The following is a 72089-nucleotide window of genomic DNA, read 5'->3' as shown; positions in this document are numbered from 1 at the left end:
AGCTGCAGAGAGATCTATAGATTCCCCTTCTTTGTTTGGGTTTTGTAGGTGCTCAGATGAGGTCCAGCTGTGGGGCCTTGGGCCTTCTTTTGGATGTTCTGGGTCTCTCTGACTGAGCTGCAGTTTGATAGGTAAATTTAGATTTCAAAGGACCAGGGCATTCATATGCAAAAGCCTCTGTGCACAGCTTGGATGGGAAGGAGTCTCAGGGCGGAGCAAATAGCAATGGCTGATCCTCAGCCCTGCCCTCAGAGGCCTCCGGGTTCAGTGTCCCTTGGTAATTGCTGCAAGCACCTCTGCGAGAAAGCCACTCTTGAGTTTCGCCTGCTGCCAGACAGTCCAGTTTTTGCCAGTATGAGTCTAGGTCCCTAGAATCTCACCTGGAACTGGAGTTCAGATCAGTTGGCAGTTTGTGTATCCATCCCGCTTGAAAAAGCCAGCCACATACTCAGTTGCCAGCCCTCTCCGCGCATGCACCTCCATACCTCTGCACTTTACTTCCGCAGCTCATCTGAGGCTCAGTGTGCTTTTCTCTTCCCTTCTAGTTGTAGAATTTCCACTTACCAGCCTTCATGTGGTTCTGGATGATGTCCATTTTGTCTTAGTTGTAGTTTTGAAGTGGTTGTGCAAGGCAGCAAGTTCAGGTGTTTACCGATGTCGCCATCTTGGTTTCAGAATACACATTCTTTTGAATTGCACAAGGAACATTCTCCAGGATAAATCATATGTTAGGCCACAAAACAAGTCTCAATAAAATTAAGAAGACTGAAATAATATGGAGCAACTTTTGTTATCACAACAATATAAAACTAGAAATCAATTATAAGAAGAAAACTGGAAAAAACCCCACAAACATGTGGAAGTTAAAGAACATGCTAGTAAACCTATGGGTTAAGAAATAATTCAAAGAAGAAATTTTAAAAAATACCTTGGGACAAATGAAAATGGAAACATAGCTCCAAATGCTATGAAAAACAGAAAATAATATATATTTTTTACTTTTAATAAATCTTTATTGTTCAGATTATTACAATAGTTCTTCTTTTCCTCCCATAGCTCCACTCCACCCAGTTCCCACCCCACACTCTGCCCTTACCCCCCCACTGTCTTTATCCATAGGTGTACAATTTTTGTCCAGTCTCTTCCCACACCCCCACTCCCCTTTCCCCTGAGAATTGTCAGTCCTCTCCCTTTCTATGACCCTGATTCTATTATATTCACCAGCTTATTCGGTTCATCAGATTTTTTATTCACTTGATTTTTAGATTCACTTGTTGATAGATATGTATTCTTTGTTCATAATTTTTATCTTTACCTCTTTCTTTTCTTCCTCTTTTTAAAGAATACCTTTCACCATTTCATATAATATTGGTTTGGTGGTGATGAAATCCTTTAGCTTCTTGTCTGTGAAGATATTTATCTGACCTTCAATTCTAAATGATAGCTTTGCTGGGTAGAGTAATCTTGGTTGTAGGTTCTTGCAATTCATCCCTTTGAATATTTCTTGCCACTCCCGTCTGGCCTGCATAGTTTCTGTTGAGAAGTCAGCTGACATTCGTATGGGTGCTCCCTTGTAGGTAACTAACTGTTTTTCTCTTGCTGCTTTTAATATTCTCTCTTTGTCTTTTGCTCTTGGCATTTTAATTATGATGTGTCTTGGTGTGGTCCTCTTTGGATTCCTCTTGTTTGGGGTTGTCTGTGCTTCCTGGATGTAAGTCTATTTCTTTCACCAGGTGGGGGAAGTTTTCTTTCATCATTACTTCTAATAGGTTTTCAGTATCTTGCTCTCTCTCTTCTTCTGGCACCCCCATAATTCAGATGTTGGTACACTTGAAGTTGTCCCAGAGGCTCCTTACACTATCTTCATATTTTTGGATTCCTTTTCCTTTGTGCTTTTCCGGTTTGGTGTTTTTTGCTTCATTGTATTTCAAATCTTTGACTTGATTCTTGCGATCTTCTAGTCAGCTGTTGGATCTCTGTATATTATTTTTTATTTCAGTCAGTATATGCTTAATTTCTAGTTGGTCCTTTTTCATATCCTCAACGGTCTCACTACATTTATAGGCCTTTTCTAGAAAATTCTTGAAAAACCTATAACCGTGGTTTTGAACTCTATATCCAGTCGTTTGCTTTCCTCCATTTCTTTCATTTGTGACCTGTTTCTTAGTCTCTGCATTTTGGCTGCTTCCCTGAGTTGATAGAGTGGCTTTGTGTCCTAGGTGTCCTATAGGGCCCAGAGGATCACTTACCTGATGTGAACACGCTTGGTGCAACACTTTGTGGGCTGTATGCACAGTCTTGTTGTAGTTAAGCCTTGATTGTTGTTGGTATCACTGGGAGGAATTGACCTCCAGGCCAATTGGCTATGAGGATTAGCTGTGTCTATGCTGGGAGAACTTCTGTGCTGGAGACACCTTTATGAGATAAGACTTGCTAAAGCCTTTGTGCTCAGCTTGGATGGGGCAGAGTTTCGGGGTTAAGTCTCAGGGTGGAGCAGACAGTAATGGCTTCCTGTCAGCCCTGCCCCAAGAGGCTCCTGGGTCTCAGTGTCCCACGGTAATCGCTGCAAGCATCTCTGAGAGAAAGCTGCCCTCAAGTTTCGCCTGCTTCCAGACAGTCTAATTTCTCCCTGAATGAGTCTGGGTCCCCAGAGTCTCGCCCGGAACTGGAGTTCAGAGCCATGGGGAACTTTTGTCTCCCTCCCCATTGAGAAAGCCAGCTGCATATTCACTTGCCAGCCCTCTCCGCACGAGTGCCTCAGTACCTCTGCCTTCTGCAGCTCCTGTGAGTTTCAGTGTGCTTTTCTCTTTTTTTCTAGTTGTAGAATTTCCACTCAGCCAGCCTTCCTGTGGTTCTGGATGATGTCTATTTTGTCTTTTAGTTGTAGTTTTGAAATTGTTGTGTGAGGCAGCAGTTTAGGTGTTCACCTATGTCGCCATCTTTGTTTCTCCCAGAAAATAATTTCTAAGAGGAAAGTTTATTATGATACAGGATTATCTAAAAAAAATGAGGAAAATATCAAGTGAACAAACTGAGCTTACACCTAAAGTACCTAGAAAAAGAATAAACAAATCCCAAAGTTAGTAGAAGAAAGAAAATAATAAAAATTAGATCAGAAATTAAGATAGAGACTAAAAATAGAAAAGATCAATGAAAATAGGAATTGGTTCTTTAAAAAGAGAAACAAAATTGATTTCAGTTAGATTTATCAAGAAAAAAGAGAGAGGGTCCAAATAAATAAAATCAGAAATGAAGAAAAAAGAATTTCAACCAATATTACAAAAATACAAAGGACATGGGAGAATACTATAAACAATTATAGGACAACAAATTGAATAACCTAAATGAAATAGAGAAATTCTTAGAAACATACAATCTTCCAAACTTAATCTGTCTGGTGAAACTGAAAATCTGAACAGACAGATTACTAGTAACAAAATTGAGTCATCAATTTAGAAATGCCCCAAAACAGAAGTCCAAAAGCAGATAGCTTTACAGATAATTCTACCATACATTTAAGAAAGAGTTAATGCTTACCTTCCTCAAAATGTAAAAAAAATTGAAGATAAAGAAAGCCTTTCAAACTCATTCTACAAGGCCAGTATTACCTTGATACCAAAATCAGACAAAGACACCTCAAAAAAAGAAAATTACAGGCCAATATCCCTTATGAACATAGATGCAAAAATTATCAATGCAACATTAGCAAACCAAATTCAATAATATATTAAAGGGATCTTATATAATAATCAAATGAGATTTAGTCCAGGGACTCAGGATTCAATAACTGCAAATCCAAATCAGTTAACATGCTATACCACATTAACAAAACAATAAAATAAAAATTATATGCATTTATTTGTGATAAAAACTTCCAACAAAGTAGGTATATAGAAAATATACCTCAGGATAATAAAGGCTATATGTTACAAGCCCATTTCTAATGTTAACATAAAAACATTTAAACCTGTAAAGAATTTTTGTAAGTTTATTTGAGCCAAACTGTCGACAAATGCCAGGAAGCAGTACCTCAACAAATTGAGATAATGCACTGGAGAATGGCAGGTTAAATCTTTATTTATACACTAGAGGTCTGGTGCATGAAATTTGTGCACTCTTGGTGTGTGTCCCTCAGCCAAGCCTTCACCCTCTCCAATCTGGGACCCCTCGAGGGATGTCCGACTGCCCGTTTAGGCCCAATCCTACCTGGATCAGGCCTAAACGGGCAGTCGGACATCCCTCTCACAATCCAGTACTGCTGGCTCCCAACTGCTCACCTGCCTGCCTTCCTGATTGCCCCTAACCACTTCTTCCTGCCAGCCTGATCACCCTCTAATCACTCCCTTGCCAGCCTGATTGATGCCTAACTGCTCCCCTGCCAGCCTGTTTTCCCGTAACTGCCCTCCCCTGCAGGCCTGGTCACCCCTAACTGCCCTTCCGTGCAGGCCTGGTCCCCCCCAACTACTCTCCCCTGCAGGCCTGGGTCCTCCCAACTGCCTTTCCCTGCAGGCCTGGTCGCCCCCAACTTTCCTCCTCTTTTGCCTTGGTCACCCCTAACTGCCCTCCCCTGCTGGCCTGATCGCCCACAACTGCCCTCCCTTGCAGGCCTGGTCCCTCCCAACTGCCCTCCCTTGCTGGCCATCTTGTGGTGGCCATCTTGTGTCCACATGGGGGCAGGATCTTTGACCACATGAGGGCAGCTATCTTGTGTGTTGGAGTGATGGTCAATCTGTATATTACTCTTTTATTAGATAGGATAGAGGCCTGGTGCATGGGTGGGGGCCAGCTGGTTTGCCCTGAAGGGTGTTCTGGATCAGGGTGGGGGTTCCCTTGGGGCGTGGGGCAGCCTGGGTGAGGGGCCTGTGGTGGTTTGCAGGCCGGCCCTGCCCCTGGCAACCCAAGCGGAGGCCCTGGTATCTGGGGTTTATTTATCTTCTACAATTGAAACTTTGTAGCCTGGAGCGGAGCCAAGCCTTCTGCTTGCTCCGTGGCGGCAGCCATTTCTATTGGGATTTATGTATCTTCTATAATTGAAACTTTGTAGCCTTAAGTGGAGGCCTGGGCTGGCCAGGGTGTGCGGAAAGCTTGGCTTCCTCCATCGCCGGGGGCAACCCTAGCCTCCTGCTCTTTCCAGCTCCATGACTGCTGCCATTTCTGTTTGGTTTTATGTATCTTCTATCATTGAAACTTTGTAGCCTGGAGTGGAGGCCTAGGCCAGCAAGGGCAGGCGGAAAGCTTGGCTTCCTCCATTGCTGGGGAAACCCAAGCCTCCTTCCTGCTCTCTGTGACTGTAGCCATCTTGGTTGCGTTTATTTGCATATTCACTCTTGATTGCCTGGTGGGCGTGGCTTGTGGGCGTGACTTGTGGGTGTAGCAGAGTGATGGTTAATTTGCATATTACTCTTTTATTAGATAGGATTGATTTCAGAGAGGAAGGAAGTGGGAGACAGAAATAGAAACATCAATCATGAGAGATAATCATTGATCGGCTGCCTCCCACATGCGCCCCCAGTGGGGATAGAGCCCGCAACCCGGGCATGTGCCCTTGACTGGAATCAATCCTGGGACCCTTCAGTCCTCAGGCTGACACTCTATCCACTGAGCCAAATCGGCCAGGGCGGTTTATAAATTTTGAGTTTATTCTTGTGTATGGTGTAAGTTGGTGGTCTAGTTTCACTGATTGAAATTTTAATGGGGATTGCATTAAATCAGTATAATGCTTTGGATAATATGGACTTTCCCATTCAGGAACATGGAATATCTTTCCATTTCATTGAATCCTTTCTAATCTTTTATGTTAATGGTTTATAGTTTTCAGTACATAAGTTCTTCACTACCTTTATTATGTTTATTCCTAGGTATATTTTGTGTTGTTGCTGCAATTGCAAAAGCAGTTGTTTTTCTTTTTCATTTCTTTTTTTCTGAAATTTTGTTGTTAGTATGTAGAAATGCAGTGGATTTTTGTACATTGATTTTCTATCCTGCAACTTTGCTATATTTATTTATTGTTTCTCATAGATTTTTGGTGGAATTTATAGGGTTTTCAATAATAATAATCAATGTCATCTTCAAAAAGTGACTATTTTTCTTCTTCATTCCCAATTTGGATGCCTTTTATTTCTTTCTCTTACCCAATTGCTCTGGCTAGGACTTCCAGTTCTATCTAAAATAGCATTGGTGAGAATAAACATCCTTTTCCTATTCCTGACCTTAGAGGAAAAGGTGTCAGTTTTTCGCCATTGAGTGTGACATTAACTTTGCGGGTTTGCCATATATGATCTTTATTATACTGAGTGTATTAATCATAAACAGATATTGTATCTTATCAAATGCTTTTCCTGCATCTATTGGTAAGATAATACTTTTATTCTTTTTTAAATTTTTATTTTATTAAATTTCTTTATTGATTAAGGTATTACAAATGTATCCTTATCCCCCCATTGCCCCCACCTACCCCCCACTCATGCCCTCATCCCCCTGTTTTCTGTTTCCATTGGCTAGGTTTATATGCATGCATACAAGTCTTTTGGTTGATCTCTCCCCCTTACCCCACCCTCCCCTACCTTACCTCTGAGGTTTGACAGTCTGATCGATGCTTCTCTGTTTCTGGATCTGTTTTTGTTCATCAGTTTATGTTGTTCATTATATTCCATAAGTGAGTGAGATCATGTGATATTTATCTTTCTTTGACTGGCTTATTTAACTTAGCATAATGCTCTCCAGTTCCATCCCTGCTGTTGCAAATGGTAAGAATTCCTTCTTTTTTTTTTTTTTTTTTTTTTTTACCACAGCTTAGTATTCCATTGTGTAGATGTACCATAGATTTTCTAATCCACTCATCTGCTGATGGGCACTAAGGCCATTTCCAAATCTTAGCTATGGTGAATTGTGCCGCTATGAAAATAGGGGTGTATATGTCCTTTCTGATTTGTGTTTATAGTTTCTTGGGATATATTCCTAGAAGTGGGATCACTGGGTAAATGGGAGTTCCATTTTTAGTTTCTTGAGGAAACTCCATACTGTTCTCCACAGTGACTGCACCAGTCTGCATTCCCACCAGTAGTGCAAGAGGGCTCCTTTTTCTCCGCATCCTCACCAGCACTTGTCCTTTGTTCATTTGTTGATGATAGCCATTCTGACAGGTGTGAGATGGTAAGGCATTGTTGTTTTTATTTGCATCTCTTTGATGATTAGTGACTTTGAACATGGGTTCATATGTCTCTTGGCCTTCCTTCTGTCTTCTTTAGAAAAGTATCTATTTAGGTCCATTGCCCATTTTTAGATTGGTTTATTTATTTTCCTTTTGATAGGTTGTATAAGTTCCCTGTAAATGCTGGAGATTAAACCCTTATAGGTGATAACATTGGCAAATATGTTCTCCCATGCAGAGGGCTTTCTTGTTGTTTTGTTGATGGTTTCTTTTGCTGTGCAAAAGCTTTTTATTTTGATATTGTCCCATTTGTTTATTTTCTCTTTAGTTTCCATTGCCCTAGGGGAAGTATCAGTGAAGAAATTGCTTTGGCATATGTCTGAGATTTTTGCTGCCTGTGGATTCCTCTAGTATTTTTATGGATTCCTGTCTTATGTTTAAGTCCTTGATCCATTTTGAGTTTATTTTTGTGTATGGTGTAAGTTGGTGGTCTAGATTCATTTTTTTGCATGTATCTATCCAATTTTCCCAACACCATTTATTGAAAAGACTGTCTTGCCTCCATTGTATGTTCGTGGCTCCTTTGTCAAATATTAATTGAGCATAGTGGTTTGGGTCAATTTCTGGGTTCTCTATTCTATTCCATTGGTGTATATGTCTGTTCTTGTGCCAGTACCAAGCTGTTTTGAGAACAGTGGCTTTGTAATACAGCTTGATATCTGGTATTCAGATCACTCCTACTTTTTTCTTCTTTCTCAGTATTGCTGCAGATATTCGGGGTCTTTTTATTCCAGATGAATTTTTGGAGAGTTCTTTCTATGTCTGTGAAATATGCCGTTGGTATTTTAATGGGAAGTGCATTGAATCTATAGATTGCTTTGGGTAGTATGGACATTATAATGATGTTGATTCTACCCATCCATGAACATGGTATGTTCCTCCATCTATTTATGTCTTCCTCTATTTCTTTTTTTAGTGTCCTGTAGTTTTCCATGTATAAGTCTTTCACCTCCTTAGTTAAGTTTATTTCAAGTTATCTTAATTTTTTGGTGTGATGGTAAATGGGATTGCTTTTTTTAGTCTCTCTTTCTGTAAGTTCACTATTGATGCATAGAAATTCCATAGATTTGTTGGTGTTAATTTTGTATCCTGCTACATTGCCGAATTCATTTATTAAGTCTAATAGTTTTTTGATGGAGTCATTAGGGATTTCTATATACAATATCATGTCATGTGCAAATAAGGACATTTTTACTTCTTCTTTTCCAATTTGGATGCCTTTTATTTCTTCTTCTTGTCTGATCGCAATGGCTAGTACTTCCAGTGCTATGTTGAACAGGAGTGGTGAGAGAGGGCATCCCTGTCCTGTTCCTGTTCTTAGGGGAAATGGTTTTAGTTTTTTCCCATTGAGTATGATGTTGGCTGTAGGTTTGTCATATATGGCTTTTATTATGTTCAGGTATGATCCTTCTATTCCCACCACGCTGAGAGTTTTTATCAAGAAAGGGTGTTGGATTTTGTCAAATGCTTTTTCTGCATGAATTGATATGACTATGTGGTTTTTAATCTCTCAATTTGTTTATGTTATGTATCACGTTTATTGATTTGTGGATATTGTACCATCCTTGCATCCCCGGGATAAATCCTACTTGGTCATGGTGAATGATCTTTCTGATGTACTGCTGGATTCGATTTGCTAGAATTTTTTTGAGGATTTTGGCATCTATATTCATGAGGGATATTGGCCTGTAATTCTCTTTCATTGTGTTGTCTTAACTGGTTTTGGTATTAGGGTGATGCTGGCTTCATAGAATGAGCTTGGAAGTGTTCCTTCCTCTTGAACTTTTGGGAATAGTCTGAGGAGGATAGGTTTTAGTTCTTCCTTGAATGTTTGGTAAAACTTCCCCATCTGGCCCCTTGCTTTTGTTTGCTGGAAACTTTTTGATGACTGCTTCAATTTCTTCCATAGTCATCGGCCTATTGAGATTTTTAGATTCTTCCTGATTGAGTTTTGGAAGGTTGTATTTTTCTAGGAATATTTCCATTTTCTCAATGTTGTCTAGTTTCTTGGAATAGAGTTGTTCATAGTATTTTTTAAAAATCCTTTGTATTTTTGTGGAGTCTGTTCCTATTTTGCCCTTTTGATTTCTGATTTTGTTTATTTGGGTCCACTATCTTTGCTTCTTGGTGAGCCTGGCTAGAGGTTCATCAATCTTGTTTATTCTTTCAAAGAACCAGCTCTTGGTTCATTGATCTTTTGTATTGTTTTGGTTTTTTTTGTCTCTATGTCATTTATTTCTGCTCTGATCTTTATTATCTCCTTCCTTCTGCTCCCTCTAGGTTTTCTTGTTGCTCTCTTTCTAATTCTTTAAGTTGTAGATTTATATGATTTAATACCATTTTTTGTTTTCTTTCTTTCTTTTTTTTTTTTTGAGGTAGGCCTTTAGAGCTATAAACTTCCCTCTTAAAACTCCTTTCATTGTGTCCCATAGCATTTGCATTGTTGTGTTTTCATTGTCATTCATTTCCAGGATGTTTTTAATTTCTTCTTTGATCTCTTTGGTAACCCAATCATTGTTTAATAGCATGCTATTCAGCTTCCTTGTATTTGAAGTTTTTTGATTGCTTTATTCTAGTTTATTTCTAGTATGCCATTGTGGTCTGAGAAGATGCTTGACATGATTTCAATGTTCTTGAATTAGGACAGACTTTGCCTGTCACCCAATGTTTGGTCTATTTTTGAAAATGTCCCATGTGCACTTGAGAAGAAGGTATATTCTGTGGCTTTGGGGTGACATGTTCTGAAGATGTCAATTAAGTCCATCTGATGTAGTGAGTCACTTAGGGTTTCCGTTTCTTTGTTGATTTTTTGTCTAGAGGATTTATCCAGTGATGTCAATGGGATTTTAAAGTCCCCTACTATGATTTTATTGTTGTCAATCTTTCCCTTGATATCTTCCAGGAGTTTTTTTTTTTTTTTTTTTTTTACATATTTGGGTGCTCCTGCATTGGGTGCATATATGTTTGTCAGGATTATATCCTCTTGTTGTTTCGATCCTTTTAGTATTATGAAGTTGCCTTTCTTATCTCTTGTTATAGCCTTCACTTTGAGGTCTATTTTGTCAGATATAAGTATTGCTCCCCCAGCTTTTTTTTTTTTCATTTCCATTTGCCTGAAAGATATTTTTCCATCCCTTCACTTTCAGTCTGTGTGAGTCCCTTGTTCTGTGGTGGGTCTTTTTTACCATATATATATATATATATATATATATATATATATATATATATATATATATCATGGTTTTTTTTTCCCATCCATTCAGCCACTCAGTGTCTTTTGATTGTAGCATTTAGTCAGTTTACATTTAAAGTTATTATTGAAAGGTACTTGTTTGTAGCCAGCTTTATTTTTTTGTGTCTGTGTTCCTTCTTCCCTTTTAATTTATTCTTTTTGCACCAGTCCCTTTAGCATTTCTTGCATTGCTGGCTTGGGAGTAATAAACTTCCTTAGCCTTTTTTCGTCTGTGAACCTCCTAATTTCCCCTTCAATTTTGAATAATAGCCTTGCTGGATGGAGTATTCTCGGATTAAATTCCTTGCTTTGCATCACTTTGTAAATTTCCTTTCATTCTTTTCCAGCCTGATGTGTTTCTGTTTAGAAATCATTTGATCCCTTGTACGTAAATTTCTGTCTCTCTCTTGCAGCCTTTAAGATTCTCTCTTTGTCCTGAACATTTGCCATTGTAATTACGATGTGTCTTGGTGTGGGTCTTTTCAGGTTCATCTTGTTTGGGACTCTCTGTGCTTGTGTGACTTTTTTCTTCCCCACATCAGGGAAGTTTTCTGACATTATTTTACAAATAGGTTTTCTAACCCTTGTTCCTCTTCCTATTGTTCTGGCACCCCTATTATTCATATGTTGCTTCGTTTTATGTTGTCCCATAGCTCCCTTAGGCTCTCCTCTTGTCTTTTAATTTTTTTCTCCAATTGCAGTTCAGTTTGGGTGTGTTTCACTTCCCTGTCTTCTAATTCGCTAATTCAGTCTTCCGCTTCTCCTAGTCTACTGTTGAAACCTTTCATGGTGTTTTTTATTGCAGCTGTATCACTTTTCATTTCTTCTGGATTCTTACATAAGTTGTTGATTTTTTTCATCCATCTGGTTTATGAAGTGTATGACCCTTATTCTGATTTTTTTTCTGACATATTGCATTCCTCTCTTTCACTTAGCTGCTTATCTGGCGATTCCTCCTTTTCTTTCCTTTGTGGGTTTCTTTGTCTACCTGTTTTTCATCTCACCAACAGGTCTAGATATTGAGTCATGCAGGGGCTGCTCCTTGGGTGGCAGTGGCTCCTTGGGCTGTGGTTGCTCCTCGGGTAGTAGCGGCAGTGGCTGCTCCTCAGTTTTCAGTGCCTCCTATGGTGGGTGCTGTTTGCAGCAGTGTTGGCTCCTGTGCATGGAGGGGGAGGCTGCTCACACAGCTGCTGCTCCTTGGATGGGGGTGGGTTGATCATGAGGCTGCTGCACCTTGGATGGGGGCAGGCTGCATGTGACCGCTGCTCCTTGAATGGAGGCGGATTGCTCAAGTGGCTGCTGCTTCTCAGATGGGGATGGAGTGCTCATGTGGCTGCTGCTCCTTGGATGGGACTGGCTGTGTGTGGCTGCTGCTCCTCGGAAGGGGAAGCTGCTCGTGAGGCTGCTGCTCCTTGGACAGGGGCAGGTTGCTCACAAAAGCTGCTGCTACTTGGACAGAGGCGGGCTTCTCTTGCAGCTGCTGCTTCTCATACGGGGGCAAGCTGCTTACACAGCTGCTGCTCGTTGGATGGGTGTGGTCTGCATTTGGCTACTGCTGCTCAGATGGGGTCGAGCTGCTCAGACTGGGTTGGGCTGCTCAGGCAGGTGCTGCTCTTCAAATGGGGGCAGGCTTATTGCAGAGCTTCTGCTCCTTGGGTGGGCGTGGGCTGCTCACCCAGTTGCTGCTCCTTGGATGGGGACAGGCTGCTTGTGCAGCTGCTACTCCTTGGACAGGGTCAGGCAGCTCAACCAGCTGCTGCTCGTCAGATGGGTGCGGTCGGCGTGCGGCTACTGCTCCTCAGAGAGGGGCGAGCTGCTCATGTGGCTGCTGCTCTTTGGACCAGGTTTGGCTGCTCAGGCAGCTGCTGCTCCTCGAATGGGGGCAAGCTGCTTACACAGCTGCTGCTCCTCAGATGGGGGTGGACTGCATGGGGCTGCTGCTCCTCATTCGTGGGCAGGTTGCTTCGTGCGGCTGCTGCTCCTCGGAAAGGGGCAGGTTGCTCGTGCATCTGCTGTTCCTCGGATGGGTGCAGAGTGCGGGCTGCATGCAGCTGCTGCTCCTCGGATGGGGGCGGGCTGTGAGGGGCTGCTGCTCCTCAATTGTGGATGGGCTGCTCATGAGGCTGCTGCTCCTCAGATGGGGGACTGGGCTGCTCACACAGCTGCTGCTCCTTGGACAGGAGCAGGCCACGTGAGGCTGCTGCTCTTCTCCATGGGGTGGGCTACTCGCAGGGCTTCTGCTCCTTGGACTGGAGCAGGCTGCTCATGTGTCTGCTGCTCATTTGGTCACAGTGCCCTAGGCCCGTGGTCGGCAAACTGCAGCTCATGAGCCACATGAGGCTTTTTGGCCCCTTGAGTGTGGCTCTTCCACAAAATACCACAGCCTGGGCGAGTCTATTTTGAAGAAGTGGCGTTAGAAGAAGTTTAAGTTTAAAAAATTTGGCTCTCAAAAGAAATTTCAATCCTTATACTGTTGATATTTGGCTCTGTTGACTAATGAGTTTGCCGACCACTGACCTAGGCTAAAGCGTCGGGCCAGTCATAGGGGAATGCACTTCATAACTCACAGGAGCCTGTGCCCGGGGTGGCTGGAGACTCAGTGACTGTGAGACTACAGCCAAGGTAGCATGTCCTGGCAGGGTGGCTGTAGAGTCTCAGGTGTTACCTGATGGCACCCTGGGTGGAGGTGTGGCTGGGCTCCCAGTTACAGCAGCTCTCCCCTTCCAAAAGATGAGGCCTCTGAGGAAGAACCAACCTTCTGGTACTGTTTGCAATGGTAAAAGAGGCTTCCTAGTTAGGTGAACCCAGTTACTCTACCCCCAGAAGGTCCTGTGGGATCTAACTGTGCCTCACTCACACACACACACACACACACACACACACCACATGACCACACACTTCACTTTTGCTCCTTCACTTACGCTCTTTCCTTCACACCTTCTTCCTGCCTCTGTAGTTTTGTCTGCGGTGTTATTGACCCCTTAGTGGATAGAGTTTCCTCTCCAGGTGTCTGGGTATGTGGCTTGCTCTCTAGCACCTTGGCCAGACAGGATAAAATTCACCTTGACGAGACATTACACAAAGGGAACAAAGCACAAATGTACTCACGCACCAATAACCCCACTATAAGTAACCACCTGAGAAAAGAGAATTCAGGGAGAGAAAAGAGAGCATAAATTATATTGAAGAGAGAAAAAAAAGATAAAAGAGAAAAGAAAAAGGAAGAAAAAGGATATATATATATATATATATATATATATATATATATATATATATGGAAAACACCACAGAACAGATAAACAAAAACAAAAACAAAAAAATGCAAACACCAAACACCCAGCAAAGAGGTTGGGGGCAGAATCTATAGAGGCTGAGCTGATATACAGAAAATAAAGTTAAGAATTGGATGAATATGGGGAGGACCTCAGTTCAGTATAGAGGAATTAGAAAGGGGATGAGTCAATAAGAAGAAAGAGAACAAGAAGAAAATAATAATAATAATAATAATAATAATAATAATAATAAATTTACAAAAAAATTGATTTAAAAATGGTCTAAAAATAAAAAAATAGCAAATAAAATAAAATAAAATGATGGAAAAATAATGTGAAAAGAAATAGAAAATAAATCAACAAGGAAAAAAAGGAAAATAAAGAAAAAAGAAGGAAAAAAGAGATTACAAAATAATAATAAAATAAAATAAAAATAAAAATGAAAAAGTGAAGTGAAGTGTTGTTCCTTTGGCTGGCTTAAGATCCCGGTCTTTTGTACTGTACTGTTTCTCAGTTTCCTGTTGCTGGGACTGAAGGCCTTTCTTTAGGCCAGTCCCTGTGGACTCTCAGGGACTATTCATATATATTTTTTAATCCTTTGTACCATTCAGGGTGCATTCTGGGTGTGGCTGTATTAGTTGCCTGGAGAAAATGGCTTCCCAGGTCCCAAGCTCAGGTATGACTCAGCACCAGACTTGCTGCAACTTCTCCTGGACCCTTTTCTCTCCCAGCCTCTCCCCAGACTCCACAAGTCCATGCCTTCTCCTGCACCTCAGCCACGGGTGAGTGTCTGTATCCGAAAGGTCCTATGAACTAGGTTCAGTGAAGAAAAGCACAGGCCACAGAGAGGGGAAAGACTGCGCCTCTGCGAGCTCCTCTCCTGCCGGCACTGCAAGGTCTGGTCAGCCTTTCAGGCTGCCCCCTCTGGGCTCAGCCTTTCGTGACTGTGGACCCAGAACTAGAATCCCCTGCCACCAGCAGTCCTGTGGCCCCTTTTTCCACAGTTATATACTGTGCCTGTCCCCATGGACATGGCTTGGTGCCGTGCAGTTTCCCACTGACCCTCTGGGCCCAGAGGTCTTGCAGCTTTCTCCCTCCCAGATCCTTTTTTTAAAAATTTCTATATTGATTAATGTATCACATATTTGTCCTCATCCTCCCATTCCCATCCCAAACCCCTCCCCACGCATGCCCCCATCCCCCTGTTGTCCGTGACCACAGGTTAGGCTTATGTGCATGCATACAAGTCCTTTGGTTGATCTCTCCCCCTTACCCTCACCTTCTCCTACCTTCCCTCTGAGGTTTGACAGTCTGATCGATGCTTCCCTGTCTCCGGGTCTGTTTTTGTTCATCAGTTTATGTTGTTCATTATTTCCCCTAGATGAATGAGATCATGTGATACTAGAAATACACTTATAAGAACCGAAAATGAGACAAGCAATAATGGTTATGCTGAGAGGCAAATGAATCAGTCTGTAGTGATTTTCTTTCTGGGCCAACAGTTCTTTTGAGACCCAATTTCAATGTCAAACAGTTCCTTATGTGTACATGTCAGCAATGATATTTCAGTTCTGGATGGTGGACAAATGGTGGTAATGCAGGTCCGACCCTCTCTGGTTTGGTCCTGGGCAACCTGCAGTGATGTACAGCTGCTGACTGCTAGTATGGCAAGGCGTTCTCAGCATCTTCCATGTCTGGACTGTTTCTCTTCTGTCTTCATGGCTGGAGCAGTCCTGTCAATTCCTCTCTTTTGCAGGAATCCACATGGTCTTAGAGTTGTTTTCTGAAAATATACAAACATATTCTCTACCAAAAGTTAATAAAGGAACCTTTTCTATAAATTTGACTTGGGATCCTTTTTCATTTTTTGCCCAAACGATTTTCCTTTGGCTTGTTTTGATACCATGTGGGTTTTTCATGGGTGTCTTGCTGTTAGCATTTCAAATGAAAGTTAATTTTCTAAAGTAAAAATTTTCTAGATGTAATTTACTTATAGGATATTTTTCCTTACATGATATTCTTCTACTATCCCCCTTTTTTGATTTAAATATTAGCAGGCTTTTGGAAATTTTATAATGTAGTCTTGATAGCCTTTAAATTTTATTTTTTTGCACTAAAATATGACTGCTTTAGGTTCATTACATGTTATGCAATTTTACCATGAGATGAACTACCCATAAAAATTTTAGTTAACAGTTTAGGAACAGCTTTTTGTCCAGTACCATTAATTTTTCTAGAATATTTGCTTATTTCAATTAGCCAATTTAAATTAGTCTGAGAACTTGACTACTATTTTACTGTCAAATTTAATACTCTAACAACAATCATATTTTACCCTGTAACTATTAGTGGAAAAGATTATTTGCCTTCTTGAGTAGGCCCTGAGCATTCCTGGTGCTAGGCTGGATTTAGATATCAAAAACCCACTTCCCCATACCATGGGTACAAGACAACTCAAACAAGTCTTGTTGCAGTGAGAGGTCAGCTTCTGTCGGCCAAGTCTCTGTCTATTGCCTGGGTCCCGATTTGAGCTGGGCATGGGAAGCAAAGCAGCCATGGAGGCAGGCGACCTCCCTCAGAAGGGGTGAGGGTTCAGGCCCCTGCAAATTTGGGGGGGGTGAGGGTCTGTGCCCCACCTCTGTTGACCCCCAAGTTCTCTCCTGATGGCCCCTCTGTGACTGTGCCTGTCTAAGGTTTTTCCTTCCCTGAGGAATCTTACCCGTCTCTGACTAACCAGCCACCTCTGGGGCCAAGCAGGGTGATGTGAGGTTCAGTTCTGTCTCCTTGGTAGCCTATGCCCCCGTGGCCTCTACGCCCAGCACCTGCCTTGGGATCCTCTGGCCTGCTGGCGTGGCCCCAGCACTGATCACATATCTTGGGGAACCCAGGTTTCTTCTCCAGGGAAGGCCCAGCTCACCCCCCGGGTGAGAGACAGATCCATGGTATCAGCCACCATGAGGCTTCAAGCTCAGCATGAACAGAAAGCTCAGGCAACAGCTGAGGGCAATTGGATTGTAAGAAGAGGGTCCCTCTTGGCCAAAAGGGCAAGAGGGGCCAATATAGAATGCTCAGGTGCCTTCCCAGGGGGCCCTCTACACAGTGGAATGGATTAAATCCTTTCATGTCCTTTTTAAATTGCTGCCAGACATTCAAAGAATTAGTTTGTAAGTTTGTTTGGGATAATTGTACATTGTGCTGTTGTAATTCTAAAATATCAAGAGATGTGTTACCTTTGTCTCCAAGCACCAAAAAGATGATTTTTTATTGATTCCGAAGGGTACGAGGTACTATTATAGGTAACGGGGGTAACAGAAATCAGGGAAAAATTATAATGACATTGTAGAATAATATCAGGTAAGGATATTCTTTGCTCTAGGCTATGGCAATTCCATTTCACACTGGCTGTCAATTTCTTTTTGTATAGACAAGGTCTTAGTTACATTTTCTGCACCTCTCTAAGGCGCAAGTAGTGATAGTCCCTTCCTTTGGTGTCCACACAAGCCAGAAACCTCTCTTTAATTTTACACACAAAGGAGCAGTGGTTTGATTTTGTGTCATACAAAAGGGAAGTTGGGTGGCGACCCCTGTGTAATTATACTTCCTTGCCCCACTCATGTTCCTCCTGGATGACCAAGGTGTTTGGTATTATTGGTGACTACATTAGGCGGGGGATCAGCCCACGTAAGGGCTCTTACCCATGAAGGGTCAGGAATATAAGTCCAAAATACTTCCCCATTTCTCCCAGGTAATATTACCGTACAGCTAATGACTGCTAGCATGGCAAGAAAGACGTTCTCAGGCGTTCTTGGGGTTCTGGTTACCTCACAATTTCTTTTCTATTTTTTTTAATTTTTTAAAATTATTTTTATTATTATTTTTTACATATGTGTCCTTATTCCCCCATGATCCCCCACCCCCGACTCATGCCCCAACCCCTGTTGTCTGTGTCCATTGATTAGGCTCATATGCATGCAAATAAGTCCCTTGGTTGATCTCTCCCCCTTACTCCCACCGACCCCCTCCTTCCCTGAGGTTTGAGGTTCTGATCAACGTTTCTCAGTCTGTGGATCTGTTCTTGTTCATCCGTCTATGCTGTTCATTATATTCCACAAATGCGTGAGATCATGTGATATTTATCGTTCCCTGCCTGGCTTATTTCACTTAGCATAATGCTCTCCATCTCCTCCCACGTTGTTGCAAATGGTAGGAACTCCTTTTTTACCACAGTGTAGTATTCCATTGTGTAGATGTGCCACAGTTTTTTAATCCACTCATCTGCTGATGGGCACTTAGGCTGCTTCCAAATATTAGCTATGGTGAATTGTGCTGCTATGAACATAGGGGTGCATATATCCTTTCTGATTTGAGTTTCTAGTTTCCTGGGATATATTCCTAGATGTGGGATCACTGCGTAAATGGGAGTTCCATTTTTAGTTTTTTGAGGAAACTCCATACTGTTCTCCACAGTGACTGCACCAGTCTGCATTCCCACCAGCAGTGCACGAGGGTTCCTTTTTCTCCACATCCTTGCCAGCACTTGTCATTTGTTGATTTGTTGATAATAGCCATTCTGACAGGTGTGAGATGGTAAGGCATTGTTGTTTTGATTTGCTACTCTCTGATGATTAGTGACTTTGAGCAGGTTTTCATATGTCTCTTGGCCTTCCTTCTGTCTTCTTTCGAAAAGTGTCTATTTAGATCAGATGCCCATTTTTTGATTGGGTTGTTTATCTTCTTTTTGTTAAGCTGCATGAGTTCCCTGTAAATGTTGGAGATTAAACCCTTATCGTTGATATCATTTGCAACTATGTTCTCCCAGGCAGTGGGCTTTCTTGTTGTTTTATTGATGGTTTCCTTTGCTGTGCAAAAGCTTTTTATTTTGATGTAGTCCCATTTGTTTATTTTCTCTTTAGTTTCCATTGCCCTAGGGGCAGTATCAGTGAAGAAGTTCATTCGGCATATGTCTGAGATTTTTCTGCCTATGGATTCCTCTAGTATTTTTATGGTTTCCCGTCTTATGTTTAAGTCCTTTATCCATTTTGAGTTTATTTTTGTGTATGGTGTAAGTTGGTGATCTAGCTTCATTTATTTTGCATGTATCTGTCCAATTTTCCCAACACCATTCATTGAAGAGACTGTCTTGACTCCATTGTTTGTTCTTGCCTCCTTTGTCAAATATTAATTGAGCATAGTGATTTGGGTCAATTTCTGGGTTCTCTATTCTATTCCATTGATCTATATTTCTGTTCTTGAGCCAGTACCAGGCAGTTTTGAAAGCAGTGGCTTTGTAATACAGCTTGATATCTGGTATTGAGACCCCCCTACTTTGTTCTGCTTTCTCAGGATTGCTGCAGCTATTAGGGGTCTTTTTTTATTCCAGATGAATTTTTTGCAGGTTCATTCTAGGTCTGTGAAATATGCCGTTGGTATTTTAATGGGAAGTGCATTAAATTTATAGATTGCTTTGGGTAGTATGGACATTTTGATGATGTTGATTCTACCAATCCATGAACATGGTATGTTCTTCCATCTGTTTACGTCTTCTTCTATCTCTTTTTTCAGTGTCGTGTAGTTTTCCATGTATAGGTCTTTTACCTCCTTAGTTAAGTTTATTCCTTGGCATCTTAATTTTTTTGGTGCGATGGTAAATGGAATTGCTGTTTTAGTCTCTCTTTCTGTAAGTTCATTATTGATGCATAGAAATGCCATAGATTTCTTGGCATTAATTTTGTACCCTGCTACAATGCCAAATTCATTTATTAAAAGTCTAATAATTTTTTGATGGAGTCTTTGGGGTTTTCTATGTACAATATCATATCATCTGCGAATAAGGACAGCTTTACTTCTTCTTTTCCAATTTGGATGCTTTTTATTTCTCCTTCTTGTCTAATTGCAATGGCTAGTACTTCCAGTACTAAGTCGAACAGGAGTGGTGAGAGTGGGCATCCCTGTCCTGTTCCTGTTCTTAGGGGAAATGGTATTAGTTTTTGCCTATTGAGTATGATGTTGGCTGTGGGTTTTTCATATATGGTTTTTATTTTGTTCAGGTATGATCCTTCTATTCCCACCTTGCTGAGAGTTTTTAATCAAGAAAGGGTATTGGATTTTGTCAAATGCTTTTTCTGTGTCAATTGTTATGACTATGTGATTTTTATCTCTCAAATTGTTTATGTGATGTATCACGTTGATTGATTTGTGGATATTGTACCATCCTTGCATTCCTGGGATATATACTACTTGGTCATGGTGTATGATCTTTCTGATGTACGACTGGATTCGATTTGCTAGAATTTTGTTGAGGATTTTAGCATCTATGTTCATGAGGGATATTGGCCTGTAATTCTGTTTTATTGTGTTGTCTTTATGTGGTTTTGGTATTAGCGTAATGCTGGTTTCATAGAATGGGCTTGGAAGTGTTCCTTCCTCTTGAAATTTTTGGAATAGTCTGAGGAGGATAGGTTCTAATTCTTCCTTGAATGTTTGGCCAAACTCCCATGTGAAGCCGTGTGGCCCCAGGCTTTTGTTCGCTGGAAGCTTTTTGATGACTGCTACAATTTCTGCCATAGTTATCAGCCTATTGAGATTTTTAGAATCTTCCTGAGTAAGTTTTGGAAGGTTGTATTTTTCTAGGAATGTGTCCATTTCCTCCAGGTGTCTAGTTTTTTAGAATAGATTTCATAGTATTTTTTAACAATCCTTTGTATTTCTGTGGGGTCTGTTGTTATTTCACCTCTTTCATTTCTGATTTTGTTTCCTTGGGTCCTCTCTCTTTGCTTCTTGGTGAGCCTGGCTAGAGATTCATCAATCTTGTTTATCCTTTCAAAGAACCAGATCTTGATTTTGTTGATCTTTCATATTGTTTTTTTTTTGGTCTCTATGTCATTCATTTCTGCCCTGATCTTTATTATGTCCTTCCTTCTGCTCACTGTGGGCTTTTCTTGTTGCTCTCTTTCTAATTCTTTGAGTTGTTGAGTTAGATGATTTATTAGCATTTTTTCTTGTGTTTTTGAGGGAGGCCTGTAGAGCTATAAACTTCCCTCTCAGGACAGCTTTCATTGTCTCCCATAGGATTTGTAATGTGTTTTTATTGTCATTAGTCTCCAGGGTGTTTTTAATTTCGTCTTTGATCTCATTGATAACCCAATGCTATTCAGCTTCCAAGTGTTTGAATTTTTTGGAATGTTTTTATTGTAGTTTGTTTCTAATATTATGCCATTGTGGTATGAGAAAATGCTTGATATGATTTCAATCTTTTTGAATTTGGGGAGACTTTGCTTGTGACCCAGTATGTGGTCTATTTTTGAAAATGTCCCATGTGCACTTAAGAAGAACGTATATTTTGTGGCTTTGGTGTGAAATGCTATGAAGATGTCAATTAGGTTCAACTGATCTAGTGTGTCATTAAGAATTGATGTTTATTTGCTGATTTTTTGTCTAGAGGATTTATCCAGTGATGTCAGTGGTGTATTAAAGTCTCCTACTCTGATTGTATTGTTGTCAATCTCTCCCTTGATATCTTCCAGGAGATTTTTTATGTATTTGGGTGCTCCTGCATTGGGTGCATATATGTTTACCAGCGTTATGTCTTCTTGTTGAATTTCTCCCTTTAGTATTATGTAGTGGCCTTCCTTATCTCTTATTTTGGCCTTTACTTTGAGGTCTATTTTATCAGATATAAGTATCGCAACCCCAGCTTTTTTCTCATTTTCATTTGCCTGAAAAATGTTTTTCCATCCCTTCTCTCTCAGTCTGTGTGAATCCTTTGCTCTGAGGTGGGTCTCTTGTAGACAGCAAATATATGGGTCATGTTTTCTTATCCATTCAGCTACCCTATGTCTTTTGATTGGTGCATTTAGTCCATTTACGTTTAATGTTATTATTGACAAGTACATGTCTGTTGTCATATTTTTCCTTAGTGTTTGTGTTCCTTCTTTCCTTTCGTTTTCTTCTTTTTACAGTAGTCCCTTTAGCATTTCTTGCATTGCTGGCTTGGTAGTGATAAACTCTCTTAGCCCTTTTTCGTCTGTGAAGCTCCTGATTCCACCTTCAATTTTGAATGATAGCCTTGCTGGGTATAGTATTCTTGGATTCAGTCCCTTGCTTTGCATCACTTTGTATATTTCATTCCATTCCCTTCTGGTCTGGTGTGTTTCTGTTGAGAAATCAGTTGATATTCTAATAGGAGATCTCTTGTCGGTAACTTTCTGTCTCTCTCTGGCAGCCTTTAAGATTCTTACTTTGTCGTTGGTGTTTGGCAATCTAATTATGATGTGTCTTGGTGTCGGTGTTTTGGGGTTCAACTTGTTTGGGACTCTATGTACTTCTTGGACTTGCATAGTTTTTTTCTTGCCAATATCAGGGAAGTATTCTGTCATTATTTCTTCAAACAGGTTTTCTATTCCTTGCTTCTCTTCCTCTCCTTCTGATATCTCTATTAAGCAAATGCTGTTTCGTTTTGTGTTGTCCCAAAGCTCCCTTAGGCTCTCCTTTTGCTTTTTAAGTCTTCTTTCCAGTGGCTGCTGTGTTTGTGTGTTTTTTCCTACCTTGTCCTGTAATTCCTTGATGCGGTTCTCAGCCTCTTCTAGTCTACTGTTTAGACCTTCCATTGTTTTCTTCATTGCAGCTATGTCATTCTTCATCTCCTCTTGGTTTCTTTTCATGTTGGTGACATTCTCATTCAGCTCCTTATAGTTCTCATTGAGTTGTGTGTATTTGTCATCCGTCCGTTTAAACATCCTTATAACCATTACTCTGAATTCTATCTCTGATAAACTGCTAGCCTCGAATTCATTTAACTCCCTTTCTGGTGGTTCCTATTTTTCTTTCCTTTTGGGATTGCTTTTTTGTCTTCCCATGTTTTCCTGTAATTTTTAAATTGTAGATCCAATTGCTTTGCTACCCAGGTTCTTTTGGGGATGCTGCTACTGGTGTAATCTCTCAGTTCTCCTGGGCTTGGTAATCTAATGTAGCTCCCTACTTGAGCTATTTGGGTTCTGTTGATGTAGGCCTGCAAGCTTGAGAGGCATAACTGCAGTGTCTAGAAATCGGCAGCCGTGGAGGGGAGTATCCCAATTTTTGCTGTCTTGCACCCTTAATTGAAATCACGCATGCCCAGCAGGGACTCACAGTGGCACCCAGTAACCGTCTATTGGGGTGATGGGGCTCAGGGGACCTGCTCTCTGGAAAGGCATGTCCAGAGTTCTGCAGTCGTGGGGTGGCAGTCCCAGATTTTGCTTTTGCACCTGTGGTGGATAGGCACTTACTGCCAGTGGCGGCTCACAGTAGCACCTGCAGTACGTTTGCCAGCGAGGCACACTGAAGGACTCTGAAGGTCCCTGGCAGTGTAGCCACGCCATTGAGGTGCCTGTGGGCCGGTATCCAGGATGAGTGAATTCAAAACTTCTACTGCTGGGGGGAAGTGTGCCCCCACTTGTTCAAGATTGCACCCAGGGAGAGCTCACAGTGGCTCCCACTAGCGCCCTGTGAGTATATGGGCTCAGGGTGCCTGCCTGTTGGAACTTTGCATCTGTGGTGGTGCGCTTGCTGGGCACAGAGTTCTGATGCACTCTGAGGGGTCCTGGCACCACGGTTGAGCTGCTGGGGTGAATGTGGGCAGTATCCAGGAAGAGGGAATTCAGAATTTCTGCTGCGGGGCCGCATGCTTTTGTGTGTGCGGAATCACACCTTTGGGGGCTCTCAGCGGCTCCCAAGTGCTGCCTAAGGAGTGGAGTGCCCTGGCTGCCTGCGGGTGTGGATACATGTGAATCTGGAGTGGAGTGCCCTGGCTGCCTGAAGAGCTGGATATGTGCGAATCCAGAGTTCTGCCACTGGGGAGGGGGAGGTTGCACTTACTGCTGCCGCGCAGTGCACCTTTGGAGGTGGAGGTCCCAGGGTTCGTCGGTCTGCACCTGGGGTAGCAGGAGTGGCTGCTGGGTTGCAGGGCAGTTCCAAGGCCTGTCTGGTTGGTGGTGTTGATGAGTTCCTAAAAAAGCCGTTCTCCCCTTCAAGATGGCATGGTATCTGTGCTGGAGTCCCGTCGTCCGGGGAGTGCCTGCAGTGGTAGTAGTCTCTCCTTGTCAAGGAGAGCCTGTCTGCCAGCCCCTGCTGCTCCTTCGAGATTTAACTTTCCCTCACTCACACGCACACACACCACGCACATCCACACACTCTCCTTTCATACCCTCACTCACTCACTTCCTCTCCCTCACCTCTGTCCTGCCAGTCACCATATTTTTCAGGCCAGATTCTTGATTTTACCTTTCTCCAGGGGTCCTCTGCCCTTTCTGGCTGCAAATTGTCTCACCAGCTGAGTCTCCTTTGCCAGTTCAGGGTGGATGTTATTCGTTTCAGCTGCTCATTCTATCTGTTCCGGGCCAAGGCTTGGGACACGTCCGTCTATTCCATCGCCCTTTTTTCATCTCCTATCCTTTGTTTTGTTAATGCAGTGTACCACATTGACCAATTTGTGTATGCTGAACCATTCTAGTGCCCCTAGAATGAATCCCAATTAATTATGATATATTGTTGTATTCTATTGGCTAGTATGTGCTCTGACTGAGAATAGAATCCCCAACCCTTTGGTGTAAAGGATGATGCTACAACCAATTGCACCACTCGGCAAGGCCTGTTTTTTAAAAAATATTTCATTGATTGATTTTAGAAAGAGAGGAAGAAAGAGAGAGGGATGTGGATTTGTTGTTCCACTAATTTATGCATACATTCATTGTTCCTTACATGTTTCTTGACCGGGGATCAAACCAGCAACATTGATGTATTGGGAATTATGCTGTAACTCACCAGGCTACCCAGTCAGGGCTCTGTTTCTTGTTTTTGTTTACTTTATACTTTTCCCCTATGATTCCTCCTTTTTAAGTTATTTTGCTTCTTTCTTCCAGTATTCAGGTCCTTTAAATTTTTAAAAAGTATGTATTTATTGATTTCAGAGAAGAAGGGAGGAGACAGAAACATCAATAATGAGAGAGAATCATTGATCAGCTGCCTCTTGCAAGCCCCACACTGGGGATCTCGAGCCCGCTACCTGGGCATGTGCCCTGACTGGGAATCAACTGTGACTTGTTGTTTCACAGGTAGGCGCTCAAGCACTGAGCAACACTGGCCAGGCTATGTTCCTATCTTTGATAACACTATTTCTTTCTTCCATTCCGTTGTGTCACCTGTAGGCAGATGTGCCCACAGTGCAGCCTTGATGGGTGGGAGTGGTGTCAGCTGGGGTAGGCTGGTTGGTACCTCTGTTTCTTGGCTTTCTTGGTAATGACAGATACAACCTTGTAGCCTTCCTATTTGTGTCTCTACCTAACCCTTAGATTAGTCACAGGGTGGGCCTGATTGCTCTGGCTGCAGATGTGGTGCATACGGGGACAGCTGATTGATGTTTCTCTCTCATATCAATCTCTCTCTCTTTTCTTGTCCCTTCCTCTCTCTATAAAATCAATAAAAACATATCCTTGGATAAGGATTGAAAGACTTTTTTAAAATGGGTAGAGGATCTGAATAGACACTTCTCTAAAGAGGACATATAGATGTCACTCAGGGAAAAAAAGTTTCTTCAGTACCCATTCTCAGGTTTTTAGATAATGTGATCTGCAACATGACACTGCTAGTTTCTTTTGGTGCCTGCTGCTGGCTCTAGGAGGGTGAGGGGAGACTAACTATGAGAGGGTAAGTGGAGGTGGACAGGCTCTGTGGCTTAGTTTCTCTGTCAGGAAAATTGATTGGCTGATGACTGTGGCTGCAGCTTGGTACTTTATTTCTGTCCAAGTCCCTGGGCACAGCTACAGCTTGTTCTGCCCATTCAGGTAGGAATGCTCCCTGAATTTCTTTGCTCCTCCCATCTGAAGGCAGTGCCAGAGGTGATCTAATCCCTCCCCTCTCCAGATTGAGGCCCATAGTAAGCTCCAGGCTGTGAGCTCCAGGCTTCCTGTGTCTTGCACTGTCACAGCTCTTTTCCCTTTTCCAGCTAACTCCCACTTGCCCGTCTTCAGATGTTTCAATGTGTGGGTTTCTCAGACACGTTTGTGCATTGAGCAACAAATTCTTTGTTGATTTATTATGGCTGTTCAAATTGTTGGAACTTCAAGGGGAGAGACCAAAGGGACCTCTCATGCTGCCATTCCTCGGGCTTCACTCATGAATTTTTCTTTCTGTTTCATTTTTGAGAACACTCATATAAGCACGTGACTGTTTAAGCCAATTTAATAGAGCTTTTTAAAAATTAACAATTCCAGGTCTGGCTGGTGTGATTCAGTTGGTTGGAGTGTCATCTTGTACACCAAAAGGTTGTGGTTTCGATTCCCATTCAGGGTACATACCCAGGTTTCAAGCTTGATCCCCAGTCAGGGCACGTGAGGAAGGCACCTGATCCATGCTTCTCTCTCTCTCTCTCTCTCTCTCTCTCTCTCTCTCTCTCTCTCTCTCCTTTCTGTCTCTAAAATCAATAAAAGAATTTTTAGATTAACAGTTCTATCCAGATATAGAAAATACCACAACACATAAATACACAGAGACACACAGAGATCTTTTAGCCATGAAATGACACCATAAAGGAAAACTTACGAATGTAGAAAAGAACAGCTGAGGGCCGAGCCCAGGTTCTGCTCTTCTGCTTGGCGCGGTCCCTGGTACGGGCGGGTGGTTGCTGGGACCGGAGGTTGTCCCGGGCTCCTTGCCCTCAGGGCTCCCCATGGAGGAGACGGAGCGCCCGGTTGCAGCCCCGGATGCTTGCACCTCCCACTGCACGGCGACGGAGGCGCTGGCGGCGCGAGCGCAGGGGAGGTCGGTCCCCTCGGCCTGTGTGAGGGTGTGAGCAGCGGTGACCAGAGGGGAAGCCGCGCTGCGCGGTCGGCCTGCCCACGGCCCACGGGATTTGAAAACCGCATCCTAGCCTCCAGCACCAGCATCGCAGTCCGGTGATCCATGTGACTCCCGGCACCTCTTCCATAACAAACGCAATGACCCCCGGGGCGCGGAAAATATGACTTCTGTATTGGTCTGGGGCTGGCTATGAGCTCCAGCATTTTCATTGGAGGGAGCTTCATTTTGAAAAAGAAAGGCCTTCTGTGACTGGCCCACAAAGGCTCCATGAGAACAGGTCAAGGTGGCCATGCATATCTTAAAGAGTGGCTGTGGTGGGCTGGACTGCTTTCAATGCCATTCTTTCCTCATGCTTCCTCAATGAAAGGCTGAATCTTCACGGGAAGATTGGGTGCTTGCTGAGCAGTCTGGGCTCCACAGTGATGGTCATTCACGCGCCAAAAGAAGAGGAGATGGAGACTTTAAACGAGATGTCACACAAGCCCGGGGACCCAGGTTTTGTGGTCTTCGCAACACTTGTGGTCATTGTGTCCTTGATACTAATCTTCGTGGTGGGACCCCTCCATGGACAGACGAACATTCTCGTGTACATTCATGATCTGTTCTGTGATCAGAGCGTTTTCGGTCTCCAGTGTGAAGGGCCTGGGCATAGCTATCAAGGAGCTGTTTGCTGGCCAGCCTGTGCTGCAGCCTGGGCCCTGCTGCTGAGCCTCCTCGTCTGTGTGAGCTCGCAGATCAACTACCTAAACAGGGCTCTGGACATATTCAACACCTCCCTCGTCACCCCCATCTACTACGTCTTCTTCACCACCTCCGTGCTCACCTGCTCAGCTATTCTCTTTAAGGAGTGGCAGGACATGCCTGTGGATGACATCATCGGCACCTTGAGTGGCTTCTGCACAATCATTGTGGGGATATTCTTGTTGCACGCCTTTAAAGATGTCAGCTTTAGTCTAGCAAGCCTTCCCGTGTCTTTCCGAAAAGATGAAAAAGCGATGAATGGCAATCTCACTAATATGTATGAAGTTCTTAATAATAACGAAGGAAGTTTAACCTGTGGGGTTAAACAGCACACTGGGGAGAATGTCTCCCAAAGAAATGGAAATCTGACAGCTTTTTAAGAAAGAAAGAATCAAAAGTTGATAAGTGAATTTGAAAATCAGAATGTGTCAGAAAAAGCAGTATTCTCAAATAATGTTCTCTAGAGACAATCTTTTTTAAGGTTTCACTCATTTGGACCAAGAAATTACTTTTCTTATATTTAAATGATGGTAGCTCACTAAAATAACCTCAGTACCTGGCCAATTTTTGTTAACATTGTATTATTGTAGCGGTATTAAATTTTTTCTTTCACACACACACACAAAAAGAACAGCCCTAATTAGTTAAATTTATCTGCTCAGATTTTTAAAAAATATATTTGGGAAGAAAGCACTTAATATATGCCCCGGCCCGCGGGGCAGCAACGAGGGCACGCAGGAACCACCTAAGAGAATGAAACAAACAAGGAACGCGAAGAACCGAGGCAAGACAAGGTTCCTGATCAAGCCTCGTTTTTTTATTCGAGTGTTGCGGTATATAAGCACTCAGGAGGGGAGGGGTAGGATAAGGAGTTGCCATGGGATGATTGGTTGGGGACTGGGTATCTGTCCTAGCTGATCGGTTATTCTGATGTGGGGGGTTCTTCTGGCCCTTGGGCGCACGGGCTTTCTTTGTCCTTGCTCTTTGTCCTTGTTCAATCAGGAAGTAGGGCTGACCAGGAAGTAAGACCAAATTCTGCTTTTATGGCTCCCGGCATCTCCTCCCTTTCTGTTTTTAAGCGGGAGTGGGCTTTAACCGAGCGAGGGAGTAGTGACCCGGCTCCTCCCGTGGGTTTCCCAAGCCCACAGGTAACGACTGTCTCCTCTTGTCTTCATGGCTGAATTATTTCCTGCTAATTCCTCTCTGTTGCAGGAATCCACATGGTCCTGGAGTTTTTTTCTGAAAATATACAAACATATTCTCGACCAAAAGTTAATAAAGGTGTCTTTTCTATAAATTTGACTTGGGATCCTTTTTATTTTTGCCCAAATAATTTTCCTTTGGCTTATTTTGACACCATGTGTGTTTTTCATGGGTGTCTTGCTGTTAGCATAACAAATGAAAATTAATTTTCAAAGTAAAAATTTTTCTAGATGTAATTTACTTACAAGGTATTTTTCCTTACATAATATTACTCCACTATCCCTCCTTTTTTGATTTAATTATTAGGAGGCTTTTGGAAAATATATAATGCAGTCTTGATAACTTTAAATTTTAATTTTTTGCACAAAAATATGACTGCTTTAGGTTCATTGCATGTTAAGCAATTTTACCATGAAATGAACTACAAATAGAAATTTTGGTTAATACTTTAGGAACAGCCTTTTGTACAATTAGATTTTCTTGAATATTCCCTTATTTCATTTAGCCAATTTAAATTAATCTGAAAACTTGACTATTTTACCATCAAATTTAATACTTTAACAACAATTTTAGTTAATGGAAAGGATTATATGCATCCTTGAGAAAGCCCTGAGCACTCCTGGATTTAGGCTAGATTTAGGTATAGGGCAGCTGCCATCAACCACTTCTCTGTTGCCTGGGTCTTAGTCTTAGCTGGGCCAAGTCTCTTGTTGCCTGGGTCCCAATCTGAGCTAGGCATGGGAAGCACGAAGCAGCCATGGGGCAGGAGACCTCCCTCAGAAGGGGTGAGTGTTCAAACCCCTGTAATGTTGTGGGGGTGAGGATCTGTGCCACACCTCTGTTGACCCCCAAGTTTTCTCCTGATGGCCCCCTGCGACTGTGCCTGTCTTAGGTTGCCCCTCCCTTGAGGAGTCTTACCCGTCATTGACTAACCAGCCATCCTCCGGGGCCAAGCAGGGTGATGTAAGGTTCAGTTCTGTCTCCTTGGTAGCCTATGCCCCTATGGCCTCCATGCCCAGCACCTGCCTTGGGATCCCCCCACTGGTGGGGGGCCCCAGCATTGATCATATATCTTGGGGAACCCAGGTTTCTTTTCCAGGGAGGGCCCAGCTCACACCATTGTGCGAGAGACAGATCTATGGTACCATCCAACATGAGGTTTCAACCTAAAGCTCAGGCAACAGCTGTGGGCAATTGGATTGTGAGAAGAGGGTTTCTCTTGGCAAAATGGGCAAGAAGGGCCAATACAGAATGCTCAAGTACCTTCCCAAGAGGCCTTCCACACAGTGGAAGGGATTAAATCCTTTTATGTCCTTTTTATATTACTGCCAATCATTCAAAGAATTAGTTTGTAAGTTTGTTTGGAACAATTGTACAACATGCTGTTATAAAGTATCGAAAATTATAATGACATTGTAGAATAATATCATGTAAGGATATTCTTTGCTCTAAGCCATGACAATTCAATTTCAAACTGGCTGTCAATTTCTTTTTGTATAGACAAGGTCTAGTTACATTTCTGCACCTCTCAAATTTCTCCTTTTTTATTAAGCTGGAATTTTATTTTTTAAGAGTATCTCCATTAGCTAATTTGCATATACAGAGGGATCATGGGAAGCCTTCAGTAACTTTCTTAGAATACTTAATCAAATTGCTTACAAAGACATGGCTTATTCCAAAGGAAAGGGTTGGCCCCTATGGCTTCCAAGGAGACCAGCAAGCCATGTGGCCATCATGGCGGCTGTCTAATCTGTTCTTTTAAAAGACAGTCAAATTTATATTGCAGACAAACAAAAATCTCACTAGCTGTTTCTGGTCTTTATTAGAATTGTTTATAAAAATATTGGCTTTTTATTTAGCTGAAAACCTTGATTATAATTTAAAATGCTAATATATTTAAGTAATTAAAGTAGGTATCTTCATTTAGAAAGCAAAGCAAATTTAGTAAATGTTTTTGTCTGATTCACAAGCAGCAAATGTTGCCCCACCTCTTAGTTTAATTAAGAATGCAGGCAGCTATGGGCTTTTTGTCATTTTAAATTCTGCTGTTGGATTATAAGAAATATTTAGTTACTTCATTTCACCCTTCTTAGAGGACAAAACCTTCATAACATTTAAAATAAATTTATTAATTTTTATTTGATAAGGCTTTCCATGCAATTTCAAGTATATTAGATCTGTTAAATTTTAAAAGATTTCCTTTAAGAAGAGAATAAATTTCTTGTATTACTCCGGGCCCTTGGAGCTTTCCAAGAATCATCTCTGTTAAAGCCTTGAAATTTTAACATGGAAAAAAATGATCAAATATATATATATCCATATATGATTTAAAGATTATAATACTTTTTATAATTATCTTAAGATATCAATTAGATTTTAAACTAGTTTTTGCATAGAAAAATTTGAATTAATCCTCTTTTTTAATTAGACCAATAATAAGCAACTTATTTTGAATTCCTAATTATTAGAGAAAACACATTTTATTTTCTCAAAAATAAGTTCTTATACTTTAGACATTTAATTACCACAACTATATAATTTCTCCCAATTTAATTTGCACTTTGAACTTTTAAAGCTGGCAAGTCAAATATATTTAGCATTTCCTAGATTAATAACACTTTACATTTTTAAGAAAAATACAAGACATAATCAATTAATAGATTCAATTCTGTCCTCTAGGTTTTTTATGAGGCAAATTTAAACTTTACTTTTTATTTGCCAGTAGCTCTGTAAAACTCGGTTTGGTTTATTCTAATGTAAATTACCACATTTTTCAAAGATGGTTCCTGGCAGGAAACTAGATTACCTGTCTTCTAGGGAAAGGGCGTCTACCCCTTCCTCCATTAACAAAGGGCGTAGCCAGTTACCTGGGCTACTTAGCTCTTTATAATTAATACATTATTTATCTATATTTCAACAATTTCTTTGAGATTCTAGAGTCAATTATAATTAAAGCATTTACTTTGGATAAATTCTATAACAGAGACAAATTTACTTATTTTCTTGAAGGCCTTAAAAGTTAATTTTTTTTAACAAGGTTCATTAGCATTGTATTTTAGCCGATAGGGCCTGGGGCGGGGCTTTAGTTTTAGTTTTTCGTCTGTTGGGGGGTGATTTTGTTGAGGGAGGAGTATTCTGTTGGGTAGGACTTAGGGTGGAAAGCTCAGCCTCGAGGGCTTGAATTTCTTTAATAAGTTGGACTTGCTCTCGTTTCTGCTGTAAAATTTCCTTTAAAGAAGAAACTTCTCGAGCAAGGGTTATTTTACCTTGTCTGATGGGGTCAGATGGACGGGAGTTAAAATCTGGAAGAGGAGAAGGATGAACTAGGGAATTGGGATTATAGGGTGGGGGTCTATGAAGCACCGGGGCAGTTAGGCGCCAAGGGTCATCATGATAGCGAGCCGCCTCCTCATCTAAGGTTTCTTGTTCTTCGGGGGTTAGGTGATCTGAACGATCTCTTTTAAAGGTAAGCGAGGGGTAGATATTGGGGATTTTTTCTTGTGGCTTTTCTGGTTCTTTTTTAATATTTAAAGGTTTTTGGTCTTTAGGGGTCTCTGGGGGTTCTCCTGGGAGATCTATAACGACTGAAGGGCATGTTGAGGGGGGACGGGAGTTTTCCTTAAGAATCTCCTCTCCTGTTTTGATGACCTCTTTAACATCAGGGTCTTGAGAATGGATTTTTAGAATGTCATGAATTAAGTTCCAATAAGAAAAGGCAGTAACGGGAATCTTCTCAGGGCCAAGGGCCCGATAAAAATCCTGTAGGGCATCTCCTACCCGTTCCCAGCGTTTTTGATTAATAGTTCCTTCTAGGGGGAACCAAGGGCAGGTATTATGAACAAACTCAAAGAACTGCCTAAGGTCTTTTCTTTTACCCTTATTCCTCACGCTCTGAGGGATATCTTGACACGGTCAAGGAACATTTCATGGGCACTCAAAGAATTCCCCATTATTGGTCGACTGGATGGCTCTCCAAGTGACTCCTTCCCCCACGTAAGCCTCTGGGACGTATAATCCCCGTTCCAGGTCAGCCTGAATTTTCCCGTCAACCCAGGGATTCAGGCGGAATTACTCTCTTTTCGACTCTACCCTTTACTCCCTTGCTTGCGTGAAACAGTCGGTAGGTATAATCCACCTACATGGATCCACACAGACGGGAAGACCCCTTTTGCCCTTTTCAGGGAGTAGGAATTCCCTTTGTTGAGTCTGTGAGGTGAACGACCTTTTGTTCAAAGCATGCTCAAGGTTTTAAGAGTAGATCTAATTGGAGAGAATTCGCGACAAGAAAGCCGGGCGACGGTACTAATTCAAGTGAATCAGAGTTCTCACAGCCGGAGATGGGTACCCTTCACTCTTCCCCAAATCGGCAAGTGAGTGCTTATTAGTGGGCAGGAAAGAATCGACCAAGAGAGCCAATAATAGCAGTCAAGCAAAAAGGGGTGAAATGTTCTGAAATCTTGTTTGAAAAATCGTCTACCTACCTTCCTCCGATCTGTCTCACAGCGGGTGGGACCGTGGCGATCTAATGCTGAGTCTTCACTCGTGGGTCCTCGCGGCGACTCTGGGGGGGTGCCTGGCCAGGGCTTCTCCGGTAGACGTTCTCGTCGGGGGTCCCCAGGGTGCCCCACGTTGGGCGCCAGATGCCCCGGCCCGCGGGGCAGCAACGAGGGCACGCAGGAACCACCTAAGAGAATGAAACAAACAAGGAACGCGAAGAACGGAGGCAAGACAAGGTTCCTGATCAGGCCTCGTTTTTTTATTCGAGTGTTGCGGTATATAAGCACTCAGGAGGGGAGGGGTAGGATAAGGAGTTGCCATGGGATGATTGGTTGGGGACTGGGTATCTGTCCTAGCTGATTGGTTATTCTGATGTGGGGGGTTCTTCTGGCCCTTGGGCGCACGGGCTTTCTTTGTCCTTGCTCTTTGTCCTTGTTCAATCAGGAAGTAGGGCTGACCAGGAAGTAAGACCAAATTCTGCTTTTATGGCTCCCGGCAAATATATATATTTTTTTCCCTTGATAAGCGAGTGTTGGAGCCATAAAAGCAATTTGTGCTTTCAAAAACACCCCACTCTCCCATTTTTTTCTTTAGTCCTAGGAATTGGGGATGATAAAGGCAGGTGGGCTTGAACTGTTTCTAGAGCTGCCTTTCTGGTTTTACAAAGATGTGCAAGATATGGACAACTGCTCTCAAAATTTGGGTTGAAACTTAAGGGACATTATTAGTTGACCTACCTGTCTAAATACATAATCTTTAATTTTCTTTTTTCCCCTCTGGGTATATACTCTTACTGTAGCTTAGGGAGGGGACTCAAAATAGAAAAAAAAAATCACTATCAGGCTCTGACATTAGTTTCCAATTTGGCCAAATTTCTGATAAAAATTATTAAATTATTTCAAATATTTTGTCAGGTTTCAGGTGGGAAAAACAATAAGTATTTTTGGCATTTTAAAATAATTCCATGGACCAAAGAGGGCTACAATACCAGTGTTTTCCTCTGATTGCCAAAAGAGAGAACTGACAGCCTTCGTATCCCAGTTCCCCAATAAGACGCAATGTCTATTTCTACAATCCAATCAGATAAAAGAGATGCAGTCAATTAAAGTTGACATAACTTTTTTCTAACGTAAAGCCTGTTTAAGTGTTCCAATTTTTCTAAGTGTATCAATCCCTACATTTTCATATTCTTTAATCTAATTGTAGTTTGAGTCAGGGCTTCATCAAATGGGTTTTTGTACCACAACTCAGGAATCTGTTATGGAATTGGCGCGAAAAAGGCAACAGTTAAGGACTCCAGGGGCGGAGTGGGGGGGGGGGGCGGGGGTGTCAGGAGAGACCTTCAACAGAGCAGCTCTGCTGGCTCAGGGGATACAAAGATCCAAAGCCTTAACAAGTGATACAATATATATATTGTATCATATATATATATATATATATATATATATTCCTTGGGTTTCTTTGTTTTCTATCTGTTTCCTAACTACCAGCCTTTTGTGGTGGGCTTCACAGCCCCTCCTGAGTCAGTTAGAATGGGGAAATTAGATTGTATCTACATGCCTGTTCTGGGTAGTGCCTCTAGCTAAGCTGTTACATTCTTTGTTTATGGCACTTTGTAAACTGGGAGTAATTAGGAAAATAGGTCTTGCAAGACCAGATTGTTAAGAAAGGGCAGTGACTTAATCATAGGCTACCAAGAATATACACTAGGATAATGATTAACAAAGAGTCAGGCTGCTAGTCCTTCTATATCCTTTCTCAAATCCATCTCAAGGAGTCCTCAAAATTTCTCTTTTCTGTCCCTGACCATTTTAGCTACTCGTGAGTAAAAAGGTTTTTGGTCTCTAGTGGGGGTTAAGCTAAGGAATCCTGGTTTTGTTATTAATCTTTATCTTGACTTAACCAGCCAGACTAATGCCCCAAACTATTGATGGTCACATTTCTCATTGTAATCTCTTTCGTCTTTTAAATTTCTTCACTGTGGGGTAAATAGAGCAGACTTGTTTGGGACATTAGCTCTCCTATGATTCCAAGTATGAGCCACTTCTTCAAATAATAAACCCTTACTTTCTTTGCTAAAAGCTCCTGTTAGGAGGCCAACAGGAGTCAATTTGGTCCCATTCAGCCTTTGCTAATATTGTACTAAAACCTTTGTTTAACTCATCAATGTTTGTTTTATTTAGATACAATTTTTTCTCCAACTTGAGTTACTAGGCTGAATTCATAGGACAAAAATGTTAGGTTGTCTTTTAGTAAGATTTTACCATGCATTTTATAGGTTCTTAACTAAATGTACTCCAGTTCTGTAAGATACAGCCCAGAGAGCTACACTGGGGTACAGAGATGGAATTACTCACATTACTAAAGTCTTTATCAATCAAAGTGATTAGTTATTTTACCTCTGAGCTATGTTATATAAGTCTCATGACTAGACAGTTTACAGAAAAGAACAAAGAGTTACAAGATCTAACAATTCACTAACTCTTACGTCTTTCTATAGTTCAGCCAGCTACAAGTCAGACAAGACAATAGGAGAGGTTGAGTGACCCAAACTTTCCACTGCATCTCAAACCCGAAGTATTATTCCCTCAGCAGGGATGAAGTCAAGGCTTGCTCAGTCTGGTCTATATGAGATGAATAGATGCCTTGAGTTACCACGGAATGAGCTTCCAACGCTAAGTCCCTCTGGGTTTGTTGAAATGCAGCCAGAGTTGGCCCCCCTTCATACAAGATGAGACACAGACTGAAAAGATAATACAGCCTCAAGCAGATTGACAAACAAGATTTCTCCCTCGTGTTTTTTTTTTTAATTTATTAAATTGATTGGGGTGACATTGGTCAACATGAACATATAGATTTCACTTGTGGGTATCTATGTTACAAGATTGGTATATTGCACCACGTGCCTACCATCCAAAATCGCATCTTCTCCTGTCACTTCATATTAGGACCCTCTCTCACCCCACCCCCTTCCCTCTGACAACTACCACTCTGCTGTTTCTGGTCATAATTTTCAGTTTTATATCCCACATCTGAGTGAAATCATGTGGTTCTTAGCCTTTTATGTCTGACTTATTTAACTTAGCATAATGTCCTCAAGATCCATCCATGTTGTTGCAAATGGTACTATTTTATCCTATCTTATGGCTGAGTAGTATCCCATTGTGTATATGTAGCACATCTTATTTATTTATTTTTAAAATATATTTGTATTGATTTCAGAGAGGAAGGGAGAGGGAGAGAGATAGAAACATCAATTGTGAAAGACAATCATTCATTGGCTGTCTGCTGCATGTCCCCTACTGGGGATACAGACTGCAACCCGGGCATGTGCTCTTGAAGGGAATTGAACTCGAGACCCTTCAGTTGTCAGGCCAACGCTCTATCCACTGAGCCAAACCAGCTAGGGCTACCAAATCTTCTTTATCCAGTTCTCTATCATGGGACATTTTGGTTGTTTCCATGTTTTGGTCACCATGAATAATGCTGCAATGAGCATAGGGGTGCATATATCTTTGCGAATACATGATTTCTAGTTTTTTGGGTATATGCCTAGGAGTGGGATTGCTGGGTAATATGGTAGTTCTATTCTTAATTTTTTGAGAAATTGCCAGACTTAATTTCTATAGTGGTTGTACCAATCTACATTCCCACAAGCAGTGAATGAGGGTTCCATTTTTTCCACAAACTCTCCATGCTTATTATTATTATTTTATTTTTTCAATATACAAAACAAATCTATTACCAGATTGTAGATACAAAATAATTAGTCATTTACATGCAATAAATACTAATATTTCAAGAAAAATGATTTTAAATATAATAATATTACCAACACTGTATTAATCCTTTATAATAAAGAGGTAATATGCAAATTGACCATCACTCCAACACACAAGATGGTTGCCCCGATGTGGTCAAAGATGGCTATCTCCATGTGGACACAAGATGGCCACCACAAGATGGCCGGCAGGGGAGGGCAGCTGGGAGGGACCAGGCCTGAAGGGAGGGCAGTTGGGGATGACCAGGCCTGCAGTGGAGGGCAGTTAGGGGTGACCGGGTCAGCAGGGGAGGGCAATTGGGGGATTGGGCCTAAACGGGCAGTCAGATATCCCTCGAGGGGTCCTAGTTTGGAGAGGGTGCAAGCTGGGTTGAGGGACACACACACCCCCACATGAATTTCATACACCAGGCCTCTAGTATAGTATAATAACACAAAGGTAAGAAATAATAAGAATCTGCAAATAGCAAGATTACTTCTATAATTTCTAAAATATTTTTTCCTCTGGCTCTATTTTTGTTCAGCAGTTTATGTTGTTCATTATATTCCACAAATAAGTGAGATCATGTGATATTTATCTTTCTCTGACTGGCTTATTTCGCTTAGCATAATGCTATCCAGTCCATCCATGCTGTTGCAAATGGTAAGAGTTCCTTCTTTTTTATAGCAGCGTAGTATTCCATTGTGTAGATGTACCACAGTTTTTTAATCCATTCATCTGCTGATAGGCACTTAGGCTGATTCCAAATCTTAGATATTGCAAATTGTGTTGCTATGAACATAGGGGTGTATATATCCTTTCTGGTTGGTGTTTCTGATTTCTTGGGATGTATTTCTACAAGTGGGATTACTGGGTCAAATGGGAGTTCCATTTTTAGTTTTTTGAGGAAACTCTATACTGTTTTCCACAGAGGCTGCACTAGTCTGCATTCCCACCAGCAGTGCATGAGGGTTCCTTTTTCTCCGCATCCTCACCAGCGCTTGTCATTTGTTGATTTTCCAACACTTGTTATTGTTTGTCTTGTTGCTAATGGCCACTCTAACAGGTGTAAGGTCGTATCTCATTGTAGTTTTGATTTGCATTTCCCTAATTGCCAGTGAGGTTGAACATCTTTTTGTATATCTACTGGTGGCCTGGTGCGAGGATTCATGTACATAGAAAGGAAATTAATTAGAAGGTGGCTGACAGGGTGGGACTGGGTAAGAAGGGCTGGACACACCCTGGAGCCAACCTCCCATGGTCGCTCCCTGGCTGGCCACACCTGGGGCTATGCTGCAACTCAAAGGGTGTCTGCAGAGTGAATGGGGTCTCTCTGGCAGGTGGGTCCCTTGGCTTAGCCGGGGGGGGGGGGGGGGATCCAGCCAAAACCGGCTCTCCGGCATCCTCTGAGGGGTACCAGAGGGCGAGAGGGCAGTCTGCAAAGTTGCTGTCACTGGGCAGCTCCTGTGTTGAGCATCTGCCCTCTGGTGGTCAGTGGGTGTCATACCTACTGGCATGTCAGCTGGTCGGTCAGTCAGTCACTTAGCCTTTTATATATATACTAGAGGCCTGGTGCATGAAATTCGTGCATGGGGGGGGGTGTCCCTCAGCCCAGCCTGTACCCTCTCCAATCTGGTAACCCTCTCATAATCCAGGACTGCTGGCTCCCAACTGCTTGCCTGCCTGCCTTTCTGATTGCCCCTAACCACTTCTGCCTACCAGCCTGATCACCCACTAACCACTCTCCTGCCAGCCTGATTGATGCCTAACTGTTCCCCTGCCAGCCTGTTTGGCCCTAACTGCCCTCCCCTGCAGGCCTGGTCACCGCTAACTGCCCTCCCCTGTAGGCCTGGTCACACCTAACTGCCCTCCCCTGCAGGCCTGGGTCCCCCCCAACTGACCTTCCCTGCAGGCCCAGTCACCCCCAATTTCCCTCCTCTACCAGCCTGGTCACCCTTAACTGCCCTGCCATGCAGGCTTGATCGCCCCCAATTGCCTTCCCTTGCAGACCTGGTCCCTCCCAACTGCCCTCCCCTGCTGGCCATCTTGTGGTGGCCATCTTGTGTCCACATGGGGGTAGTCATCTTTGACCACATGGGGGCAGCCATCTTTTGTGTTGGAGTGACGGTCAATTTGCATATTACTCTTAAGATTAGATAGGATAGAGGACTGGTGCATGGGTGGGGCTGGCTTGTTTGCCCTGAAGGGTGTCCTGAATCAGGGTGGGGGTTCCCTTGGGGTGTGGGGTGGCCTGGGCGAGGGGCCTGTGGTGGTTTTCAGGCTGGCCACAGCCCCCGGCAATCCAAACAAAGGCCCTGGTATCTGGGATTTATTTGTCTTCTATAATGGAAACTTTGTAGCCTGGAACAGAGGCCAGGAAGCTTGGCTTACTACACCGCTGGGGGCAACTCAAGCCTCCTGCTCTCTCTAGCTCTGTGGCTGCCGCCATTTTTGTTGGGATTTATTGATCTTTCATTCATTCATTTATTTATTTATTTATTTATTTTTAATTATTTTTTTAATTGTTTGAAGTATTACAAATAGTAGTACATATGTCTCTTTTTTTCCCCCATTGACTTCCTCCTGGCCTCCCCGTCCCCCCAGTACATGCCTTTACCTGACCCCTCCAGTGTCTTTTATCCATTGGTTATGCTTATATGCATGCGTACAAGTCCTTCAGTTGATCTCTTACAGCCCCCGCCCCAACCTCCTCTGCCATCCCGCTGTAGTTTGACAGTCTGTTCAATGCTTCTTTGCCTCTGTATCTATTTTTTTCCTTTAAAAAATCTTGCATCTGCAGAATAGAAATAAACATATAATAACAAAAAATGTTTGAGTCCCAATTTCAATGTCCAACAGTTCTGAGTCCCCGTTTCAATGTCAAACAGTTCCTTAAGTGTACATGTCAGCAATGATATCTGGATGGTGGGCACATGGTGGCAATGCAGGTCCGACCCTCTATGGATTGGTCCTAGGCAAGCTGCTGCGTTGCACAGCTGCTGACTGCTAGCGTGGCAAGGCGTCGTCAGAGTCTTCCATCTCTGGACAGTTTCTCCTCTTGTCTTCATGGTTGGAGCAGACCTGTCAATTCCTCTCTGTTGCAGGAATCCACATGATCTTGGGGTTGTTTTCTGAAAATATACAAACATATTCTCGACCAAAAGTTAATAAAGGAATCTTTTCTATATAATTGATTTGAGATCCTTTTTATTTTTGCCCAAACGATTTTCCTTTGTCTTATTTAGACACCATGTGAGTTTTTCATGGGTGTCTTGCTGTTAGCATTACAAATCAAAACTAATTTTGTAAAGTAAAAGTTTTCTAGATGTAATTTACTTATAGGATATTTTTCCTTACATGATATTACCCTACTATCCCCCCTTTTTTGATTAATGGAGGCTTTTGTAAATTTTATAATGCAGTCTTGATAACTTTACATTTTAATTTTTTTGCTCAAAAATATGACTGCTTTAGTTTCATTGCATGTTCAGGAATTTTACCATGAGATGAACTACCAATAGAAATTTTAGTTAACACATTAGGAACAGCTTTTTGTCCAGTACAATTAAATTTTCTTGAATATTCACTTATTTCAATTAGCCTATTTAAATTAATCTGAAAACTTGATTATTATTTTACTGTCAAATTTAATACTCTACCAACAATCTAAATTTACCCTGTAAATATGAGTGGAAAGGATTATTTGCATTCTTGAGTAGGCCCTGAGCATTCCTGGTGCTAGGCTGGATTTAGATATAGGGCAGCTGCTGTCTGCCAAGTCTCTGTCTGTCACCTGTGTCCCGATCTGAGCTGGGCGTGGGAAGCAAAGCAGCCATGGGGGCAGGAGACCTCCCTCAGACGGGGTGAGGGTTCAGGCCCCTGCAAGGCTGGGGGGGTGAGGGTCTGTGTCTCACCTCTGTTGATCCCCAAGTTCTCTCCTGATGACCCCTCTGCGACTGTGCCTGTCTTAGGTTGTTCCTTCCCTGAGGAATCTTACCCGTCTCTGGCTAACCAGTCATCCTCCGGGGCCAAGCAGGGTGATGTGAGGTTCAGTTCTGTCTCCTTGGTAGCCTATGCCCCCGTGGCCTCCACGCCCAGCACCTGCCTTGGAATCCCCTGGCCTGCTGGCGGGGCCCCAGCACTGATCACATATCTCAGAGAACTCAGGTTTCTTCTCCAGGGAGGGCCCAGCTCACAGGATTGAGCGAGAGACAGATCCATGGTACCAGCCACCACGAGGCTTCAAGCTCAGCATGAACAGAAAGCTGAGGCAACAGCTGAGGGAAATTGGATTGTGAGAAGAGGGTCCCTCTTGGCACAAAAGGCAAGAGGGGCCAATATAGAATGCTCAAGTGCCTTCCAAGCGCCCTAATTCCTTCTGAAAAGGATTATATCCTTTCATGTCCTCTTTTTTTTTTTTTTTTAATTGCTGCCAAACATTCCAAGAATTAGTTTATAAGTTTGTTTTGGATAATTGTACAATATGCTGTTGTAAAATATCTAAAATTATAATGACATTGTGGGATAATATCATGTAAGGATATTCTTTGCTTTAGGCCCTGGCAATTCAATTTCAAACTGGCTGTCAATTTCTTTTTGTAACTTTATATAAACTTTGTCAGGGAGGCAAAAACACAAATTATTCCCCCATAACCCCCCACCCCCCACTTATGCCCCACCCCCTTGATGTCTGTGTCCATTGATTAGGCTCATATGCATGCACACTAGTCCCTTGGTTGATCTCTCCCCCTTACCCCCACACTCCCCTACCTTTCCTGAGGTATGACGTGCTGTTCGACGTTTCTCAGTCTCTGGATCTGTTCTTGTTCATTAGTTTATGCCGTTCATTATATTCCACAAATGAGTGAGATCATGTGATATTTATCTTTCTCTGCCTGGCTTATTTCACTTAACATAATACTCTCCAGCTCCATCCATGTTGTTGCAAATTCTAGGAAATCCCTTTTTACCACAGCGTAGTATTCCATTGTGTAGATATACCACATTTTTTTTAAAAATAAATCTTTATTCAGATTATTACAATTATTTCTCCTTTTTCCCCCCATAGCTCCCCTCCACCCCTTTCCCACCCCACCTTCTGCCCTTACCTCCCCCCCACTGTCCTCATCCAAAGGTGTATGATTTTTGTCCATTCTCTTCATGAACCCCCCATACCCCTTTCCCCCTGAGAATTATCAGTCCACTCCCTTTCTATGCCCCTGATTCTATTATATTCACCAGATTATTCTGCTCCTCAGGTTTTTAATTCACTTGATTTTTAGGTTCGCTTGTTGATAGATATGTATTTGTTGTTCATAATTTTTCTCTTTACTTTTTTCTTCTTCCTCTTCTTTAAGAATACCTTTCAGCATTTCATATAATACTGGTTTGGTGGTGATGAACTCCTTCAGCTTTTTCTTATCTGTGAAGCTCTTTATCTGCCCTTCAATTCTGAATGATAGCTTTGCTGGGTAGAGTAATCTTGGTTGTAGGTTCTTGCTATTCATCACATTGAAAATTTCTTGCCACTCCCGTCTGGCCTGCATAGTTTCTGTTGAGAAGTCAGCTGACAGTCGTATGGGTGCTCCCTTGTAGGTAATTAACTGTTTTTCTCTTGCTGCTTTTAATATTCTCTCTTTGTCTTTTGCTCTTGGCATTTTAATTATGATGTGTCTTGGTGTGGTCCTCTTTGGATTCCTTTTGTTTGGGGTTCTGTGGGCTTCCTGGACTTGTAAGTCTATTTCTTTCACCAGGTGGGGGAAGTTTTTGGTCATTATTTCTTCAAATAGGTTTTCAGTATCTTGCTCTCTCTCTTCTTCTGGCACCCCCATAATTCTGATGTTGGTACGCTTGAAGTTGTCCCAGAGTCTTCTTACATTATCTTCAACTTTTTGGATTTATTTTTTGCTTTTTGCTTTTTCGGTTGAGTGTTTTTTGCTTCTTTGTATTTCAATTCTTTGACTTGATTCTTGTGTTCCTCTATTCTGTTTCTGGGTCTCTGTATAATATTTTTTATTTCAGTCAGTGTATGTTTAATTTCTAGTTGGTCCTTTTTCATATCTTCGAGGGTCTCGTTATATTTATCGGCCTTTTCTAGGATATTCTTAAAAAGTCTTATAACGGTGGTTTTGAATTCTATATCCAGTCGTTTGTTTTCCTCCATTTCTTTCGTTTGTGATCTGATTCTTTGACCCTGCATTTTTACTGATTCCATGAGTTGGTAAGGTAGATATTTGTGCTAGGTTTCCAATATGGCCTTGTGGGTCTGCTTCGCCAGTTAACCTGAGGTGGACACTCTTGGTGCACCCCTTTGTGGACTGTGTGTACAGCCTTGTTGTAATTAAGTCTTTATTGTTGTTGGTATCACTGGGAAGAATTGACCTCCGGGTCAGTTGGCTGTAAGGATCAGCTGTGTCTATGCTGGGAGAAGCCCGGTGCTGGAGACAGCCCTATAGGATTAGACTTGCCAAACTGCAATAGCCTCTGTGCTCAGCTTGGATGGGGTGGAGCCTCAGTCTTGGCTTCCTGTCAGCCCCGCCCCTGCGCGCACGTGCGCTTTCAGTCCTCCGCCTTCCCCAGCTCGAGTCTCCGCCTGAGAGTCCAGACTCCCCCCACAAGAGCGTGGGTCCCCATGGGCTCGCCTGGAACTGGGGTTCACTGCAGTCAGAACTGGGGCACAGTGCCGTCAGGAGCCTCTGACTCCCCTCCACCAGGGAAAGCCCGCGGCAACCTCCGCAGCCCTTGTGCGCACCGGCGCGGGCACGCTTTCAGTCCTCAGCCTTCCCCGGCTCACGAGTCTCCGCCCAAGAGTCCAGACTCCCCCCACAAGAGCGTAGGTCCCCAGGGGCTCTCCTGGAACTGGGGTTCACTGCAGTCAGAACTGGGGCTCAGTGCAGTCTGAATCCTCTGACTCCCCTCTACTAGGGAAAGCCTGTGGCAACCCCCGCAACCTTTGTGCGCACCAGCGCGTGCGCACGTGCGCACTTTCAGTCCTCCGCCTTCCCAGGCTCCCGAGTCTCCGTCCAAGAGTCCAGACTCTATACCACATTTTTTAATCCACTCATCTGCTGATGGGCATTTAGGCTGTTTCCAAATGTTAGCTACGGTGAATTGTGCTGCTATGAACATAGGGGTGCATATATCCTTTCTGATTCGTGTTTCTAGTTTCTTGGGATATATTCCTAGAAGTGGGATCACTGGGTCAAATGGGAGTTCCATTTTTAGTTTTTTAAGGAAACTCCATACTGTTCTCCACAGTGGCTGCACCAGTCTGCATTCCCACCAGCAGTGCCAAGAGTTCCCTTTTTCTCCACATCCTCACTAGCACTTGTCATTTGTTGATTTGTTGATGATAGCCATTCTGACAGGTGTGAGATGGTGCCGCATTGTTGTTTTGATTTGCATCTCTCGGATAATTAGTGACTTTGAGCAGGTTTTCATATGTCTCTTCGCCTTCCTTCTGTCTTCTTTCGAAAAGTGTCTATTTAGATCAGATGCCCATTTTTTGATTGGGTTGTTTATCTTCTTTTTGTTAAGCTGCATGAGTTCCTTGTAAATGTTGGAGATTAAACCCTTATCGTTGATATCATTGGCAAATATGTTCTCCCATGCAGTGGGCTTTCTTGTTGTTTTATTGATGATTTCCTTTGCTGTGCAAAAGCTTTTTATTTTGATGTAGTCCCATTTGTTTATTTTCTCTTTAGCTTCCATTGCCCTAGGGGCAGTATCAGTGAAGAAGTTCATTCGGCATATGTCTGAGATTTTTCTGCCTATGGATTCCTCTAGTATTTTTATGGTTTCCCGTCTTATGTTTAAGTCCTTTATCCATTTTGAGTTAATTTTGTGTATGGTGTAAGTTGGTGATGTAGCTTCATTTTTTTGCATGTGTCTGTCCAATTTTCCCAACACCATTTGTTGAAGAGACTGTCTTGACTCCATTGTATGTTCGTGCCTCCTTTGTCAAATATTAATTGAGCATTGTGATTTGGGTCAATTTCTGGGTTCTCTATTCTATTCCATTGGTCTATATGTCTGTTCTTGTGCCAGTACCAGGCTGCTTTAAGAACAGTGGCTTTGTAATACAGCTTGATATCCGGAATTGAGATCCCACCTACTTTGTTCTTGTTTCTCAGAATTGCTGCAGCTATTCAGGGTCTTTTTTTATTCCAGATAAATTTTTGGAAAGTTCGTTGTAGGTCTATGAAATATGTCGTTGGTATTTTAATGGGAAGTGCATTGAATTTATACATTGCTTTGAGTAGTATGGACATTTTGATGATGTTGATTCTACCAATCCATGAACATGGTATGTTCTTCCATCTGTTTATGTCTTCCTCTATCTCTTTTTTCAGTGTCGTGTAGTTTTCCACGTATAGGTCTTTTACCTCCTTAGTTAAGTTTATTCCTAGATATCTTAATTTTTTTGGTGCGATGGTAAATGGGATTGCTTTTTTAGTCTCTCTTTCTGTAAGTTCCTTATTGGTGTGTAGAAATGCCATCACTTTCTTGGCGTTAATTTTGTATCCTGCTACATTGGCGAATTCATTTATTAAGTCTAGTAATTTTTTGATGGAGTCTTTAGGGTTTTCTATGTACAGTATCATGTCCTCTGCAAATAAAGACAGTTTTACTTTTTCTTTTCCAATTTGGATGCCTTTTATTTCTTCTTCTTGTCTGATCGCAATGGCTAATACTTCCAGTACTATATTGAATAGGATTGGTGAGATTGGGCATCCCTGTCTTGTTCCTGTTCTTAGGGGAAATGGTTTTAGTTTTTGCCCATTGAGTATGATGTTGGCTGTGGGTTTGTCATATATGGCTTTTATTATGTTCAGGTATGATCCTTCTATTCCCACCACGCTGAGAGTTTTTATCAAGAAAGGGTGTTGGATTTTGTCAAATGCTTTTTCTGCATCAATTGATATGACTATGTGGTTTTTTTTCTCTCAATTTGTTTATGTGATGTATCACATTTATTGATTTGCGAATATTGTACCATCTTTTCATCCCCGGGAAAAATCCTCCTCGGTCATGGTGTATGATCTTTCTTATGTACTGCTGGATTCGATTTGCTTGAATTTTGTTGAGGATTTTGGCATCTATATTCATGAGGGATATTGGCCTGTAATTCTCTTTCATTGTGTTTTCTTTATCTGGTTTTGGTATTAGGGTGATGCTGACTTCATAGAAGGAGCATGGCAGTGTTCCTTCCTCTTGAATTTTCTGGAATAGTCTGAGGAGGATAGGTTTTAGTTCTTCCTTGAATGTTTGGTAAAACTCCCCTGTGAAGCCGTCTGGCCCCGGGCTTTTGTTTGCTGGAAGCTTTTTGATGACTGCTTTAATTTCTGCCATAGTTATCAGCCTATTGAGATGTTTAGATTCTTCCTGATTGAGTTTTGGAATGTTTTATTTTTCTAGGAATATGTCCATTTACTCCAGGTTGTCCAGTTTCTTGGAATAGAGTTGTTCATAGTATTTTTTAACAATCATTTGTATTTCGGTGGGGTCTATTGTTATTTCTCCTCTTTCATTTCTGATTTTGTTTATTTAGGTCATCTCTCCTTGCTTCTTGGTGAGCCTGGCTAGAGGTTCATCAATCTTGTTTATCCTTTCAAAGAACCAGATCTTGATTTTGTTTATCTTTCATATTGTTTTTTTTTGGTCTCTATGTCATTCATTTCTTTTGTTTTTTAAATATTTTGTTGATATTTTACAGAGAGGAAGGGAGAGGGATAGAGAGTTAGAAACATCGACGAGAGAGAAACATCGATCAGCTGCCTCCTGCACACCTCCTACTGGAGATGTGCCCGCAACCCAGGTACATGCCCTTGACCGGAATCGAACCCGGGACCCTTCAGTCCACAGGCCGACGCTCTATCCACTGAGCCAAACCGGTTTTGGCTATGTCATTCATTTCTACCCTGATCTTTATTATGTCCTTCCTTCGCTCACTGTGGGCTTTTCTTGTTGCTCTCTTTCTAATTCTTTGATTTGTTGAGTTAGATCATTTATTAGCATTTTTTCTTGTTTTTTGAGGGAGGCCTGTAGAGCTATAAACTTCCCTCTCAGGACTGCTTTCATTGTGTCCCATAGCAATTGCATTGTTGTGTTTTTATTGTCATTAGTCTCCAGTATGCTTTTAATTTCTTCTTTGATCTCGTTGATCACCCAATCATTGTTTAATAGCATGTGATTCAGCTTCCAAGTGTTTGAATTTTTTGGAATGATTTTATTATAGTTTATTTATAATATTATGCCATTGTGGTCTGCTAAAATGCTTGATATGATTTCAATCTTTATGAATTTGGGGAGACTTTGCTTGTGACCCAGTATGTGGTTTATTTTTGAAAATGTCCTCTGTGTACTTGAGTAGAACATATATTCCGTGGCTTTGGGTTGAAATGCTCTGAAGATGTCAATTAGGCCCATATGATCTAGTGAGTCATTTAAAATTGCTGTTTCCTTGTTGATTTTTTGTCTAGAGGATTTATCCAGTGATGTCAGTGGTGTATTAAAGTCTCCTACTATGATTGTATTGTTGTCAATCTCTCCCTTGATATCTTCCAGGAGTTTTTTTTTTATGTATTTGGGTGCTCCTGCATTGGGTGCATATATGTTTACCAGAGTTTTATCTTCTTGTTGAATTTCTCCCTTTAGTATTATGTAGTGACCTTCCTTATCTCTTGTTATGGCCTTTACTTTGAGGTCTATTTTATCAGATATAAGTATCGCAACCCCAGCTTTTTTCTCATTTTCATTTGCCTGAAAAATGTTTTTCCATCCCTTCACTCTCAGTCTTTGTGAATTCTTTGCTCTGAGGTGGGTCTCTTGGAGACAGCAAATATGTGGTTCATGTTTTCTTATCCATTCAGCTACCCTATATCTTTTGATTGGTGCATTTAGTCCATTTACGTTTAATGTTATTATTGACAAGTATATATTTGTTGTCATATTTTTCCTTAGTGTTTGTGTTTCTTCTTGCCTTTCTCTTTCTTCTTTTTACAGCAGTCCCTTTAGCATTTCTTGCATTGCTGACTTGGTAGTGATAAACTCTCTTAGCCCTTTTTCGTCTGTGAAGCTCCTGATTCCACCTTCAATTTTGAATGATAGCCTTGCTTGGTATAGTATTCTTGGATTCAGACCCTTGCTTTGTATCACTTTGTACATTTCATTCCATTCCCTTCTGGCCTGGTGTGTTTCTGTTGAGAAATCAGTTGATATTCTAATAGGAGATCTCTTGTCGGTAACTTTCTGTCTCTCTCTGGCAGCCTTTAAGATTTTTACTTTGTCGTTAGTGTTCGCCAATTTAATTATGATGTGTCTTGGTGTTGGTCTTTTGGAGTTCAACTTGTTTGGGACTCTATGTACTTCTTGGACTTGCATAGTTTTTTTCTTGCCAATATCAAGGAAGTATTCTGTCATTATTTCTTCAAACAGGTTTTCTATTCCTTGCTTCTCTTCCTCTCCTTCTGGTATCCCTATTATTCTAATATTGTTTCGTTTTGTGTTGTCCCAAAGCTCCCTTAGGCTCTCCTCTTGCTTTTTAAGTCTTCTCTCCAGTGGCTGCTGTGTTTGTGTGTTTTTTCCTACCTTGTGTTCTAATCCACTGATGTAGTCCTCAGCCTCTTCTAGTCTACTGTTTAAACCTTCCAATGTTTTCTTTATTGCAGCTATGTCATTCTTCATCTCTTCTTAGTTTCTTTTCATGTTGGTGGCATTCTCATTCAGCTCCTTATAGTTCTCATTGAGTTGTGTGTATTTGTCATCCATCCGTTTAAACATCCTTATAACCATTACTCTGAATTCTTTCTCTGTTAAGCTGCTAGCCTCAATTTCATTTAACTCCCTTTCTGGTCATTCCTCTTTTTCTTTCCTTTGGGAGTTTCTTTTTTGTCTTCCCATGTTTTCCTGTAATGTTTAAATTGTAGATCCAATTGCTTTGCTACCCAGGTTTTTTTGGGGATGCTGCTACTGGCGTAATCTCTCAGTTCTCCTCGGCTTGGTAATCTAATGAAGCTCCCTACTTGAGCTATTTGGGTTCTCTTGATGTAGGCCTGCAAGCTTGAGAGGCATAACTTCAGTTTCTAGAAGTCAGCAGCCGTGGAGGGGAGTATCCCAATTTTTGCTGTCTTGCACCCTTAATTGAAATCACGCGTGCCCACTGGGGACTCACAGTGGCACTAAGGAACTTTCTGTCAGGGTGATGTGGCTCAGGGGACCTGCCCTCTGGAAAGGTGTGACTGTGATTCCCAGAGTTCTGTAGTTATGAGGTGGGCAGACTCAGCTTTCTCTGATGCACCTGTGGTGGATAGGCACTTACTCCCAGTGGCGGCTTCAGGAGCACCCGTGGTAAGTTTGCCAGCGAGGCACACTGAAGCATTCTGAAGGGCCCTGGCAGTGTAGCAGTGTAATTGAGGTGCCTAACTTCTAAAGATTTCTCTTTAGGGCAGATCCTATGGCCTCAGAGAGTATTCAGATTCCATGGTGTTAATCAGGCTGGCATCTGGGTGTCGCTATATTGGTTGCCTGGAGACTGAAGGAAGGGGCTATCTCTCAGGAGAAAAAGGCAACCAAGGCTTAGATATGACTCAGCACCAGACTCGCTTCCACCTCTCCTGGACTGTCCGCTGCCTACTCTTCCCAGATTCCACAACCCCACCCCTTCTTCTGCACCTCAGCCACAGGTAAGTGTCTGTATCCTAAAGGTCCTACGAACTAGGTTTAGTGGCGAAAGGCGCAGGCCCCAGCCTGAGGAGGGACCGCGTCTCTGCAAGTCCTTTCTTGCTGGCACTGCGTGGTCTGGCAGCTCTTCAGGGCTGCCTTTGAGCTCAGATCCCAAATCCTGACTCCAAGTTCTAAAATCTCCTACCTCCCACAGTCCTATGAACCCCCCCCCCCCCTTTTTTTTCAGTCAGATGCTTTGCCTGTCCTCAGGGACACGGCTTGGAGCTGTGTAGTTTCTCCCTGACCTTCTTGGCACAGATGTCCGGCAGATTCTACTGCCTAGATCTTTGATTTTACCTTTGTCGGGGGGATCTCTGCCGTTTCAAGCTGCAAACTGTCTCACCGGCTGCACCTCCTTCGCCAATTCGGGCTGGGTTCCACTCGTTTCAGCTGCTTCCTCTATTTGCTCCAGGACAAGGCTCAGGACACGTCCTTGTATTCCGCCACCATTTTGTCTCTCTGATTTGCTAGGACTTAAGCAACTATGTTCATAGATATTGGCCTGTAATTCTCTTTCTTTGTAGTGTATTTTTCTGGTTTGGGGATTAGGGTAAAGCTGGCCTCATAGAAAGAGCTTGTTGGAAGTGTTCCTTCTTTCTGAATTGTTTGGAATAGTTTGAGGAGTATAGATGTTAGTTGTGCTTTGAATATTTGGTAAAATTCCCTTGGGAAGTTGTCTGGACCAGGGCTTTTGTTTGCTGGGAGTTTTTTTTACCCCTTTTAATTACTGTTTCAATTTCATCAGTAGTTATCAGTCTATTCAAGTTTTCTGATTCTTGCTGGTTGAGTTTTTTTTTTTTTAATTTTTATTTATTTTTATTTATTTTTTTTACAATTCTGAGAAAAAAGATGCTTTTTTATTGTGACTTGACCATAATTCTAATTATCATCATTTATGAAAGTTACAGAAGTGCAGGCTAACCTTGAAAGCTTCAAAAAGCCAAATACAAAGTACAGAAAATAAATTAAATTGGAAAATGTATTGACATAATTCTACATGTTATACAAAATCCTAGCAAGAAACATTGCAATAATTATTCAAAGTAATATTAAAGATAATATGGGAGATGTTTGGTCTTAAATGTAAATTTAAATGCACAGTGTCTACAATAATAGATCAGATTGTAAAATTATATTTGCAATTTCTAACAGAAAAAATAAGTTAGTTTGCAAATACTCTGTGATCTTCCAGGAAATAAGAAAGCAGATTAAGGATCAAATGTTGCATAGTTTTATCAACCAGGCCACCTTTGACAGATAATTTTTCAGGGTAGCTAAAATGAGCAATGGTAAAGCTCTACAAATATAACTAAACTATCTGTTATACTAGAGCTAGTACAGCTGACCCCTTGAACAACACAGGGGGTGGGGTGCTGAACCCATGAGCAGTCCACATATAACTTTGGTTGGCTCTCCATATTCACAGATTCCCAATCTCAGGTAGAAAATACTGTTTTGATCTAAGGTTGGTTGAATGCATGGATGTACAACCGGGAATATGAAGAAACAACTGTATATTTATTGAAAAAAATCTGCATGTAAGTGGATCCAGCCAGTTCTAACCCATGTTGTTCAAGGATTAACTGTATTTTTATTTGTAGAGTTTACAAATCAAAATGTAACAAATAATTATAAGCCAGTATTGGCAGGAATACCAAATATTATTTCACAACTGCCACTACGTGCTTCTTCTTCTCTGACACAATCGGCACAGATCCAGGCTTGCTATGCTTGAGGCGATTCACTTCTTTCCGTCGGCGAGCATCTTTCATGATGCACTGTTCTTGAATCTGGCTGTAGATGGGTTTTGGTAGATCGGTTTTGGTAGATGGCGGTGATGAGCGATACGTTTTTATGAGGATGACATCGAAATTTCTCCTTCAACTTCTGGTTATAATCTTTGGCTGCCTTTTCCCATGATGTAAGCACACCCAATTTTTCAGAAGCATTAGCTTTCTATAGACGAATGTTCATTTCATCAGATCCACACATAATGTACTTGCTGTCAGAAGTCCATTTTACACAGCTAATATGATGCTTTCTCTTTGTGTGATATACTTCCCTGCTCCTACTTTTGTCCACAGGAAAGATTTGGATAGATTTATCAAAACTAGCGGACACAAACTCCTTCCCAGTGGGAGAATAATCCACATCCAGCACCACGGACACGTGATCCATGTGCACCATCACAGGAGTGTCCAGTGCACGCATATCAAAAGTATATAAGTTGTAATCTTCATTTGCTGCAGTAAAAATGAAGGTTTCCATACGGTTCCAACAAATTGTATTTGTTCTCATATCTAAGATGACCTTTTTCAGAGGAGTAGCTTGCCTCATATCATATAGTACTATATTCCTGTCAGAAGCACAACTTCCCAAGAGAAATGTCTCAATTGGGTTAAATTTAACACTACTTATACTGTCAAATCCCCAGGTCATTAAACATATAGGACTGGTTTTCTGTTCATCCCAAATGTCTACTTGCTGTCCACATGTGGCAAAAATTCCTTCTTTCCAGTGATGATCAATTCCTGTATACACTGTCTTTCCTAATATTGTATGCAATGGCTCTTCCTCTTCTCCAAAGCCTGGTCCATCCATTTTACACTGCTTCACAGTTTTGTCATCACCAACAGTAAAAAAAGAACTCACACAAAAACGAGTACATATTCCTCTTAAAAAACCTTCATGTATTGTACGGATACAGTTTCGTTTGGTCAAGTTCCAAATTCTGACCTCTCCATCACATGCCCCAGAAAGGACAGTAGCCAGGCTCTTTGGATGCTTTGCCAAGCAATTGACTCCATCTCGGTGACCATCCAGAGAAGCAAGGAATGGTTTTGCAAATACCCGTTCCAGTTTGGTAGCATTTAAAGCTCTTACGTATTCTCTTGGGACCTCAAAAGGATGTAAGGTAGGATCATAGTTTCTTGGAACTCTCTGTAAGTCCAGCTTGGTTTCGCGGACATAGTTGTCCGGGTTCCGGCTCAGCATCTTCACCTTCATCTTGGCTGCCAGTGCTCGCCCACTCCACGAGCCTTCCCTTCTCTGGTTGAGCTTTAGAAGTTTGTATTTTTCTAGGAATATGTCCTTTTTGTCAAGGTTGTCCAGTTTATTGGAATAGAGTTGTTCATAGTATGTTTTAAATTTTATTTTATTGTTTAAAGTATTACATATAGTAGTACATATATCTCCTTTTTTCCCCCATAGAACTTCCCTGAGCCTCCCCTACCTCCTGTCACATGCCCTCATCCCCCCTCCCCCAGTTTCTTGTGTCATTCATTGTGCTTATATGCATGCATACAAGTCCTTTGGGTGATCTCTTTCCCCCCCCTCCCCAACACTTCCCAGCCTTCCTGCTGTAATTTGACAGTCTGTTTGGTGCTTTACTGACTCTATGTCTATCTTTTTGTTCATCAGGTTATAATGTTCTTTATTTTCCATAAATGAGTGAGATCATGTGGTATTTTTCTTTCATTGCATGGCTTATTTCACTTAACATAATGCTCTCCAGGTCCATCCATGCTGCTGCAAATGGTACGAATTCCTTCTTTTTTATAGCATCATAGTATTCCATTGTGTAGATGTACCATAGTTTTCTAATCCACTCATCTGCTGATGGGCATTTAGGCTGTTTCCAAATGCTATGGTGAATTGTGCTGCTATGTTCATAGTATTTTTTTTACAATCCCTTTTTTTCTCTGTGGGGTCAGTTGTTACTTCATCGTTTTCATTTCTGGTTTTGTTTATTCAGGTTCTCTCTGTTTTTTTTTGTTTGTTTGTTTGTTTTTTTTGTGAGTCTGGCAAGAGGTTCATCAATCTTGTTTATCCTTTCAAAGAACCAGCTCTTTCTTTTATTGATCTTTTGTATTTTTTTTTTTTTGGTCTCTATGTCATTTATTTCTGTTCTGAGCTTTATTATTTCCTTCCTTCTACTTACTGAGAGCTTTTCTTGTTACTTTTTTTCTAGTTGGTTCAATTGTAGGGTCAGATAACGTATTACCAGTTTTTCCTGGTGTTTTTTTTTTTTTGTTTGTTTGTTTTTAGGTAGGCCTGTAGTGCAATGAACTTCTCTCTCAGGAGTGCTCTCATTGTGTACCATGAATTTTGGGTTGTTGTGCTTTCATTGTCATTCATTTCTAGGGTGCTTTTTATTTCTTTTTATTTCTTCTTTGATCTTTTTGGTAACCCATTCTTTGTTTAATTATATTCTATTTAGCCCAATATGTTTTATTTTTTTATTGTTGTTTTTATTGTAGTTGATTTCTGACTTAATGACATTGTTATCTGAGTAGATGCTTGATATGATTTAAATCTTCTTGAATCTGTAGAGACTTAGGCTATGTTCTAATATGTGGTCTATCTCTGAAAATGTTCCATGTGCACTTGAGAAGAACGTATATTCTGTAGCTTTGTGGTGAAATGTTCTGAAGATGTCAGTTGGTTCCATCGGATCTAGTGAGTAATTTAGGATTGCTGTTTCTTTGCTGATTTTTTTTCCTGAAGGATTTATCCAGTGGCAGCATGGTGTATTAAAGTCCCCTACTCTGATTTGGTTGCTGTTGATCTCTCCCTTGATATCTTCCTGAATGTTTTTTATGTATTTGGGTGCTCCTGCATTGGGTGCATATATGTTTACAGGAGGTATATTCTCTTGTTGAATTGCTCTCTTTGGTATTATGAAATGGCCTTCCTTATGTCTTGTTATGGCCTTTACTTTGAGGTCTAATTTGTCAGATATAAGTATTGCTACCCCAGCTCTTTTTTCATTTCCATTCACCTGAAAAACCTTTTTCCATCCTTTCACCATCAGTCTGTGTGAGTCCTTTGTTCTGAGGTAGGTCTCCTGTAGACAGCAGATATATGGGTCATTTTTTCTTATCCATTCAGCTACCCTATATCTTTTGATTTAATCCATTTATACTTAAGGTTACTGGTATTATTGATAAGTACTTGTTTGTTGCCATTTGCACTCTATATGTCTGTGTTCCTTCCTCCCCTTCTATTTCTTTTTTTTAACACTCCCTTTAACATTTCTTGCATTGCTGGTGATAATAAACTCCCTTAGGCCTTTTTTTTTTTTTTTTGTCTGTGAAGCTCCTGATTTCACCTTCAATTTTGAATGATAGTCTTGCTGGATAGAGTATTCTTGGATTCAGTCCCTTGTTTTGCATCACTTTGTATACTTCATTCCATTCCCTTCTGGCCTATCACGTTTCTGTTGACAAATAAGTTGATAGTGTAATGGTAGATCCATTGTAGGGAACTTCCCGTCTCTCTGTTGCAGCCATTAAAATTCTTTCTTTGCTTTTACCTTTGCCAATTTAATTATGATGTATCTGTTTGTGTTTTTGGGGGGGTTAATCTTGCTTGGGACTCTCTGTGCTTCTTGGATTGTGTGGAGTTTTTCTTCCCCAAGTCTGGGAAGTTTTCTGTTATTATTTCTTCAAACAGATTTTCTATTCCTTGCTCAAAGTCCTCTTCTTCTGGAACCACTATTATGCAGATGTTGTTTCATTTCAAGTTGTCCCAAAGCTCCCTTAGACTCTCCTCCTGTTATTATTATTTTTTTTTCCAGTTGCTGATCTGCTTGGGTGCTTTTCCTACTTTGTCTTCTATCTCTCTGATTCACTCCTCAGCTTTTTCTAGTCTACTGTTAAAACCTCCCATTGTGTTTTTTATTGCATCTATGTGATTCTGCATTTCCTCTTGATTCTTATTTATGTTGGTGAAATCCTCATTCAGCGTCTTATAATTCTCATTGAGTTGTGTTATTTGTCATCCAAATATTTGAGCATTCCTATGACTCTGAATTACTTCTCTGACAAATTACTTGCCTCCATTTCATTTAGTTACTTTTCTGGTGATTCCACCTTTTCTTTCCTTTGGGGGTTGTTTCTTTGTCTCCCCATTTTTGCATTCCCCTTATATTTGTTTTTATGTCTTTTTTTGGTTCTTTATTATTGTTTAAAGCATTACATATAGTAGTACATATATCTTCTTTTTTCCCCCATTGACCTTCCCCCATTCTCCCCACCCCCCATCGTATGCTATAATCCCACTTCACAGAGTCTTGTGTCCATTGGCCGTGTTTATATGCATGCATACAAGTCCTTTGGTTGATCTCTTTCCCCCCTCCCCAACACTCCCCAACCTTACCTCTGTAATTTGACAGTCTGTTTGGTGTTTTATTGTCTCTGTATCTATGATTTTGTTCATCAGGTTATAATGTTCTTATTTTCCATAAATGAGTGAGAACATGTGGTATTTTTCTTTCATTGACTGGCTTATTTCACTTAGCATAATGCTCTCCAGGTGCATCCATGCTGCTGCAAATGGTAATAATTCCTTCTTTTTTGAAGCAGCATAGTATTCCATTGTGTAGATGTACCATCATTTTCATCTGCTGATGGGCATTTAGGCTGTTTCCAATATTAGATTTGGTGAATTGTCCTGCTATGAACATAGGGGTGCATATATCCTTTCTGATTCGTGTTTCTAGTTTCTTGGGATATATTCCTAGAAGTGGGATCACTGGGTCAAATGGGAGTTCCATGTTTAGTTTTTTTCAAGAAACTCCATACTGTTCTCCACAGTGGCTGAACCAGTCTGCATTCCCACCAGCAGTGCACGAGGGTTCCTTTTTCTCCACATCCTCGCCAGCACTTGTCGTTTGTTGATTTGTTGATGATTGCCAATCTGACAGGTTTGAGATTGTACCTCATTGTCGTTTTGATTTGCATCTCTTGGATAATTAGTGACTTTGATCATGTTTTCATATGTCTCTTGGCCTTCCTTCTGTCTTCTTTCGAAAAGATTCTATTTAGGTCAGTTACCCACTTTTTTATTGGATCATTTATCTTTCTTTTATTAAGTTGTATAAGCTGCCTGTAGATATTGGAGACTAAACCCTTATCAGTGATAACATTTGCAAATATGTTCTCCCATACAGTGGGCTTTCTTGTTGTTTTATTGATGGTTTCTTTTTTTAAAATAAATATTTATTGTTCAGATTATTACAATTGTTCCTCTTTTTCCCCCCATACCTCCCCTCCACCTGCTTCCCACCCCAACCTCTGCCCTTACCCCCACACTGTCCTCATCCATAAGTGTACGATTTTTGTCCAGTCTCTTCCATCATCCTGCACACCCCTTGCCCCTAGAGAATTGTCAGTCCACTCCCTTTCTATGCCCCTGATTCTATTATATTCACCAGTTTATTCTGTTCATCAGATTTTTTATTCACTTCACTTTTAGATTCACTTGTTGATAGATATGTATTTGTTGTGCATAATTTTTATCTTTACTATTTTCTTCTTCTTCTTCTTCTTCTTCTTCTTCTTCTTCTTCTTCTTCTTCTTCTTCTTCTTCTTCAAGGATACCTTTCAGCATTTCATATAATACTGGTTTGGCGGTGATGAACTCCTTTAGCTTTTTCTTATCTGTGAAGCTCTTTATCTGCCCTTCAATTCTGAATGATAGCTTTGCTGTGTAGAGTAATCTTGGTTGTAGGTTCTTGCTATTCATCACTTTGAATATTTCTTGCCACCCCCGTCTAGCCTGCATAGTTTCTGTTGAGAAATCAGCTGACAGTCTTGTAGGTGCTCCCTTGTAGGTAACTAACTGTTTTTCCCTTGCTGCTTTTAAGATTCTCTCTTTGTGTTTTGCTCTTGGCATTTTAATTATGATGTGTCTTGGTGTGGTCCTCTTTGGATTCCTTTTGTTTGGGGTTCTCTTTGTTTCCTGGACTTGTAAGTCTATTTCTTTCACCAAGTGGGGTAAGTTTTCTGTCATTATTTCTTCAAATAGGTTTTCATTATCATGATCTCTCTCTTCTTCTGGCACCCCCATTATTCAGATGTTGGTACTCTTGAAGTTGTTCCAGAGGCTCCGTACACTATCTTCATATTTTTAGATTCTTTTTTCTTTTTGCTTTTCCGGATGGGTGTTTTTTGCTTCATTGTATTTCAATTCTTTGACTTGATTCTTGTGATCTTCTAGTCTGCTGTTGGATCTCTATATATTATTCTTTATTTCAGTAAGTGTATGCTTAATTTCTAGTTGGTCCTTTTTTATATCTTGGAGAGTCTCGCTTAATTGATAGGCCTTTTCTAGGAAATTCGTGAAAAACTTTGTAACAGTAGTTTTGAACTCTATATCCAGTCATTTGCTTTCCTCCATTTCTTTCATTTGTGACCCTTTTCTTTGTCTCCACATTTTGGCTGCTTTCGTGAGTTGATAGAGTGGCTTTGTGTGCTAGGTGTCCTATAGGGCCCAGTGGCTCACCCTCCCACAGTTACCTGAGGTGTACACTCTTGGTGCAACCCTTTGTGGGCTCTGTGCACAGTCTTGTTGTAGTTAAGCCTTGATTGTTGTTGGTATCACTGGGAGGAATTGACCTCCAGGCCAGTTGGCTGTGAGGATGAGCTGTGTCTACAATGGGAGAACTTCTGTGCTGGAGACACCATTATGAGACAAGAATGAGTCCCTTATGGATCTGAGGAGTTGTAATCTGGATGGTCCCACTCTGACTACTGGGTACACTGGACCTTGGATCTCCAAGGAGGTGCTAATTTAGCCTCTGCCTGAGGCAACCTAGCAGGAGCTACGGAGAGATCTGCAGATTCCTCTTCTTTGTTTGGGTTTTGGAGGTTCCCACATGAGGCCCAGCTGTGAAGCAATGAAAGCTGCTGTGGTCCCTGGGCCTTCTTTTGGATGTTCTGGGTCTCACTGACTCAGCTGCAGTGTGTTAGGTAAGAATAGAGTTCAAAGGACCGTGCCATTCATATGCAAAAGCCTCTGCGCTCAGCTTGGATGGGGTGGAGTCTCATGGTGGAGCAAACAACAATGGCTTCGTGGGGCGGAATCTCAGGATGGAGCACGAGCAATGGCTTCCCATTAGCCCTGCCATAAGAGGCCCCTGGTTCTCAGTGTCCTTGGGTAATCGCTGCAAGCACCTCTGAGAAAAAGCTGCCCTCGAGTTTTGCCGCTGCCAGACAGTCCAATTTTTGCCCGTATGAGACTGGGTCCCCAGAGTCTCGCCCGTAACTGGAGTTCAGAGCAGTTGGGAGCTTTTGTCTCCCTCCCGATTGAGAAATCCAGCTGCGTACTCTGTTGCTAGCCCTCTCCGTGTGCGCCTCCCTCTCGGTCAGCACACCTCCATACCTCTGCCTTCTGCAGCTCCTGTGAGTCTCAGTGTGCTTTTCTCTTTCCTTCTAGTTGTAGAATTTCCACTCAGCCAGCCCTCCTATGGTTCTGGATGATGTCCATTTTGTCTTTTAGTTGTCATTTTGAAATTGTTGTGCAAGGCAGCAGTTTAGGTGTTTACCTATTCCGCCATCTTGGTTTCTCCCTCTGATGGTTTCTTTTGTTGTGCAAAAGCTTTTTATTTTGATGTAGTCCCATTTGTTTATTTTCTCTTTAGCTTCCATAGCCCTAGGAGTGGAATCGGTGAAGAAATTGCTTCGGCATATGTCTGAGATTTCTCTGCCTGTGGATTTCTCTAGTATTTTTATGATTTCCCATCTTATGTTTAAGTCCTTTATCCATTTTGAGTTTATTTTTGGGTATGGTATAAGTTGGTGATCTAGTTTCATTTTCTTGCATGTATCTGTCCAATTTTCCAAACACCATTTATTGAAGAGACTGTCTTGACTGCATTGTATGTTCATGCCTCCTTTGTTAAATATTAATTGAGCATAGGGTTTGGGTTGATATCTGGGTTCTCGATTCTATATCATTGGTCTATATGTCTGTTTTTGTGCCAGTACCAGGCTGTTTTGAGAACAGTGGCTTTGTAATACAACTTGAAATCTGGCATTGAGATCCCACCTACTTTGTTCTTCTTTCTCAGGATTGCTGTGGCTATTTGGGGTCTTTTTAAATTCCAGATGAATTTTTGGAGAGTTCTTTCTAGGTCTGTGAAATATGCTGTTGGTATTTTAATGGGGAGTGCATTGAACCTATAGATTGCTTTGGGTAGTATGGATATTTTAATGATGCTGATTCTACCAATCCATGAACATGGTATGTTCTTCCATCTGTTTACATCTTCCTCTATCTCTTTTTTCAGTGTCGTGTAGTTTTTCGAGTATAGGTCTTTTACCTCCTTGGTTAAGTTTATTCCTAGGTATCTTAATTTTTTTGGTGTGATGGTAAATGGGATTGCTTTTTTAGTCTCTCTTTCTGTAAGTTCCTTATTGGTGTGTAGAAATGACATAGATTTCTTGGCATTAATTTTATATCCTGGTACCAGCTGAATTCATTTATTAAGTCTGTTAGTTTTTTGATGGAGTCTTTCGGGTTTTTTATGTACAATATTACGTCATCTGTAAATAAGGACAGCTTTATTGCTTCTTTTCCAATTTGGATGCCTTTTATTTCTTCTTCTTATCTAATTGCAATGGCTAATACTTCCAGTACTATGCGGAACAGGAGTGGTGAGAGTGGGCATCCCTGTCTTGTTCCTTTTCTTAGGGGAAATTGTTTTAGCTTTTGCCCATTGATTATGATGTTGGCTGTGGGTTTTTCATATATGGCTTTTATTATGTTGAGGTATGATCCTTTTATTTCCACCTTGCTGAGAGTTTTTATCAAGAAAGGGTGTTGGATTTTGTCAAATGCTTTTTATGCATCAGTTGATATGACTATGTGATTTTTTTTTCTCTCAATTTGTCTATGTGATGTATCACGTTTATTGATTTGTGGATATTGTACCATCCTTGCATCCCTGGATAAATCCTACTTGGTCATGGTGTATGATCTTTCTGATGTAGTGCTGGATCTGATTTGCTAGGATTTTGTTGAGGATTTTGGCATCTATGTTCATGAGGGATATTGGCCTGTAATTCTCTTTCATTGTGTTGTTTTTATCTGGTTTTGCTATTAGGGTGATGCTGGCTTCATAGAATGAGCTTGGAAGTGTTCCTTCCTCTTGAATTTTTTGGAATAGTCTGAGGAGGATAGGTTTTAGTTCTTCTTTGAATGTTTGGTAAAACTCCCTTGTGAAGCCATCCGGCCCCAGGCTTTTGTTTGCTGGAAACTTTTTGATGACTGCTTTAATTTCTTCCATAGTTATTGGCCTATTGAAATGTTTAGATTTTTCCTGATTGAGTCTTGGAAGGTTGTATTTTTCTAGAGCTGTGTCCATTTCCTCCATGTTGTCCAGTTTGTTGGAATAGAGTTTTTCATAATAATTTTTAACAATCCTTTGTATTTTGGTGGGGTCTGTTGTTATTTCTCCTCTTTGTTTTCTGATTTTGTTTATTTGGGGCCTCTCTCTTTGCTTCTTGGTGAGCCTGGCTAGAGGTTCCTCAATGTTTTTTCTTTTAAAGAATCAACTCTTGGTTTTGTTGATCTTTTGTTTTTTGTTTTTTTTGTATTTTGGTCTCTATGTTGTTTATCTTCAGTCTGATATTTATTATTTCCTTCCTTCTGCTTACACTGGGCTTTTCTTTTCACTCTCTTTCGAACTCTTTGAGTTGTATGTTTAGGTAATTTATTACCATTGTTTATTATTTTTTTGCAGTAGGCTTGTAGAGCTATAAACTTCCTTCTCAAGACTGCTTTTGCTCTGTCCCATAAATTTTGGAGTGTTGAGTTTTCATTGTCGTTTGTTGCCTTGATGTTTTTTTTAAATTTAATAAATCTTTTTTGTTCAGATTATTACAATTGTTCTTTTTTCCCCCCATAGCTCCCCTCCACCTAGTTCCCACCCGACCCTCTGCCCTTACCACCCCCCAGCACAGTCTTCATCCATAGGTGTACGATTTTTGTCCAGTTTCTTCCCCCACCCCCCACCCCTTTCCTCCTGAGAATTGTCAGTCCACTCCCTTTCTATGCCCCTGATTCTATTATATTCACCAGTTTATTCTCTTCATCAAATATTTTATTCACTTCATTTTAGATTCACTTATTGATAGACATGTATTTGTTGTTCATAATTTTTATCTTTACCTTTGCTTCTTCTTCCTCTTCTTAAAGAACACCTTTCAGCATTTCATATAATACTGGTTTGGTGGTGATGAACTCCTTTACCTTATTCTTATCTATGAAGCTCTTTATCTGCCCTTCAATTCTGAATGATAGCTTTGCTGGGTAGAGTAATCTTGGTTGTAGGTTCTTGCTATTCATCACATTAAATATTTCTTTTTTAAAAAATAAATCTTTATTGTTCAGATTATTACAGGTGTTCCTCTTTTTTCCCCCCCATAGCTCCCCTCCAACTGATTCCCCACCCCACCCCATGCCCTTACCCCTGCCACTTTCTTCATTCATAGGTGTAAGCTTTTTGTCCAATCTCTTCCCGCACCCCTCACACCCCCTGCCCCCTGAGAATTGTCAGTCCACTCCCTTTCTATGTCCCTAATTCTGTTATATTCACCAGTCCATTCTGTTCTTCAGATTTTTTATTCACTTGATTTTTAGATTCACTTGTTGGTAGGTATGTATTTGATGTCATTTTGTTGTTCATAATTTTTATCTTTACCTTTTTCTTTTTCTTCCTCTTAAAGAACACCCTTCAGCATTTCATGTAATCCTGGTTTGGTGGTGATGAACTCCTTTAGCTTTTTCATGTCTGTGAAGCTCTTTATCTGACCTTCAATTCTGAATGATAGCTTTGCTGGGTAGAGTAATCTTGGTTGTAGGATCTTGCTGTTCATCACTTTGAATATTTCTTGCCACTCCCTTCTGGCCTTCATAGTTTCTGCCGAGAAATCAGCTGACAGTCGTATGCGTGCTCCCTTGTAGGAAACTAACCGTTTTTCTCTTGCTGCTTTCAAGATTCTCTCTTTGTCTTTTGCCCTTGGCATTTTAATTATGATGTGTCTTGGTGTGGTCCTCTTTGGATTCTTCTTGTATGGGGTTCTGTGTGCTTCCTGAACTTGTAAGTCTATTTCTTTCACCAGGTAGGGAAAGTTTTCTGTCATTATTTCTTCTAATAGGTTTTCAATATTTTGCTCTCTCTCTTCTTCTGGCATCCCCATAATTCGGATGTTGGTACGCTTAAAGTTGTCCCAGAGGCTCCTTACACTATCTTCATATTTTTGGATTCTTTTTGTTTTTCTGGTTGGGTGTTTTTTGTTTCCTCATATTCCAGATATTTGGTTTGATTCTTGGGGTACGTTGATCTACAGTTGAGTTTCTGCATATTCTTTATTTCAGACAGTGTATGCTTAATTTCTGACTTGTCCGTTTCCATTTTTTTTGGCTTTCTCATTAAGGTCCTTGAAGGTCTCACTAAGCTCCTCAGAGGTCTCATCAAATTTCTCTGCAGTTTTTAGAAGATTCTTGAGTAACCTTATAAATGTGGTTTTGAACTCTATGTCCAGTAGTTTGCTTTCCTCCATTTCTTTCATTGGTGACATGTTTCTTTGTCTCTGCATTTTTCTGCTTCCCTGTGTTGATGGAGTGGTTTTCTCTGGTAGGTGACCAGTGGTTCAGCCTCCCCTATCACCTCAGGTGGACACTCTTGGTGCACCCCTTTGTGGGCTGAGTGCAAAGTCTTGGTGTAGTTAAGCCTTGATTGCTGTTGTTACACTGGGAGGAATTGACCTCCAGGCCAATTGGCTATGAGGACCTGCTGTGTCTATAATGGAAGAACTGCTGGGCTGGAGACACGCTTATGGTGCAGGACTTGTTTCAGTGGGGCTTTGGTGCTCACTGAGTCTGCCTCTTGAATGTGTCACTTATGGATGGGAGGAGTTGAAATCTGGTGTCTCACACTGACCACTAGGTACACTGGCTTCTGGATCTCCAATGGGGTGCAGGTCAGCTACTGTCTGAGGCTACCCAGCAGGCGCTACAGCGAGATCTGCAGATTTCTCCTCTTTGCTTGGGGTTTGGAGGTTTTGGAGCTGTCTGACCTGGGCTGCAAGTTTGCTAGGTTAAGCTGCAATAGTGCAGGCCATTCATATGCTAAAGCCACTGCTTGGAGCTTGGGTGGGTTTGTAGGTTGTACAGGGCGGGGTCTCGGGGCATCACTAGGCTAGGGCTTGGCAAACAGCGATGGCTGCCAGTAAAGCAGCTCTGTGTCTCCAACTGCGTCCCCGTGTCCCGCGCCTCAGCACAATTAACAATTATTTCTGGGCGCAGCCCTGCAAGCAAGCCTCCCACACTTTCTGACCCCACGGCAGACAGTCCAGCTTCTCCCCGTAGGAGTTTGTGTCCCCCACGTTTTCCCAGAAAGTAGAGTTCGGAGTAATCGGGAGCTTATCTCTCTTCGGGTTGAAAACAGTAGCGCTCCCAGTCACCCATCACCAGCCCGTACCTCAGCTTTTCAGCGCTGTTTGCTCTTTTCTTCTAGTTGTAGAACTTCCACTCAGCCAGCTTTCCCGTGGTTCTGGGTGATAGACGTTTTGTCTTTTAGTTGTAGTTTTGAAATTGTTGTGCGAGGCAGCAGTTTAGGTTGTGCGCCACCATCTTGGATCCTCCTCTCACACATTAAATATTTTTTGCCACTCCCATCTGGTCTGCATAGTTTCTGTTGAGAAATCAGCTGACAATCATATGGGTGCTCCCTTGCAGGTAATTAACTGTTTTCCTCTTGCTGCTTTTAAGATTCTCTCTTTGTCTTTTGCTCTTGGCATTTTAATTATGATGTGTCTTGGTGAGGTCCTCCTTGGGTTCTTTTTCTTTGCGGTTATCTGTGGTTCCTGGACTTGTAAGTCTATTTCTTTCACAAGGTGGGAGAAGTTTTCTGTCATTATTTCTTCAAATATGTTTTCATTATCTTGCTCTCTCTCTCTTCTTCGGGCACAACCATAATTCGGATGTTGGTACGCTTGAGGTTGTCCCAGAGGCTCTTTACACTATCTTCAAATTTTTATTTATTAATTTTTTTTGTTAAAAAGACTTTTTATTTTTTTTATATATATTTTTATTAAGGTATTATATGTGTACATATTTTACCATTGCCCCCCCAACCTCACTCCCATCCATGCCCTCACCCCCCAATGTTTTGCATCCATTGGTTACTCTTATATGCATGCATATAAGTCCTTCCATTGATCTCTTATTACCCCCACCTCTCCATAATCTTCCGGCTGTAATTTGACAGTCTGTTTGATGCTTTACTGCCTCTGTATCTGTCTTTTTGTTCATCAGGTTATAATGTTTTTTATTATCCACAAATGAGTGAGATCATGTGGTATTTTTCTTTCATTGACTGGCTTATTTCACTTAGCATAATGTTCTCTAATTCCATCCAGGTGCCTACAAATGGTAATAATTCCTTCTTTTTTATGGCAGCATAGTATTCCATGGTGTAGATGTACCATAGTTTTCTGATCCAGTCATCTGCTGACGGGCACCTAGGCTGTTTCCAAATCTTAGCTATTGCAAATTGTGCTGCTATGAACATAGGGGTGCATATATCCTTTCAGATTGGTGTTTCTAGTTTCTTAGGATATATTCCTAGGAGTGGGATTACAGGGTCAAATGGGAGTTCCATTTTCAGTTTTTTGAGGAAACTGCATACTGTTCGTCACAGTGGCTGCACCAGTCTGCATTCCCACCAACAGTGCATGAGAGTTCCTTTTTCTCTGCATCCTCGCCAACACTTGTCGTTTGTTGATTTGTTGATGATAGCCATGCTGACAGGAGTGAGATTTTACCTCATTGTCATTTTGATTTGCATCTCTCGGATAATTAGTGACTTTGATCATGTTTTCATGTGGCTCTTGGCCTTCCTTCTGTCTTCTTTCGAAAAGATTCTATTTAGGTCCGTTGCCCATTTTTTTATTGGATCATTTATCTTCCTTTTATTAAGTTGTATTAGCTGCCTATAGATATTGGAGATTAAACCTTTATCAGTGATAACATTTGCAAATATGTTCTCCCATACAGTGGGGTTTCTTGTTGTTTTGTTGATGGTTTCTTTTGCTGTGAAAAAGCTTTTAATTTTGATGTAGTCCCATTTGTTTATTTTCTCTTTGGCTTCCATTGCCCTAGGGGCAGTATCAGTGAAGAAGTTCTTTCAGCATATGTCTGAGATTTTGCTGCCTGTGGATTCCTCTAGTATTTTTATGGATTCCCGTCCTATGTTTAAGTCCTGCATCCATTTTGAGTTTATTTTTCTGTATGGTGTAAGTTGGTGATCTAGTTTCATTTTCTTGCATGTATCTGTCCAATTTTCCCAACACCATTTATTGAAGAGACTGTCTTGACTCCATTGTATGTTCATGCCTCCTTTGTCAAATATTAATTGCGTATAGTGGTTTGGGTCGATATCTGGATTCTCTATTCTATTCCATTTGTCTATATGTCTGTTCTTGTGCCAGTACCAGTCTGTTTTGAGAACAGTGGCTTTGTAATAAAGCTTGAAATCTGGTATTGAGATCCCACCTACTTTGTTCTTCTTTCTCAGGATTGCTGTGGCTATTCGGGGTCTTTTTTAATTCCAGATGAATTTTTGGAGAGTTCTTTCTAGGTCTGTGAAATATGCCGTTGGTATTTTAATGGGGAATGCATTGAATCTATAGGTTGCTTTGGATAGTATGGACATTTCAATGATGTTGATTCTACCAGTCCATGAACATGGTATGTTCTTCCATCTGTTTACATCTTCCTCTATCTCTTTTTCAGTGCCATGTAGTTTTTCACGTACAGGTCTTTTACCTCCTTGGTTAAGTTTATTCCTAGGTATCTTAATTTTTCTTGGTGCGATGGTAAATGGGATTGCTTTTTTAGTCTCTCTTACTGTAAGTTCAATATTAGTGTATAGAAATGCCATAGATTTCTTGGCGTTAATTTTGTATCCTGGTACCTTGCCGAATTCATTTATTAAGTCTGTTAGTTTTTTGATGGAGTCTTTCGGGTTTTTTATGAACAATATCATGTCATCTGCAAATAAGGACAGCTTTACTACTTCTTTTCCAATTTGGATGCCTTTTATTTCTTCTTCTTGTCTAATTGCAATGGCTAATACTTCCAGTACTATGTCAAACAGAAGTGGTGAGAGTGGGCATCCCTGTCTTGTTCCTGTTCTTAGGGGAAATGGTTTTAGTTTTTGCCCAGTGAGGATGATGTTACTGTGGGTTTGTCAAATATGGCTTTTATTATGTTGAGGTATGATCCTTCTATTACTACCTTCTTAAGAGTTTTTATCAAGAAAGGGTGTTGGATTTTGTCAAATGCTTTTTCTGCATCAATTGATATGAGTATGTGATTTTTATCTCTCAATTTTTTTATGTGATGTATCACCTTAATTGATTTGTGGATATTGTACCATCCTTGAATTCCTGGGATAAATCCTACTTGGTCATGGTGTGTGATCTTTCTGATGTACTGCTGGATCCGATTTGCTAATATTTTGTTGAGGATTTTGGCATCTACGTTCATGAGGGATATTGGCCTGTAATTCTCTTTCATTGTGTTGTCTTTATCTGGTTTTGGTATTAGGGTGATGCTGGCTTCATAGAAGGAGCTTGGAAGTGTTCCTTTCTCTTGAATTTTTTGGAATAGTCTGAGGAGGATAGGTTTTAGTTCTTCCTTGAATGTTTGGTAAAACTCTCCTGTGAAGCCGTCTGGCCCCGGGCTTTTGTTTGCCGGAAGCTCTTTGATGACTGCTTCAATTTCTTCCATAGTTACTGGCATATTGAGCTGTTTAGATTCTTCCTGATTGAGTTTTGGAAGGTTATATTTTTCTAGGAATATGTCCATTTCCTCCAGGTTGTCCAGTTTGTTGGAATAGAGTTGTTCGTAGTATTTTTTAACAATCCTTTGTATTTCGGCGGGATCTGTTGTTATTTCAACTCTTTCATTTCTGATTTTGTTTATTTGGGTCCTCTCTCTTTGCTTCTTGGTGAGCCTGGCTAGAGGTTCATCAATCTTGTTTATCCTTTCAAAGAACCAGCTCTTGGTTTTGTTGATCTTTTGTATTGTTTCTTTGGTCTCTATGTTGTTTATCTGTGCTCTGATCTTTATTATTTCCTTCCTTCTGCTTACACTGGGCTTTTCTTGTTGCTCTTTTTCTAACTCTTTGAGTTGTTGGGTTAGGTAATTTATTACCCCTGTTTCTTGTTTTTTTGCAGTAGGCTTGTAGAGCTATGAACTTCCCTCTCAAGACTGCTTTCGCTGTGTCCCATAGATTTTGGATTGTAGTGTTTTCGTTGTCATTTGTTGTCATGATGTTTTTTATTTCTTCTTTGATCTCTCTGGTAACCCAGTCATGGTTTAATAGCATGCTGTTTTGTCTCCATGTGTTTGATTTCTTTGGGTTGTTTTTATTGTAGTTGATTTCCAGTTTTATGCCACTGTGGTCTGAGAAGATGCTTGATATGATTTCTATCTTCTTGAATTTGAAGAGACTTTGCCTATGTCCCAACATATGGTCTATCTTTGAAAATGACCCATGTGCACTTGAGAAGAATGTATATTCTGTGGCTTTGGGGTGAAATGTTCTGAAGATGTAAATTAATTCCATCTGGTCTATTGAGTCATTTAGGATTGATGTTTCTTTGCTGATTTTTTGTTTAGAGGATTTGTCCAATGGTGATAGTGGGGTATTAAAGTCTCCTACTATGATTGTATTGCTGTCAATCTCTCCCTTGATATCCTCCAGGAGTTTTTGTATGTATTTGGGTGCTCCTGTATTGGGTGCATATATGTTTACCAGAGTTATTTCTTCTTGTTGGATTGCTCCCTTTAGTATTATGCAGTGGCCTTCCTTATCTCTTGTTATGTCCTTCAGTTTGAGATCTAATTTTTCAGAAATAAGTATTGCTACCCCACCTTTTTTTCAGTTCCATTTGCCTGGAAAACCTTTTTCCATCCCTTCGCCCTCAGTCTGTGTGCGTCTTTTTTTCTGAGGTGGGTTTCTTGTAGACAGCAGATATATGGGTCATGTTTTCTTATCCAATCCATTACCCTATGTCTTTTGATTGGGGCATTTAATCCATTTACATTTAAAGTTATTATTGATAGGTACTTATTTGTCGCAATTCCTATTCTTTACACCTGTGTTCCTTCTTCGCTTCCTATTTCTTTCTTTTTTTTTTTTTACAGCAGACCCTTTAGCATTTCTTGCATTGATAGTTTGGTGGTAATAAATTCCCTTAGTCCTTTTTTGTCTGTGAAGCTCCTGATTTCACCTTCAATTTTGATTGACAGCCTTGCTGGGTACAGTATTCTTGGATTCAGACCCTTCCTTTGCATGACTTTGTATATTTCATTCCAATCCCTTCTGGCCTGATGAGTTTCTGTTGAGAAATCAGTTGCTAGTCTGATGGGGGTTCCTTTGTATGTAACTTTCTGTCTCTCTCTGGCCGCTTTTAAGATTCTTACTTTGTCGTTGGTGTTTGCCAATTTAATTATAATGTGCCTTGGCGTCGGTCTTTTGGGGTTCATTTTGCTTGGGACTCTGTGAGCTTCTTGGATTTGTGTGGGTTTTTTCTTCTCTATATCAGGGAAATTTTCTGTCATTATTTCTTCAAATAGGTTTTCTATTCCTTGCTCAGCTTCCTTTCCTTCTGGAACCCCTATTATGCGGATGTTGTTTTGTTTCTTGTTGTCCCAAAGTTCCCTTAGGCTCTCCTCCTGCCTTTTAATTTTTTTTTCTAGAAGTTGCTCTACTTGGGTATTTTTTCCCATCTTGTCTTCTAGCTCACTGATGCGGTCCTCTGCTTCTTCTAGTCTACTCTTGATGCTTTTTATTGAGTTCTTTACAGCAGCGATGTCATTTTTCATTTCTTCTTGGTTCTTCTTCATTTCCTCTTGGTTCTTGCTCATATTGTCGAATTTGTCTTCCATTCTTTTCAGCCACCTTATGACCATTTCTCTGAATTCTTTTTCTGGAAGGTTGCTTGCTTTCATTTCGTTTACTTCCTTTTCTGGTGATGCCTGCTTTTCTTTCATATGCGGGCTGTGTCTTTGTCTCCCCATGGTCTCTCTTCTCTGGGTGTCTGGTTATGTAGTTCTCTCTCTCCTGCGTCGATTTAAAGGCACAAAATACAGCACTACCAGGTACAACACACAAGGCACTGAACAGAAATGTATTCACGATATTAATAACCTCCAATAAAGGTGACCACCAGAGAAAGGCAAATTAGGGGATAGTAGAGAAAGAAGAAGAGGAAAAAGAAAGAAAGAAGAAGAAAAAAAAAGGCGTGTCAAAATGAAATTGGGAAAAGGGAAAAAAAGAAGAAAAAAAAGTAAGAGAGACAAGAAAGAGACTAAGAGAGAAAGGGAAACAGACTATATATATTGGGGATAAAACTCCAATAGAACAATCACTTATCCCAGCAAATGCCAGCAACAAGTACCTGGGGATTAATACAAACTACAACACCAACTAATATTGAGTGAGGCAAGGGAAAACAGAAGCACTAAACAAACAAAAAAATAAACAAAAGAAGAATAAGCAAAACAATCTCACAAAAAAGCATAAAAATTCGATATAATCTACATTCAAACGAACAACAACAAAAGGACAGAGAGAAAAACAATTTTTTGGATAGTTAAGACAGCAAAGAGAGAGGTGTGTATGGACTTGGAGCAGGGGATTGGAGATTAGATATATAAGTAGGGTGAAATTTTAAAAGGGGGTAAACAGAAAGAATAGGGAAAATCTAAAGCAGGAAAGGGGTAAGATAAACAGGACACTGAAAAGGGAAAAGTGAGGAAGAGAGTGATGGCATAAAGGTAGATTTGAGATAGAGTAAAATGATGCTAAAGGAAAGATAAAAATAGAATGTAGAACATTAATCCCAAAACAAAATGAAGAGAAAATAAAATGACACTTAAAAAAAAAAAGATAAAATAGCAGTAGTAATAATACGGATTGAAAATAAAAATGTAATAATTAAAAAGGTAAAATCAAGTGAGGAAAAAAATTAGTTTCTTGAGTAAAAGATGCAAAAAATGAAAATAAAAAAATAAAAATAAAATGTGGAGTAGTGAAGGTCATTCACTTCCTCTGTTGTTCTGTTTGGCACGCCTGTTTCTCAGTCCGGACAGTATTGCAGTTCCCTGCGTTCCACTGCTCTTCAGTGATGTAAGCCAGTGCTGATTTTAAGCAGGCGGTGTGTCTTAATTCGTATTCCTTTATTTTTGATTACACAAGAGTCAATTTGTGATTCAGCCCCTGGGTGGCAGTGTTTCTGGATTGACTTCCGGGTTTATCTATGGCCTCTCTAGGGAGTGTTAGAGCCTTCTTTCCCTGTGGCACTCACTACTGGTTTGTGGGAGTGGGCTGCCTCAGAGCTGGCTCTCCGATGGTCACTCCCTGCTCTGATCCCCAGGTTCCAGAAAAACAACTTTCCCCTGCAGTCTCCCAGGGTGTCCCCAACTGGGTGAACCTATGAATAGGGCTTAGTAATCAGAAGCAAGAATTTCAAGAGGAAAAAGCCCAAGTGTGCGCACTCCGTGGCTGCGCGTAAGTCTAGCACACCCCTGAAATTCTTAGGGTGTCTCTGCACTTCAGATCAAAATGGGTTGCTTTTTAGAGAGCCCTTCTGTTAGCAGCTCTGAGGACCCCCTTCCACATTCACAGATCACGGCAGCCCCAGCAGCCACCGATTTTTCTAGGCACAGACTTCCCTGGTCCTCCAGCTCCCGCAAAACGCGCTTTCCTCTCTCCCGCTGGGACCAGAGACCTCACCTTATCCTAGGCGAAATCTGACCTTTCCGTGGTGGAGTGTGGAGCTCCTCTGAACCCGTGTGTTTGCGCCAATTGGGGAGCGTTGTTCTGGGGCTCGCAGCTGTTCCGTGGGTGCCGCAGTTGTGGATTCTCAGGCTTCCGATAAACTCCACTTTCCGGTTCCAGATGGCGGCGAGTCTGCGCGTCCAAGCCCGCAGCTCCCGGAGGGGACCCAGCCGCAGTGGTAGCTGCCAGGTCAGGGGAACCCCGTCTAGCAGTCTCCCACCTTCTTCTGGAGTTCAGCTGTCCCCCAACTTGCCAACAAACACTCCTAGTGCGACCCTCAGCTGTTCTTTCTTTCTGCTCCGGGACAAGGCTCGGACACGTCTGTCTATTCTGCCGCCATTTTTCTCCCCCCCCTTCCTCTTCACTCTTCTCAATTTGCCAAAGATTCTACCACTTAATGCCCCAATTACGCTTTGTCACAATGCTCAGACTTTTATCTGTGACAGTTTTTGCTCTCCTAGGGTTGAAAATGGCACACTAAGTTCTTCAACTTATTATTCTACTGTCCCAATTTATTTGTCAGCCCTGAAACTAGCAGAGTAGTGGACAACCACACATCCTATTCTAACCTCAGCTGTTCTAATTTTCTAACTCAAGCTTCAGCCTCTTCTGGGGCATTGGTGGCAACCAAACTGTCCACAGTAGAGGCCACCCGCTATGGCAGCCATTCAGTTTTCTTTTTAGTTATAGTGCACTATGTGCAGTTCCTCAAACCAGCCAGCATTTTGAGGGTGTCCTTGTGCAACAAGCAGCTAACACATGGGCAACCCCTCCCCACATTGAGGTCAATGACCAACTGGGGATGACCCCCACAGATGCTTCTTTCCCAAGACCCAATTTCTCAGGTGTCTGATGGATCACCAATTGTTGGTTTGCAGAGTGGCGCCCATATATGGAGAGCAAGGTAAGACTGAAGAAAGGCAGACCACTCCAGATTGGTAGGTGACAGTCTTAGTAAGCAGGGAAAATTACATAT

General features: G+C 41.3%; 2 pseudogenes across 2 annotated transcripts; one reads left to right on the top strand and one right to left on the bottom strand.

Moving 5' to 3' along the window:
• Positions 1-26695: 26695 nt before the first annotated feature.
• On the top strand, positions 26696-27666 carry LOC308239822 (magnesium transporter NIPA2-like; annotated as a pseudogene). Its single transcript has one exon. The product of its transcript is annotated as a magnesium transporter NIPA2-like (transcript).
• A 23177-nt stretch (positions 27667-50843) lies between these two features.
• Positions 50844-52594, bottom strand: LOC308239315 (DDB1- and CUL4-associated factor 13-like; annotated as a pseudogene). The gene has a single exon. The product of its transcript is annotated as a DDB1- and CUL4-associated factor 13-like (transcript).
• Positions 52595-72089: the final 19495 nt, after the last annotated feature.

This window comes from Plecotus auritus (assembly GCF_963455305.1).
Source record: "Plecotus auritus genome assembly, chromosome: X".
Lineage (NCBI taxonomy): Eukaryota > Metazoa > Chordata > Mammalia > Chiroptera > Vespertilionidae > Plecotus > Plecotus auritus.
The sequence above is the reverse complement of the archived record's forward strand: the minus strand, read 5'-3'. Positions and strand labels throughout refer to the sequence as shown.